Source organism: Oryx dammah, unplaced genomic scaffold (assembly GCF_014754425.2).
Source record: "Oryx dammah isolate SB20612 unplaced genomic scaffold, SCBI_Odam_1.1 HiC_scaffold_11209, whole genome shotgun sequence".
NCBI classification, from domain to species: domain Eukaryota; kingdom Metazoa; phylum Chordata; class Mammalia; order Artiodactyla; family Bovidae; genus Oryx; species Oryx dammah.
Genome location: NW_024080602.1, coordinates 5,030,476 through 5,101,855, shown reverse-complemented (window position 1 = coordinate 5,101,855; position 71,380 = coordinate 5,030,476). Strand labels below are relative to the sequence as shown.

The 71,380-nt window shown below is 42.1% G+C and overlaps 2 protein-coding genes and 1 non-coding gene across 8 annotated transcripts; 1 reads left to right on the top strand and 2 right to left on the bottom strand.

The window, feature by feature from the left end:
* The first annotated feature begins 20,756 nt into the window (after positions 1–20,756).
* Positions 20,757–53,202, top strand: LOC120860910 (DIS3-like exonuclease 1). Of its 3 annotated transcripts, none has more exons than XM_040236630.1 (17): positions 20,757–21,020; positions 22,452–22,605; positions 31,336–31,464; positions 33,197–33,332; positions 35,642–35,818; positions 37,206–37,284; positions 38,598–38,777; positions 40,817–40,986; positions 42,074–42,235; positions 44,176–44,423; positions 45,442–45,534; positions 48,351–48,884; positions 49,653–49,807; positions 49,915–50,093; positions 51,418–51,563; positions 52,337–52,511; positions 52,598–53,202. In XM_040236630.1, the coding sequence occupies exons 1-17, from the start codon at positions 20,882–20,884 to the stop codon at positions 52,901–52,903; spliced, it is 3,162 nt and encodes a 1,053-aa protein (XP_040092564.1). In that variant the 5' UTR covers positions 20,757–20,881; the 3' UTR covers positions 52,904–53,202. The 3 variants fall into 3 exon arrangements, with proteins under 3 accessions (XP_040092564.1, XP_040092565.1, XP_040092566.1); XM_040236631.1 differs by lacking the exon at positions 20,757–21,020 and adding an exon at positions 21,562–21,915; XM_040236632.1 differs by lacking the exons at positions 20,757–21,020; positions 22,452–22,605; positions 31,336–31,464; ... (2 more) ...; positions 37,206–37,284; positions 40,817–40,986 and having other exon boundaries at positions 38,724–38,777.
* A 1,164-nt stretch (positions 53,203–54,366) lies between these two features.
* Positions 54,367–71,090, bottom strand: LOC120860908 (TIMELESS-interacting protein). Of its 4 annotated transcripts, none has more exons than XM_040236627.1 (8): positions 70,992–71,090; positions 61,708–61,848; positions 61,524–61,602; positions 61,238–61,313; positions 59,018–59,140; positions 58,730–58,793; positions 56,472–56,678; positions 54,367–55,184 (listed from the first exon to the last, which is right to left on the bottom strand). In XM_040236627.1, the coding sequence occupies exons 2-8, from the start codon at positions 61,838–61,840 to the stop codon at positions 54,997–54,999; spliced, it is 870 nt and encodes a 289-aa protein (XP_040092561.1). In that variant the 5' UTR covers positions 61,841–61,848; positions 70,992–71,090; the 3' UTR covers positions 54,367–54,996. The 4 variants fall into 4 exon arrangements, with proteins under 4 accessions (XP_040092561.1, XP_040092563.1, XP_040092562.1 ...); XM_040236629.1 differs by having other exon boundaries at positions 59,018–61,127; positions 70,992–71,041; XM_040236628.1 differs by lacking the exon at positions 70,992–71,090 and adding an exon at positions 62,534–63,119.
* LOC120860918 lies at positions 58,177–58,312 on the bottom strand. The gene has a single exon (XR_005720460.1).
* Positions 71,091–71,380: the final 290 nt, after the last annotated feature.

Genomic DNA, 71,380 nt, shown 5'->3' with positions numbered 1-71,380 from the left:
TTAAGTCTTTAAGGCCACCAGGGTACCTTTTAATGCATTGATGCCACTCTTCAATAGATACCTGTCTCCTTTAATTCTGACCTTCATTTTGATGACAATCTGTTGAAAAAAATGTAGCTGGAAGGACTTTCCTAAGTATATCAGAAATTAGAGAGAGGAAAAGAAAATGTTGAACCACAACCAGATCCTCAACTAAAAACTGCCCAGTTGTGGAACTGAATCCCTCATCAGTTCAGTTCAGTTCAGTTCAGTTCAGTTCAGTAGCTCAGTCGTGTCCAATTCTTTGTGACCCTATGAACTGCAGCATCCAGGCCTCCCTGTCCATCACCAACTCCCAGAGTCCACCCAAACCCCTGTCCAGTGAGTCGGTGATGCCATCCAACCATCTCATCCTCTGTCGTCCCCTTCTCCTCCTGCCCTCAATCTTTCCCAGCATCAGGGTCTTTTCAAATGAGTCAGCTCTTCGCATCAGGTGGCCAAAGTATTGGAGTTTCAGCTTGAGCATCATTCCTTCCAAAGAAATCCCAGGGTTGATCTCCTTCAGAATGGACTGGTTGGATCTCCTTGCAGTTCAAGGGACTCTCAAGAGTCTTCTCCAACACCACAGTTCAAAAGCATCAATTCTTTGGTACTCAGCTTTCTTTATAGTCCAACTCTCACATCCATACATGACCACTGGAAAATCCATAGCCTTAACTAGACGGACCTTTGCTGACAAAAAAGCAGAATCCCTCATAGCAATTTCTAAAGAGAACAATTTATTTAAAAATTAGTTATTTTGGCATTTGATTCTAGAGCAGTTTCTCTGTGCAAGGCACCAGGCAGAACTCTGAAGTTCCAGCTCTCCCACAGCTAATAAGAGGAGATATGTTTTGCATCATGGAAGTTCTTTAGGAGGAGGAAAATGATAAAGAAGATGATGGATATTTTCTGAAACACTCTTTTTGGAAACCACTTGACAAAATTTTCCAGTGTCTAAAATAAGCTAACTCTAAATCCAATGGAAAATGATGTTTTAGGGGTGTAGGACTGAGAAGGATAAAAGATTCCAAAAATGGTATTTCTTGCACATAGTCTTTGGCCTGTATTTCACACCCTCAGTTTCCTTGTAGCTACTTCTGCCAAAGCAACTGCCCCCATTCACTACCACAACACAGGAGATGAGATTCCCTCAATAAGTTCTTTTCTCCCACAACAGCAACAAAGGCTGGGCAGCCCAGCAGTGGGACTGGGGCTGTGGGGGAGTCAGAGATAAAACAGACACAGGTCTGTGTCCTCAAGCAGCTGACAAGTCACTCCCTGAATAAGTAAGTATTAAACACCTACTCTGTGTGACTGCTCTTGGCTAGCAATGCTTTGGGGATGCCACCAACTTCAAGAGGAAAAACTATTGAGAGCTGAAACTTCCCTGGTAGTCCCATAGTTAAGACTCAGCACTCCCAATGCAGAGGCCTGGGTTCAATCCCTGGTCAGGGAACTACATCCCACATGCCTCTAAGACCCAGTGCAGCCAAATAGATAGATATATTTTTTAAACTATCGGAAAAAACTATGGAGAATCTTTTCATGATATACAACTAACCCATTCATTCATTCACTCATTCATTCTATGCATTTTTATTGAAAACCTAATACATGCCAGATGCTGTCCTAAGCCCTGGGGAACAGTGAACAAAGCAAAGTCCCTGTCCTCTTGGAGCTTACACCCAATGGGAGAGACAGACAATAAAAAGCACATACATGATATAAACAGATTTTACACATAGACATTTATATTAAGGTAAGTATAATATAGTGGATTCTGGACCCCCGCTGCCTTGGTTCAATCCCGCCTGCGTCAATTACTAGCTGTAGAGCCTTAGGGAAATTATCTAGCGTATTTATATTTAATCTATGTAAAGTGTTTAGAACAGAGCTAGGCACACGGTTAGTGTTATATGTGTGTGCCATTACTATAAATTCCCTACTTACCTGCTAGGGATAAAGTGATGAATTAAAAATAAAGATGTAGAGAGACTTCCCTGGTGGTCCAGTGGCTAAGGACTCTGCATTCCCAGCACAAAGGGCCGGGGATAGATTCCACACATGCCACAACTAAGGGCGTCCTAGGCAGCACTCGGAGAAGGCGATGGCACCCCACTCCAGTACTCTTGCCTGGAAAATCCCATGGACAGAGGAGCCTGGTAGGCTTCAGTCCTTGGGGTCGCGAAGAGTCAGACACGACTGAGCGACTTCACATTCACTTTTCACTTTCATGCATTGGAGAAGGACATGGCAACCGACTCCAGTGTTCTTGCCTGGAGAATCCCAGGGACGGGGGAGCCTGGCGGGCTGTAGTCCACGGGATTGCAAAGAGTTGCACATGACTGAAGTGACTTGGCATGCACGCCACAAGTAAGAGTTCCCATGCCGCAACGCAAAGATCCGGAGTGCTGCAGCAAAGACCTGGCCCAGCCTAATAAATAAAATCAATAAAAATAAATTTTAACATTTTGAAAATAAAGACACAGAGGTGATGGGGGTGGTCAGAGAAGTTCTCTCTGAAGGAAAAGACATTTGAACTGAAACCTGAATAAGATAAGGGTTAGAACGGTGCTGGTAACAAGAGCATTTCAGGCAGAGAGAATGGCAGGTGGAAAATTCCTGTGGTAGGATTATGCCTGGGGTCCCCAGGAGCAGTAAGATGCTGAGGATGCCTGGAGCAGAGAAAGGGAGAAGGGAGGCTGGTGAGTTGACCATGAGGTGGTTACATCAGGCCTTGTAGGTCAGAGTAGGGGTCTTGGATGTTATTCTAAGAGTAATGGGAAGTCAATAGAGGGTTCTGAGCAAGAGAGTGACAAAATTTATGTTTTAAAATCTTCTTTGTATGATGGTGCCACAAAAAAGTTAAAGTAGAATTACCATATGATTCAACAATTTCACTTCTGGGTGTATACCCAAAAGAATTGACAGTAGGGCCTCAAGAGCTACTTGTACACCTTTGTTCACAGCAATATTATTCACAAGAGCCCAAAGGCAGAAACCACCAAAGGAAGGACGTTCTGACCCACGTTGCAACACAGATGAACTTTGAGGACATCAGGCTAAGCAAAACAAGCTAGTCACCAAAAGGCAAATACTGTATGGCTCCACTTATATGAAGTACTAGAAGGGTCAAACTCATAGAAACAAAAAGTAGAATATTGGTTGCTAGGGACTAGATAAGGAGAAGGAAGGGGTTAAAGAGCTGTTTAATGGGTACAGAGGTTCAGTATTGCAACATGAAGATTTCTGGAGATGGGTTGCACAACAACGTGAATGTACAACTGCTGAGCTACATACTTTCAAATGGTTAAGAAGCCTGGGGGTCAAATCCAGCCCGTTGTTTATTACCGTATTACCTTGGTAACTCGACCTCTCTGGGCTTCTCCTTCCTGTTCCAGAAGATGAGGGTTATAATAGGTGCTCACTCTTAAGTTCATCACAGGATCAAATGAAATCTTGTATGTAAAACAACTGCCTTGAGTTCATCACAAACACAGTGGCCATAGGAAAGCCGCACATCTTGAAATCACAAAATCCGGTTCCATCCCGGGCCCCTCTTAGGCTTGGTGTAAGAACTCCCTATAAGAACAATGGAAACAGTCAGAGACTATTCTGGGGGCTCCAAAATCACTGCAGGTGGTGACTGCAGCCATGAAATTAAAAGAAAGCTGAGTGCCAAAGAATTGATGCTTTTGAACTGAGGTGTTGGAGAAGACTCTTGAAAGTCCCTTGGACTGCAAGGAGATCCAACCAGTCAATCCTAAAGGAAATCAGTCCTGAATATTCATTGGAAATACTGATGCTGAAGCTGAAATTCCAGTACTTTGGCTACCTGATGCAAAGAACTGACTCACTGGAAAAGACCCTGATGCTGGGAAAGATAGAAGGCAGGAGGAGAAGGGGACGACAGAGGATGAGATGGTTGGATGGTATCACCAACTTGATGGACATGAGTTTGAGCAAGCTCTGGGAGTTGATGATGGACAGGGAAGCCTGGTATGCTGCAGTCCATGGGGTCACAAAGAATCAGACACAACTGAGTGACTGAACTGAAGAACTTGGACAAGTCATTTAACCTCACTGTGTATGTTCCGTATAAAATCAGGCCATACTATCAGCACTCTCTGTGCCAAAAGCATTTTTGTGAGAATCAATCACAAGAACTCATAAAGAACTTTTGAAAAGGCACAAAACGGCAAATGGAAGGTATTATTACTGCATCACTAATGACTAATTACAGATCCAATATCTAGGCTTTGGGTAAAAAAACAACAACGACAGGGTGGAGTCTATATAATCCATCCTTTCTCTTGTGACCCAGGATTTCCAGGCTTGGCTTAAGGAACAGACAGGGAAGAATACCATTCAGAGTCGCTGTAAAAAAATACAACCCATAATTGTAAGTCAATCATACACATGGCATGAGAGTTGGTGAGTTATTCATAAGAATGGAATAAAGATAACAAGCTTGTATTTGTAGCATTTTCACTCTGAGGGAAAACTGTTTTGTTACTCTATTTTTTCTTTTTTTTTAATGCAGGGGAAAACAAAGGGGTGAAAGCACCAGGTCGTGATATAGAAGCAAAGAAACAGCAGGAACTGAGGGGGGGGAAAAGGCCCAAAGAAAGGTCTGTCTTCAAAGGCGAGTGCGTGACATCTGAGAACAGGCCAGGTTCTGGAACCCAGGGCAAGGACAGCAAGGCAGGAAGGACTCTAACATTCCCAGCGGCCAAAGAGAGCCTTTGGGTTTTCAGGGCTCATCTGAAAGACACCCGCACACTAAATAGCCTGGTATTCAATTTATTCTCTGCAGAAGAATGAAAGGCTGAGTCAATGCTGCAAGGATGTGAACTTGGCTTCTGAGGGAGCTGGGTGTGGATGGTTTTAAACACTAAATCGGCCCCTTCGGGCAGGGGAGCACCCATATACTAAAGGACATGGAAAGCAGTCATCGCCTTTTAAAAAGAATATTTCTGTTTTCATTATCATTTAAGGCTGTAGTCAGTGTTGAATGATAATAAGAAACTGGCATGGGGAAAAAAATGCGCCCAAATCGCAGGCGTACACAATAAAAATGCTATTATAGACTTTTGTGAATATAAATAGTTTTTTAAATGAGGCTGCTAAGACTGGCATCTTAGATGCTACCTGAAAAAGAGTCATGGTTATATATTCCAACAGTTGCACCCGCCCCTGGGCTCGGCTTTCCACTGCAGAATGGGCTGGGTAATTTTTTTGGAATAAATATCAAAGGGATAAGGAAGGGAGGCGAGGATAGAAGTGGAGGGAGCACAAAGGGCAAAGAGAAATGACTTGATGCCCAACAGGAGGAAATTGAAGAGGACAAAGGGAAGCGAAGGATAAAAAGGAACGAGGATGGGTTTATTCAGAGTCCCGTTAAATAATGCATCCTCAATCCGATCGAAGAACAGGCTTCACTTGGTGATTTTGTCCCTGCATTTAGCCTCAACCCCAAACAGTCAGGGTGTTGCTTTCTTTGCTTTCCCCCATTCGGATGAAGGTGTTGCAGTAATGCGTATTCAACAGGAACATAATAATGTCTTTGCTGGAATTTCTTCTTCTGGAGTCACTCCCCCTCCCCGCTATGTGAGTTCATAGATGTCAAGGGGGCCTAGTTGAAAAGTGGGGAGGGGGAGGAGGCCCATATTGAGAATCCATTGTGGGGAATTCCCTGGCAGCCCAATGGTTTGGACTCTTAAGGGTTTGATCCCTGGTCGGGAAATTAGAATCACTCAAGCCTCAAAGCAAGCCAAAATGAAAAAAGGAAGAAATTTTCTTGCAAAGGTCAAAGCTTGGTGTGAACAATGTAAAGTGAGCATCGGGAAGGGCTTTCTGACAGTGAGGAATGTTGCACCCTGGAAGCATAATAAAAGAGCTTGTTGAATTTCAGAGCAGTGGGTCTTCCTGAAGGTGGAGATTCAGACTAGAATAACCACCGCACGTCTCTCACATCATTCAGGTACAAATCCTTACCCAACCAGGCAATGATGTGTGGAGTTTGGTCTGCTGGGTCTGAGACTACTGACCACTGTCTGGAGGAAGCAATGGGGGCATGGAGATCTACCAAGTGAGTTTTAGAGTCTACAGTAAGTTCCATCCACTTATTGATGTTGAGCCCAAAGAGTGTGAGTAAAGAGACAGACACGTGCAGATGAAAAGCACCATAGGGTAGCTGAGAATATGGCATCAGAGCTGGGTCACTGCCATCTGGGTGCCCCGTGAGGGCCTCAGGGCAGGACTCAAGTCAGTCTGCTCTTCTCGTCAGCTCTCAGCAGACCTCCTGCCACGCTTGGCCAATCTTTTAGCCCACAGCACTGCTGTTGTCCTGGATCCCAGCTCCACACCTAGAGCCATCCCTCCATGATGCTGTTGCTGGTCCTCCTCCTCCCCATTCCTTGCAATCTGTCTGCTCTCAAGTCCTTCAAGACCCTCCCTCATCTATCCCTTCTTTTCCATCCCCTCTGATCTACCAATTCACTTTCTGATCTACCCAAGTTGAAACCATTTCTCCTCTGTAGGAGCTTCCTTCCCGTCTCCTTCCTGCTCTCATCTCCTCCTCCTTCTTCTAATAAACCATCCTGACATCATCTCCAGATTGATCTCTCAATGTGTGACTTGGATCGTACCATTCCTCTGTTGAAAGCTTTCCAGGGGTCTCCACTGCTTATACCACAAAGCCCAGGATTGGGTAACCGGTCACTCAGTGAAAGCCACCTTCCATTCTCTCATTGTCGTGTGTCTGCTTGATGTTTTACCTTCTTCTCTGCTTACACTCAGTTCAGCCACCGCCTCCACTGCTTGGCCATCCCCTGGCCTGAACTGTTATACTTAGAATCTCATGCTCTTTTTCAAATACATGTCCATTTGGCAATTCATGGCTCATTACCTGTGGCATCTCATCTGTTTCACATGACATCGTTTTGCCTCTTTGTGTCTCCACTGCCTGATCAGTTTGAAAGCTTCCTGGTCTGCAAGCACTGTCCACATCTTAATTTGTGTGTGTGCCCTAATCAATTGGTATGAACAGAGTAGGTGTTCATTAAACGCTTAACTTGGGAGAGGAAAACCTTACGAGAATTCTTCTTCACAAAGGTCTTGAAAGTCAGCAGTCTGCTCTGGAAATTACAGAAAAGGACTGCCTTCCCAAAAAGCTTCAGCCCCGGTTGAGGCAACCCTCCACATGACCCACTTCATCTCACCTTCACGGCTCAACTCGGATTAAAAATTCAAGAGCTTCACTGGAAACACCCACCAGGAGACAACACAGATAGAAGAGAGGAAATTCTGTAAAGGTCCCCGGATCTAACCCAATCACGATGAGACTAATTTTGGCTCATGACCCAACAAGCCACACAAGTAAGGTTATGAGAACAGGCTCTGGCCAGAGCTGAGCAACAGCACTTCTGGGACCCTGAGGGTGCACACATGCTCGCCTACATGCAGATTCAGACATACATAATCATCCTCAGCAGAATTTTAAAACTTTGTTCCCAAATAGCCTATGGAATTGAATTTCTGATATCTGAGTGCATATATGGATATGCATTTTCCATTACTTGTTTACACAGACTATAAAACATCACTGTAGAGGAGTCGCCAGTTTATTAACGGGTTGCCCGCTTCAAGTTCATTTGTTGGCTATTTGGAACTCAGAAGCCATTTTTCCCTGGAAGCCAGAGTGTGCCCAAGCACACTTAACCCATAATGTACTGTGCTTTAATACCACAAAGGTTTTCATTCTATTCATCAGAGGTTTGCAAACTCAAATGCCTGCAGTGGCCAGGGGGGCAGGGGTGGACAATCCAAATGAGGAGAGTCAGGTCAGGAGACCAGGGAATGAGGGAGACTGCTGCGCATGCCCCCTCTAAATGGGTTCCCCATCTGCGCATGCTGGAGCCCCTCCCCAGCTCCAGCAGTGGCTGCCATGTGGCTGCCCACAGGCCCAGTGCAGATCAGGAGAACCCAAACACCAAAATCTTAATCCGAAAGTAGTTGGCAACTAATTAGAAAAATATTTATACAAAGTATAGATGAAATAAGACACATTGTCCTGCTGGAACTGGGCTCATGCTTACAACCTCCACTTAATAATGTTGCTTCTTGGACTTCCCTGGTGGTCCAGGGGTTAAACTGCACTTTCACTGGAGAGGGTGTGAGTTCAATCCCAGGTGGGGAAACTAAGAGCCCACATGCTGCAACGCACAGCCAAAAATAATAATAATGTTGCTTCTTTGAGAAAAAGACATTCATCTTAATTTCTACAAGCCAACAGGAAACTATTTTCTCTCTTCCGCTAACCTGGGTGGCTCTTCCTCGGTATAGTCCTAGGTTAAGGCTCTACCTTGCATGATTGAAGGCTAATATCTCTGGGGTTCTTAAAGCCCAAGGTTGCTATAGGGCCCCGTGGCCTAAATCTAAGCCCCACACTTGGCCCCATCACTGTGTGAGGACAGGACTTTTCCATTCCCTTCCAATGTGTCAGGGCCATTTGTTAACAGGGTATATAGGGGTGAGTTAGGACCTACCTGTGTTTTGCTTTATGTTATGGTGGTGGTGGTGGTGGTTATTACTTCTCTCTTATTTTGTCTGTTTGTTTGCTTTTACTAATTATAAATGCTGTATGAGTTCACTATAGAAAACTTGGAAATTTTTCCCTTCTAGAAGTAATCACTGTTAATAATGATTTCCTTTCTTTTTTAAAAAATCTCTTCCTTTCTAATTTTCTTCACATTACATAGGTGTAGTGGGTTGAACGGTGGTGCCCGTCACTCCACTTTCCCCCAAAAAAGTTATGTCCACGTCCTAATCTCTGAAACCTATAAATGTGACCTTACTTGGAAAAGGAGTCTTAAGGGTCTTGAGATGAGAATTTAGCCTGTGGCACCACCGATGTCCCAGTTCCTAGCGCCAAACCTAGAGTCATCCCTCCGTGATAGGTTATCCAGGTAGCTCCTAAATCCAGTGGCAAATATCCTTAGAGGAGACACACAGAGGAGACACACAGAGGAGACACACAGAAGAGGAGGAAGCAGTGGGGGCAGAGTGATGAGGCCACAAGTCAAGGAACGCCAACAGCCACCAACACTGGAAGAGGAAAGGGACAGATTCTCCCCTGGAGCCGTGGGAGGGAGCACGGTCCTGCCAGACTTCGGACTTCTGGCCTCAAGAACTATGAAAGTAAATTTCTGTTTTGCTAATTTCGTGGTAATTTGTTGAGGCAGCCCTAGGAAAATAACAAAACAATACATGAGCAAATGGATGTAATTAATTCAAACAATACAGGATTAAGTAAAGTAAAAAAGATCGATCTCTTACCTGCCACACAAATCCCTCTGTGCTCCCGATTAGTAGTAACTGTTGGTAATAACTCATCTAGGTCTTTTCCTATGCGTGCCACACACACACACAGAGACATACACAGAGACATATGCACATAAATATAGTTATATGTCTGTGTTTTTTTAATAAATGGGAGTATGATATTCTGCTATTTGTTCTTTTTTAAAATTCAGTATTTCTGAGGGATATTTGCATGTCTGTACATAAAGATCTCCCTGATGCTTCTCAATGATTGCAGTATATTCTATGAACATAGCTTATGCCATTGTTTTCAACGATTCTAAACTTAGTAACAATATTACAATGATAAATCAAAGTTGACTCTCTTCATGTGGCTACAAGTGAAGTTAATCCCCCCCCTTTTCAACCTACATATTAAACATATATAGCATGTATATGTGTGAGAGAGAGAATTAGTACTGTTCACCAAATACTTCTGGATATCTTCTGCCCTTGGGATTGCGTGTGACCAAATAACTTGCTCTAGCTAGTGGTCTAGTGGCTCAGCAGTGAAGAATCTGCCTGCAATGTAGAAGACTGGGGTAGACATGGGTTCAGTCCCTGGGTAGGAAGATCCCTTGGAGAAGGAAATGGTCACCCACTTCAGTATGCTTGCCGGAATAATCCCATGGACAGAGGAGCCTGGCAGACTACAGTCCATGGGGTTGCAAAGGAGTCAGACATGACTAAGCACATACACTTGCATGTAAAGCAGAGGTCACTGCTGACATTTCCAACTGGAATCTTTAACCGCAAGTCCACAACTGTCTCATTCTTTTTCCCCTGCAAAGTAATTGCAGAAGTGCTAAAAGGAGCCCCATCAATCCAGGTCTCTTGGTAAGGATGACATAGAGTGCAGGAACAGGGACTTCCCTGGCAGTCCAGGGGTTACAGCTTCATGCTTTTACTGCTGAGGGCAAGGGCTCAATACCTGGTCAGGGAACTAAGATCTCACAAGCCAGCCGGCGTGCCCCTCTTTCAAAAAACAACATTTGACACCCCAGAATGGAGAGACAAATAATGTGAGCAAAAAATAAAGCTTTGCGGTTTTAAATCACTGAGATTTGATGGTTGTTTATTACTGCAGCACAACCCAGCTAATCATAACTGATTTTACAAATACAATATATATGTGATATATATATACACACACATTTATATTTTTATATCTATATACATTTATATGTTTTCATATATGTATCGTACCCTTCTAAAATTGGAGAAAGCTTAAAACAAGTGGTTTGAAAGAAAAATGTGTGGTTTATTACAGCCTGCTCTGTATTAATCAACAATACAATTAACAATACACAGTACTTTCTGTTAACTTACTTACCCTTTTAACATTTTCACTAAGATGATGAGCTTAATGCTAGTGGAAATAAAACCCCATGCTGTCAATATCAGGCATACATTTTCACTAAGATGATGAGCTTAATGCTAAGCTGCTGCTAAGTCGCTTCAGTCGTGTCCGACTCTGTGCGACCCCATAGACGGCAGCCCACCAGGCTCCCCCGTCCCTGGGATTCTCCAGGCAAGAACACTGGAGTGGGTTGCTATTTCCTTCTCCAGTGCATGAAAGTGAAAGGTGAAAGGGAAGTCGCTCAGTCGTGTCCGACTCTTAGCGACCCCATGGACTGCAGCCTACCAGGCTCCTCCATCCATGGGATTTTCCACGCAAGAGTACTGGAGTGGGGTGCCATTGCCTTCTCCGAGTTTAATGCTAGTGGAAATAAAACCCCATGCTGTCAGTATCAGGCATATGACGATGGCCATAAATAAGCAAATATGTTGTTTGTACATGTGGGTCTGTGAGCTTGGTTTCTATCTCTATATACCATTGTGCTCTGCATCTATTAAGGAGGTTTCAGGCTCTTTTCTATGGTTTAATGTACGTTTGAGATAACAGTGCTCTGTAGGCTTAAAGAAGAGCCCTTCTATCTTGCTTCTGGATGAGGGATTGGCAGGTGCTGCTCGCATTAGGGAGGGAGGAAGTACTGTTCTCTGATCAACAGTGATGCCTCCAGCTGATTAAAGAACATTGTTTGTAGAACTGGAAGGGGATCAAAATGCCTTTAGTTCTCTAAGTCAGAAAAGACAAGGCCTTGAAGGCTAAAATGATAAACATAACAAGAGCCTAATGGTTTCAGTGAAAGATATCCAAGATCCAAGCCTTTTTTCTCCTGGGTAGGAGAATATTTTTTAATGATCTCTCTTAAAATGTCAGATTTAATAGAAAAAAAAAAAAGAAAAGAAAACCCTCCTGCTCTCCCCCACCAAAACACTGCAATCAGAGAAGTTTCCTTAATTTCGGCTCTGACCGCCTTCACAACCTACACAGAAGATGGACAGCACATACCAGTAGCCTCCCACTCTCCTGGGTTTGATGACAGTAACTAGCCACACAATGAAAGACGCCTGTAACGATGACACACATTTTAAATTTAAAATGCAAATATTCAAAAATGCCAAGGCCTCCTATCACCTGTCACAGTGGGATTTTAAGAGAGGATCCTAATCTGGGAGCGGGGGTGGGGGAGGGGTGGATATAGCATCATTCCTCTGTAGCAACTAAAAGGGGGAAAACAAAAGGAGATGGTTCTACCCACCAGATCGCCCTCCAAGATGCCCTCTCCAAGATGATCCTGTGTTAGCAAAGGAGGCTGGGCTCTATGCAATGATTCCTTAGTAGGTTCTGGGTCCTGTGCAAATCAGTGCTGCTTAAGATTAATAGAGGGATATCCCAGGTGGTCCAGTGGCTGGGACTCTGTGCTTGAAGGCAGGGGGCCTGGGTTCAAGCCTTAGTTCAGGAACTAGATCCCACATGATGCAGCTACAGATCCCACATGCCACACTAGGACCCAGTTCAGCCAAATAAATAAATACTTTAAAAAAAATTAATAGAATGTAGGTTTGTATTGGTGGAGTTTTCTCCTCCTTAGCTTGAATTAACCAAAGCAGCATTATCTATCATTCATTTACTTTCATTTAGCCTCTGGATTACTAGCTTGGTTCTCTCATTTCTTTTTTTAAGAAAGTCACTTATGCTGCTCTCAGAAACTTAATAAATACTATGGTTTTAAGTATAACTTATTGAGTTCAAATGTTTGTTATGGTCTGAATGTTTGTGTCCCCCCGACAAATTCATATGCTACAATCCTAACCCTCACAGACGATGGTATTAATAGGTGGGACCTTTGGGAGTTGCTTAAGTCATGAAGTGAAACCTTCATGACTGGAATTAGTGCCTTAAAAAAGAGGCTCTGAAAAAAAAAAAAAGAAGAAGAAGGTCTGTGTTAGAGAGGGTTTGGAGAAAAAGGAACCCTCTTACACTGTTGGTGGGAATGCAAACTAGTACAGCCACCATAAGAACAGTGTGGAGATTCCTTTAAAAACTGGAAATAGAACTGCCTTATGACCCAGCAATCCCACTGCTGGGCATTCACACCAAGGAAACCAGAACTGAAAGAGACATGTGTACTCCAATGTTCATTGCAGCGCTGTTTACAATAACTAGGACATGGAAGCAACCTAGATGCCACAAACAAATGGATAAGGAAGTTGTGGTACAAATACACAATGGAATATTACTCAGCTATAAAAAAAGAACACATTTGCGTCAGTTCTAATGAGGTGGATGAAACTGCAGCCTATTATACAGAGTGAAGTAAGTTAGAAAGAGAAACACCTATATAGTATTTCGACACATATATATGGAATTTAGAAAGATGGTAACGACGACCCTATATGCAAAACAGCAAAAGAGACACGGATGTAAAGAACAGACTTTTTGAACTATGTGGGAGAAGGCGAGGGTGGGATGATTTGAGAGAATAGCATTGAAACATGTATATTAGCATATGCAAAAGAGATGACCAGTGCAAGTTCGATGCATGAAGCAGGGCACTCAAAGCTAGTGCTCTGGGACAACCCAGAGGGATGCGGTGAGAGGGAGGTGGGAGGGGGCTTCAGGATGGGGGACACGTGTACCTGTGGCTGAGTCAAATCAATGTATAGCCAAAACCACCACAATATTGTAAGGTAATTGGCCTCCAATTAGAATTAATGAATTAAAAATAAAAATAAATTTTTTAAAAAAGAAAAAAAAGGGTGGGCTCTGGAGAGATCTGTAGCCCCTTCTGCCATATGAGGATTCAAAGAGAAGTCTGAAACCCAGAAGAGGGTCCCCACCCAATAATGCTACCACCCTGATCTCCAAGTTCCAGCCTCCAAAACTGTGAGAAATAAACTTCTGTTGTTTACAGACTACCCAGTCTGTAGTATTTTGTTATAGCAGCCTGACAGACTATGACAGCTAGGCAGGATTCTAAGATGGTCCCAGGATTCTTGTCTCCAGTGTACACACACCTTCCGCAGGTATAACTTAATTTTAACTTTAATCTGATGAAATAACTGTATACCATGACTGATACTTCATTGGTAATAATAATCCTACAAGATGGGTGAAAGCAATTTCATCAAATAACCTCAATACAAAAAAAATTAAAATGACAAATAGCAATGTTCCTATATTTGCCTGATAAATAGCTATCCACATGACTGAATGAATTTTCTTCTAGTCTGCTTCAAGACTTAAAGGATTTTCTTTTTCTTTCCTGTATTAATCAATGAAGCTTAGTTTCTAATTAATTTTGGAGCATCTGGATCTTTGAGCACCTTGGATAAAGGTATTGTTTAACGCTAAGGTTATTTGCTTGTTTGGTTTTTGTCTCAAATAATTGGTTGCATTTTAATGACAGTATATGAAAGCCAAGTCTCAACGGCTCAGATACCAGCACAGAAGGTACTTTATCTGAAGCACCCGCCCCCACAACAAAAATCAATGAAACAGCGCCCCTTTGTGGTAGAGGGGCAAAAGTATCCATACCCTAACCTCGCTGAGATACAATTGGCAAGCACAATAATTTTCTCTTTAAAAAATTAGAAAGAGTTAAGTAGAATATTTTAGAGTAATCATTGCAAACTGGATTATAAGGATTCACGGGGTGTTTAGAGAGCCAAAAGGGAGCCATTGTATTTGCTGGGAAAAGTGAAAATCAAGGATTAATGGCCTTTAACATATAGGAAATTAAATCACCCCTAATACAAACAGCAAAGCAATGAATGTCAGCAGCAGTTTGTCCTCCGATGACTCTTCCACTGAGATGGAGCACAAATGGAAGTAAGCTGATTCTTCAGATAAATGGGATCATGTTAGACATTTACATGACCCTTTAGGAGTCCTTGATACCAATACCCAACAACATCTGTCCTGCTTAGCTGCATTTTGTGATTGAAATCATGAAGGCCCAGGGAAGTTAGGAAAGTAGTAGGGTCACATTTGAAACCCAATGTTTCCAATTCTCTAAACCTAAAAATGTCTAGGTTTATCCCATGGTCCACTGTAGAGAAGGTACCCCATTCTGTGCCTGGCTGTTTAGCAGCTGAAAGGTGGCACGGCTGGGTCATTGCTGCCAGGGCTCTGTGTCCAAACTGCTTGGCTTCCAAGGCTGGCTCAAATCTGTGGCCCAGGGCAATTAGTCAATCCTCCTGTACTCTGGTTTCCTCACTTGCAGAATGTAATTGGTAACAGTATTACAGTCAAGGTATTATTTTGAGGATTAAATGAGAAACACAGAAACAGGACCTGGGAGCTAGTAAAAGTTTGGGAAACGTTAGCTGTAAGTACAATAGCTGATGCTTCATAGGTTGACAAGCACTTCAGAAAGCTGCAAACATTTGGGGTTATAGCTAAAGACTTCTAGGACTTTCCTGGTGGTCCAGTGGTTAAGAATCCACCTGCCAAAGCAGGAGACACGGGTCCAATGCCTGGTCTGGGAAGATGCCATGGGGCAGCTAAGCCCATGTGCCACAGCTACTGAAGCTCTTGCACCCTACAGCCTGTATTCCACCACAAAGAGAAGCCCTCACAATGAGTCCCTGCGCAGAGCAACAAGGACACGGCACAGCCAAAAACCTAAAATGAAAGAAGGAAAGAAAAGAAGGAAGACTTCCAGGATGTGTATCAGATATTGACAGTGGTAAATTACATGGAAGAAGTAGACTTTGCATGCAAGCAGAACTTCAGCCTTTTCACTTGGCATCCTTCAGTACTGTTGAAATGTATTGCAACAAGCATGTACTGTCGTGATTTTAAATAAGTAAAGAAAGAATATTTCAAAGCCTGCTTCAATAATCCCCTCTAGCCCTGGGATCTCATCATCCAGAATTCCTTTTATACATTTAACCTCCCTGTCCTCTAAGCCCTTTGTAAAGACACCCTGTCCTCTCTAGGCTAACCCTTGGATGAAACCTTTTGATTATAATCCAGTGGTTGCTGATGTCTGCACTCCCAGCGCGCATCTGCAAAAACAGCAGGCAAATGCTATGAACTCTTGCAGCGTAAGCATGCTGGTGCTCAGCCTGAAGAAGACTGCAGTCAAGCACCAGGGAAACCTGACCACAGCCAGAGATTTCTATCAGCTGCAGAGCACTGCAAGCTGTCACAGCATTCTGCTATCTGGGCACCAGGCTGTCCATCGGCGCTCAGACTGACAAGGAAAGGAAAAACTGCAAAGAGAAGCACACTATCAAGCATCCTTCCCAGTGTGGCAATGACATTTAGAACTGCTGGAGAATCCTGAAGCAGCTTCATCAGGACTTTTACTATCTAGCGAGGAGCTTTGAAATAAATAGGCAAGGCTTCGGGAAGTTCTTTAATCTCCTTTGTAAAGTGGGGCTATGTTACTTAGGATAATACTAGCTGCCATAAGAAGTTTATTTCACTCCTGCAAGAGACTCCTGGGGATGCTCCTGGGGAGGGAAGACAGAACTCTGCTCTGCATAGTTCTTCAGGGACCCACGTTCGTTCGAAGGGTTGGTGGGTATGCTGTCTTCAATGCCGACTTTCAAGATCCCCTGGGCTCTGGCATCCACTCAGGAACAGGAAAGAGGAATATCCATGTGAGGTGTTCAAGGGTTAGGACTAAAAATGATGCCATTACTTTTTGTGGCCACACTTATCTATATGCAAGGAAGGCTGGGAAATGTGCAGTCACCTGTGAGCCCAGAAGAAAAAAAGGATATGGATTTGGTTAACAAGAAATCACATGTAGACCAGCACTGTAAGAAGAGGTGAGACTAGAGCTGGAGTAGTCATAGGTACAAGAGTAGAGGTGATGGTAGAGCCAACTTCGCGTAAGGGGTTTGAGTTAAGGACACTCAAGCGGTCACTAACACTCTCACCAGGGGGTTTCAGCGCACTGCCTTCAAGCCAAGGGGAGGAGTTGCACTGCCACCCAAACATCCCACCTCCACCCTCTTTTCTGACCTGGGATGTGTGGTCGTGTGATTAGTTCTGGCCACTAGGCAGAAGAAACACTTGTCACTTCCAGACTGAGCTTTTAATTTCTGACCTAAGGCTGTCTAGAGGCCTCTTTTTCCTCTGCCAGTGAAGAGCAAGGGAGCTTCCGTGGTGGCTCAGTGGTAAAAAAAATCCGCCTGCCAATGCAGGAATCGTGGGTTCTATCCCTGGGTTGGGAAGATCCTCTGGAGAAGGAAATGGTAAGCCACTCCAGTATTCTTGCCTGGAAAATCCCATGAACAGAGGAGCCTGGTGGGTTACAGTACAGTCCATGGGGTTGCAAGAGTTGGACATGACTTAGCGACTAAACAACAACAATGAACGGCAAATAGTATTTCAGACAGGACTGACTCCATCCAGCCTGGGCCCTGGAGAAAATACAGAATGGATCTCACAGGCACCTATGCAACATCTTGTTGTTTTAAGTCATTGGGATTTTTGAAGTTGTATATTACTGCAGCATAACCTTGTTTATTCTGACTGAGAGAGAAACATATTTTCATCCAAGAAGCATCAGATGGTCTGTGAGACAAACAAATCAACAAAAAGGCATTCTTGTCCATTTTAGATCATCAGTTCCAAAAAACAAGGGAGTATGCTTTTGAGAACATAATTTGTACATTATCTTTGTCATGCAAGCCAAAGAAGTGCTTGGCAGGCCTTGGATTATTTTAAATACTGATAACCTCAACTTTTCAATAGAGCCCCAGACACATTCTCTACCTTAAAAGATCACTAGTCCCAAGTTAGAGGAAGTTTAAAGTTGTTGTTCAGCTGCTCAGTCGTGTCCACCTCTTTCGACCCCATGGACTGCAGCATGCTAGGTTCCCCTGCCCTTCACTATTGTTTTAAATAGTTTAAAGTAATGCTAAAGAGAGATGTTAAGGACATATAAGAAGTTAAAAAAAAAAAAGAAAGAAAGAAAATGGGAGCACTTTGGAGGGAATCATGAGCAGCTGTCAGAAGCATTTTTATGTAAAGGTCAAATCCTGTTGCGTGCCTGGGGTCTCTAGACCTGTCCTCCTGCACTGCTGGTTGCCATATGGGCCCGCCTAGTGCTTTGACCTGGGGACCAGCACTGTGACGTTCTCCTAACTTGTGTGATTCTGTCTCAGATCTCACTCACATCATCCCACATGCAGATAACTTTACATAAAAATGCAATGAGTGAGGGATCATGACTTTTTAATATATTCCCCCAGAGGGACTTCCCTGGTGGCCCAGGTTAAGACTCCACATTTCCAATGCAGGGGATGAGGGCTCATCCCTAGTCAGGGAACTAAGATCCTGAATGCCTTGCAGCACAGCCAAAAGATTAAAAATGACAACAACAAAATATATGTTCTCCTAGAGCAGAGGGCCCCAACACCACTGCCCCCGGCCCAGGCCACACAGCAGGAGGTGAGGGGTGGAAGAGTGAACAAAGCTTCACCTGTGCTTACAGCTGTTCCCCAAAGCTGGTATTACCAGCTCCACCTCCTGTCAGACCAGCAGAGGCACTAGATTCTCATAGGATGCAAACCCTAAATGTAATGAGGTTGAATCATCCTGAAACCATTCCCCTACCCAGCCACCCCACCCAGCCACACACCCACCTCCACCCCTAGTCAGTGGAAAACTGTCTTTCAAGAAAACTGTCCCTGGTGCCAAGAGGGTTCAGACCAGTGCCCTAGAGAAAGTAATCAAACTGAATACTCTAGTTCCGCTCACTTTAGCATAAAAGAAAGTGCCAGTGCTCTTCCACCAGCTGGATGAGGTGCCTTAACTAGCACTGAACAAGTTGACTATAAACTCAGATATAAGAGTTATATTTTATTCATCTGTGAAGAGTGAGGAGCCTGCTTTGGATTCAGCCAGATTCCAGCTTGGATATTGATTCCATCACTTAATAACTGGATAATGTTGACCTTGATAAGCTTAACCTCTCTAATCTTATTTCATCATCTGTAAAATGGGGATAATAATGCCTGACTCCACTGACTTTAAAATTAAATGACACTTCTTTGTAAAGCTCCTGATGCAGCTCAAAGGTCTTTGATGAGAGTTTGGAGGCACAGTGGCTTCCATCCAACCAAGAGAGTGTGATCTCAGAAGAAACTGTATTTTAGTTCAGTCACTCAGTTTTATCCGAATCTTTGTGATCCCATGGACTGCAGCACACCAAGCTTCCCTGTCCATCACCAACTCCTGGAGCTTGCTCAAACTCATGTACATCAAATTGGTGATGCCATCCAACCATCTCATCCTCTGTTGTCCCCTTCTCCCACCTTCATCTTTCCCAGCATCAGGGTTTTTTCCAATGAGTCAGTTCTTTGTATCAGGTAGCCAAAGCACTGAAGTTTCAGCTTCAGCATCAGCCCTTCCAATAAATATTCAGGACTGATTTCCTTTAGGATTGATTGGTTGGATCTCCTTGCAGTCCAAGGGACTCTCAAGAGTCTCCTCCAACACCACAGTTCAAAAGCATTGATTCTTAGGCGCTCAACTTTCTTTATAGTCCAACTCTCACATCCATACATGACTGATGGAAAAAACATAGCTTTGACTAGATGGACCTTTGCTGGCAAAGTAATGTCTCTGCTTTTTAATATTCTGTCTAGGTTAGTCATAGCTTTTCTTCCAAGGAGCAAGCGTCTTTTAATTTCATGGCTGCAGTCACCATCTGCAGTGATTTGGGACTGTGTTTTAGCCTCCATCAAATTTCAAGGAGAATTCCTTTGCCAGAGGCTGCAAATGCTATCATGCTGAGGTTGAATAGATAATGTTTACCTCAAGGGAAAGGATTGGTTTCCATTTTATCTGCATTGTTTGAATTTTTATATGAATTAAAAATACATGACATTAAAAATAGTTTTTTTTTAAGGGAAAAAAACGTTGAGTTAGCAGGGTTGCTGGCTTATTTGCTGAATCTTTTAGCTCTTTCAGGGACAGCAAGAGCAACAAACAGAACATACTAATATTTATCTATATTAATACAAAACACTAATAATTGGGCTTCCCTGGTGGCTCAGCGGTAGGGAATTCATCTGCCAAAGCAGGAGATGCGAAAGCAGGGTCAGAAAGATCCCCTGGGGAAGGAAATGGCAACCCACTCTAGTATTCTTGCCCGGGAAAATCCCATGGACAGAGGAGCCTAGAGGAGCCTCCTGTCTATGGAGTTGCAATGAGTCGGACAGGACTTAGCAACTAAACAACAACAAAAAGATAAGTATCCATATTAATAAGGGGGTCTCATTCCTATATGGACCTGAACATAGAAACAAAGCACAATAATCCTTCACAGTTGCACCAAATATTTGCAAGACTTCAGTAGTTTCCCTGTACTGACAGTTTCAACTTCCCATGATTCCACTTATAATATTTGGATTTTACCATGGTGTGAAAGTAATACCCACTCGGAATTTTTTTTCTTTTCTGAGCTAATGGCACAAGACACTCTCCCATGATGCTGAGCAGGGGAACAAGTCTAAGCTCCGAGACAGCATGGTGATCAGCAGAGTAAAAACCGAAACGCTGGCAACCGTTCTGCTTTTCACTTAACAGCACAGCATTCAATAAATTACATGAGATATTCAATACTGTCTTAAATAGGCTTTTGTGTTAGATGATTCCGCCTAACTCTTGGCCAAAGTAAGTTTTCTCAGCAGGTCTAAGATAGGCTGGGTCAAGCTGTGATGTTGGGTAGGTTAGGTGTGTTAAATGGATTTTCAACGTAGATGGGTTTATCAGGACCTGATCCCATCGTCTGTGGAAGAAGATCTGTTTTATCTTCGTCTCCCTGAAGTTTTTTCCACCCCTCCCAGGCAATTCCACCCCCGGGCAACCGTTAAGGAGGGGAGAAACTGAGGCAGGGTTGGGGAGAGGCTGTGAGTCCGGCTAGAACACCCACACCGCGGGCCTCTTGCTGCTCTCAACACCGGGGTTCGGGCCGTTAGGGCGGTTTTCAGTGTGGAGCCCGGAGCGCTCAGGCCGCCTAGGGCGCCCTGCCCGCCTGGAGCTCCGCGGAGACTAGGCCGAGGGGGCGGGCCCGAAGCCTCGGCCTCGCCTCCGCCCGCGCGGCGCCTCGGCTGCCGCTTCCCGGCCGCTCGCGGAGCGGGTGCCTCCTGGGGCCCGGAACTGTGTCCGGGCGCGACCAGCATGCTGCAGAAGCGGGAGAAAGTGCTGCTTCTGAGGACCTTCCACGGCCGGACGCTGCGGATTGTGCGGGAGCATTACCTGCGGCCCAGCGTGCCCTGCAACAGCCCGCTCTGCCCGCAGCCCGCCACCTGCCACAACGGTCAGGGCCCGGGGTGCGGAGGGCTGGGGGCACCGGGCGCCGAGGCCGGCGGGAGCTGGGTGGCCGGGGCTGGAGCGCGGGGCGCCGAGGCCGGACGGGAGCTGGGTGGCCGCTGGGTGGCCGGGGCTGGAGCGCGGGGCGCCGAGGCCCGGCAGGAGCTGGAGCTGGGGCGGCGGGGTCGGGGTAAGAGCGTCGGCCTTAAGGTGGAAGGGCGCGGCCCAGAGGCAGAGAGCGGGGCCGCGGTGGCGCAGAGTCCGAGGCCCCCGGGCCTCCGCCCGCCTCCAGACATCACCTCCGACCCGGCTGCCGGGCGCGCGCAAGGGGCAGGCGGCTTCCAGACCTCCGAGAGCTGGGCCGGGCCACGGCTCCGCGGTCTCTCAACCCCGACTCCCGATTGCTCTGCCCCGGGAAGCGGAAGGGCCGAGGGGCAGGCGCCCCAGCCGCGCAGATGCCTGGTTTGGGGGCTCTCCGGGGGGGCTGTGGGCGCTGGAGCGTCCCGCCCCAGGCTCGCGGTGGTGAAACCTGGAGGTCCCGAGCCGTGGGCCCTGCAGTGCCAGCCGGGGAGCGGGAGCAAACGCTGCTGCTGCTTCTCGTTGTACTTTGCTTTGCTCCCCACCACTTTTCTGACCTACCAGCACCGAGGCCTCAGGCATTTACCCAGTGGAGAGCCCACTTGACTGTAGGATTTGTGAATCATTTGGGCCCTCCTTGTCTACGAAGGTCATTGGGAAACTGGATTTGGGTCGGCTGCCCACTACACCTTCCTCCACTTGATTTCTAGGCTGCTGGGGTGGCCGGTTTAACGATGGAGGTTGCAGGTTCTCTTCCCCGTTGTGGGAGAGGAGCATGGTAGTCCTTTTCAGCGAATATCTGGGATCCTCAGCTTATGGTTAAGGTGAACATTTCAGTTACAGCTCGGCTAACCAGCTCCGAGACACAGGCTGGGTGGAAGTCCCACCTCTGCCCCTCTTGCACTGAGCATCTCTTCTAGTCAATTCAGCCTTCCTGGCCCAAGGAGACTTCTGAGCACGTTCGCAAGCTTGAAACAGAACCGACTTGAAGTGCCTGGGCATAAACAAGTGGTTAACATGTTTATTTGTGGTGCCCCACTGGAATGTGAGTGTAGGTCAATGAGTTAACACAAAGTTAAGTTGTGCTTGGATTTGCTTGTTTTTGTTCTTTGTATTTTAATCTGTCATCTTCTGTACGACTGGCAACACCATAGACCACATTGAGCTTTTATTTATCATAACTTCAGAAAAATGAAGGTGCTGAATTTACCTCTACCAAAGTGGATTTGTCTTTTAAAAACTTCACAGTGTTGTTAAGATTAGAAGTTGTTCTGCACATGGGGACATCGTGACATTGAAATCATAATAAGGCAGGTTTGCAAACACTGTCTGATCTCTTCCGTTTTGAATTATGCTTCAGATGGGAAACTCTTGTCTGGTGACGTGACTCATTACATGGTTCCAGATTGGAAAGTCGTTCAAGATTACCTTGAGATCCTTGAGTTTCCTGAGTTGAAGGGAATTGTTTTCATGCAAACGGCTTGTCAAGCTGTGCAGCATCAAAGAGGCCGGAGGTATCTGTTTTGCATTATTTATTTATTTATGGTGCAGGATTTTTTTTCCCCTTTAGAAAAGGTCCCTTGTTGGAGAGAGAGAGGAGGAATTCATTATTTTCATCAGAAAGGACTTTTTGAACTAATCTGGCATTTTCTTTGCCAGTAAGGAATGCAGTAACATTCTTTTTTTATTTCTTCTTCAACACCTGGCCCAAAGATCTGACTGTAAATCAATAAACTGCAGTGTCCCCAGGATGTGGGTATTTAAGATTCTTGGCTTTTGGTTTGCATTTTTATAGTAGCAGACCTATTGCTTACTTCTGGTTGAAAACTACATATTATTTAATCTTCTTATTTATAGATATATTGTTTCAGAAACGTACATTATTTTCCCCTTGGGAAAAAGAAAGTGTTTTAAAATTTAAGGCTCCTTTATTGAGGAGGCAAATTTCTTTATAAATTTATTTAATCACTTGTGATTTATTCAGTGAAACCAGAATTAACTTGTTTTATTTTTAGACTACTGGTATAACCACCAACCATAGTAATTGTATTTGCTAAACAAAGAATTTCTGGTTGAACTCAGTCTAAATGCTTGCCTTGTACGTAAAGGAAGAGCAGTTTTTCACCTTTTAAACAAATACACTATAAATGGTTTTGCTTCTTTTAAGTTGGGAAAAGATTTATGATTTGAACTTGATGGCTGTATGGAAACAGCATATTAGAATTATACACCCAACCTCTTAACACCCCAAGTTAAGCAGAAATTATGTTTATTCTTTTTTAAATGTTGTGGTTTCTTCAGACGTTGGTAGTAAAAGATGAAGTGTGTTTATTTGTATATGAAAATGATAAGTTGTCCTTATTATATGCTCAATTCAAAAAATATGCACTTACTAGATTGTGTGCAGGTTTTTCAGATAGAATATTTTTATATGAGCTTGAAGTTGATTTTGTTAAGACACAAAGATATAAATGTTTATACGCAGCCAGGTTTAAATGCTGCTCCAGGTGTCGTATTTCAATTTCTGCTACTAAAATCAATTTGCTGTTATAGTGTGAGTTGCTAACACACTGCTGAGCCTTTTCAACTTCTGTTTTCTAAAATATTTTTAATATTAAGGATTGTTTTAAAAACCAATTCCTGGGACATTTGAAAGCAAAGAATTGGAATTTAAATAGTCTTTTTTCCTGAACATTTCAAAAGTAGTTAACTTGAAAAACTACTGGTTTTCAATTACTTATACGAAAACAAAAGCTGAAGAGTCATGGAACAGACTCACAGGGTAACACCCTAGTTTTGCCATTTTTGAGCTCCTAGTTCCAGGCTTTCTGAAGTACAAAAAGAAGTCTTGGTCCCTCTCTCAACAAACTTGTCTTGTTGGAGTTAGATGCAAGAAGCAAGAAGGTAATTGTGGCATACCTTGGACACATGTAAGATGATTTAATGTGGAAAGTGCAGAAGTGAACATGGGGTGTGAAGGTGAAAATGCCTTCTGAAGGAAACAGTTTTGAGACTGGTCTCAATGCAGGGAAATGAACATGACTGATGACGAGGAATAAGAAGAAGTAAAAGGAATCAGCAGGTTTGGGACTTCGTGTTTTAGGCGACCAGCAGGTGTATTCAGGTTGAAACAGCTAAAGGAAGTTACCTAAGCCCTGCTGCTGCTGCTGCTGCTGCTGCTAAGTCGCTTCAGTCGTGTCCGACTCTGTGCGACCCCATCGACAGCAGCCCACCAGGCTTCCCCGTCCCTGGGATTCTCCAGGCAAGAACACTGGAGTGGGTTGCCATTTCCTTCTCCAATTCATGAAAGTGAAAAGTGAAAGTGAAGTCACTCAGTCGTGTCCGACTCTTCACGACCCCATGGACTGCAGCCCACCCGGCGCCTCCATCCATGGATTTTCCAAGCAACAGTACTAGAGTGGGTTGCCATTGCCTTCTCCGACCTAAGCTCTACAAGGCTACAAAGTGTCATATATTAAAAGCTAGCTTTATAGTTGATGACAGCCACTGAATGTGTAAGATTCAGGAGATAAGCTTGATTACCTTGGCCTTTGTAAGTGTTACATGTAAATCATTTGAGTATTTGTATTTAACCGAAGGCGGCCTAGCAGCAGTGGTAAGGAACCCCCCTGCCAATGCAAGAGACATAAGAGGTGCAGGTTCAATTCCTAGGTTGGGAAGATCCCCAGGAGGAGGGCATGGCAACCCACTGCAGTACTCTTGCCTGGAGAATCCCCATGGACAGAGGAGCCTGGCAGGCTACAGTTGATAGGGTCACACAGAGTCGGAAACGACTGCAGTGACTTGGCACACCTGTGGCCTAGCAGAGGCTCTCTGGTGCTTTGCTTCATTTAATGTTGGGGAAAGTTTTTTCAGTTCTTCCTTAGAGATTTTTGAGATTCTGGTAGATAATTCATTCTATTTGGCATGCTTTTAGGAACATTGTTGCTTAGCAAAGTTTTGTCAAGTGAAAATACCTGGTCTGCTCTAGTGTCTGGAAGAAGGATGCCTTGCTTTCTCCTTTTGACTCCTTCCTAAATGCCATCTGTATAGCGTGAGTGTCTCTTAGTACATACATAACATAAGACTAAGATCAAAGTGTTACAGTTGGAGAGGATCTCAGAGGTCAACATAATCTAACTACCCATTCTACATCAATGTTACTCAACATGAGTAATGCAGTCAACTTTGTTTCTAAAAGAAAAGAAATTCTCATAGATACCCAGTGTTAATTTAAATTGTTACTTAAATATGTTTCAACATAAATTTAGGCATAAATCCTCATACCTGACTACTTAATGCAACCCTAAACCCAAATCAGACCTTCAAATTAAACAAAGCTACAAAATCAGAAAACTGCAAATGAACATTAATTTAATGGGACCAATGTCATTGTTTTACTGAAATGAAATCACCCGAGTTGGGTGTAATAATGGAAAGACACAGCCTCTATTGGAGTAGGCAATGGCAACCCACTCCAATATTCTTGCCTGGAAAACTGCATGAACCGAGGAGCCTGGCAGGCTACAGTTCATGGGATCTTAAAGAGTCAGACATGACTGAGCAACTAAGCACACACACACTGCCTCTGTGTCTATAGACATAGATTCTATATTTAATATGATTTTGTAGTTTGATTTCAATAATATCAATGCAGAAAATGCCTGTTCTCATAAGTATATTGTACAAAACAGTATGAGGAATGTCAAGTTTTTGATTGGAATAATCACACGCTCTGCCATCTAACAGTCCTCAAGTGTTTATTTAATGAGGGCTCATGTGATAGCCCTGTAAGGCTGACGTACATTCATGTGTTAAGGTGTTCATCTGTGTATTTGAGAGCTTCTGTGTGTCAGAAACTGCTAGCACTGAGGATACAGTGGAGAACAAAAGCAGACGTGCTCTTGATGGGGAGACAGGCAGTAATGGATACTCAGAAACAGATGGGGAAGTGCGACTGTGACAGGCATGCTGAGGCGTGGGGCTTGGCTCAGGAGAGCCCAGACTAGGCGCCGGAGGAAAAGCTTTCCTGAGGGAGAGGCCTGTGGAGCTCTGAGGGGTGTGTGAGTCCCAGGCAAAGAAAGAAAAGCTTTCCAGGCAAGGGAACTGTGCTGTGCAAGGTCGGGGGACGGAGTATGTGGAGAAGGAGGGAGGAGAGGCCCTGGGCTGGGCTAAGATAGGGCCCGTGGGCCTCAGGGATGTGGCAGAGGGTTTCCAGCAAGGGGGATAACATGATCGAATTCCAATTTTGAAAAGATTACTGGGCCAGTGGGAAAGAGGCTTGGCGAAAAGAGGCATTTGCTTTAGTTCACATGAGCGATGTGGCTAGCTTAGAGACAGGGAGAGAAATAGACTTTTCTAAGAGCTCTTTAGTAGGTAAGATCTATAGAACTTTGTAAATATATAACAGATTGAAAACATGTCCACACAAAAACTTGGAAACAGATGTTCATAAGAGCTGTATTCATAATAGCCAAACTATGGGAAGAACCCAAATGTCTAGCTACTGATAATGATTACACGAAAGGTGGTTTAACCATAGAATGAAATATTATTCAGCCATAACAAGGAATGAAGTAGTGATAAATGCTACAACATGGACTTGAATATGTTATGCAAAGTGAAAGAATCAAGCCACACACATGGAAATCCTATATTGTATGATTCCATTTATATAAAATGCCTAGAATAGGTAAATCCAAGAGACGAAAAGTAGGTTAGTAGTTGCCAGGGGCTGAGTCAAAGGGAATGGGAAATGACTGCTTGATGGGTATAAGTTTCTCTGGGGGTTGATAAAAATGAAGTTAGATAATGGTAACGATTACATAACTCTGGGACTACACTAAAAACCATTGAATTGTACATCTTAAAAGGGTGAATTTTATGCATCATATCTCAATAAAGCAACTGTTTTTTAAAAAGATCTATAGGGTTTAGTAATGGATTTATGTAAGTGCGATAAGGGAGAAGGTAGTGTCAAGAATGACGAATGACGCTAAGGTTTCTGGCTTGTGTAACCCGATACAGAGGGGGACCACTGGAGGAGATCGGGGTGGGAGGGTGGAGGTCTTGAGTTTGAGGCTTCCAAAAGGGCAGGCCCTGCCACCAAATGGCATTGCAGCTAGAAGCCTGGTCCAAAATATGCTCCATTTAAAATGTTTTAAGAATATCACCTAATGCAGGCAAATAGTGTTTGATTCCACTTATACAAGGTACCTAGTATAGTCGAATTCACAGTCAGAAAGTACACTGATAGATACCAGGGGCTGGGGGGCGGCGGAGGGGAGAGGAGAATGGGGAGTTAGTGTATAATGAGGACAGAGTTTCAGTTTAGGAAGGTGAATAATTTGGGAGATGGATGATGGATGAGAGTTGCACAGGTTGAATGTACTTCATGTCACTAAAAGTTAAATATGGATAAGATACTATGTTTTATATTATATGACTTTAACTACAGTGAAAAAAAGAAAATTAAGAAAGAATACAATCTAATATAAATGGAAGTAGAAATTTTTGAAATTCTTGTAGAAAACTTAAGGACCTCTGAAAGCAAGTCTAGGAGACCTCACCCAAATTCTGCAAAAACTGAAGCAATGCAGCCTTGAGTACGGAGCCCACTTCCTTGTACATCTCCCAATGGTTATATGACGCCCACTTCTAATCCCCAGAGAGAGGAGTCAGCAGGGGAAGGCGTGTTGCGTCTGCAGATAAGATCACTATTGAATAAAAATAGAAGAAAAAAAAATCAATCTAGAAAAGGTAAGTTTTGCTGTCCCCTGAGAAACTGTCTGTAGATAATGGAGATTTAGAAAACACTTTAGCCAGACCAGGAAACTAGGGTTTTTCTATAAGACTTAAAGTTTTTTAAACTTCAGATAACTTTTCTGTACTTGACTATTTGAAACTCTTGTCCTGTCATTCAGGCCAGATTTGTTTAAGGCACTATGATGATCTCTGCTGGCTGCATGCAGGATGCTCATATATCTCATTCCACATGTGCGCCACCAGCCCTGACTAGCAAAAAATACGACTGTGTTCTGTGGATATGGTATGAAATTATAACCATAAGCCCACATGCCTACAAGAGCACTTGACTGTCACACTCAGAGTGATGCGCTATTTGTTTCCTGCTTTCTCCATTAATATTCTCGTGCCATTTGTTCATTTGTTTTATCTGGCTGATAGGTAGCTGACAAATGGAAGCACACCCCAAAAGTCTAAGGGAAATATATGGGAGTAGAACTTCCAATTGAGAAAATTCTTTTTGCTAAGTGATAAATCTTTCTAAACATTGGCAAGGATTGTCATTACGCTTATTTGGTGGTAAACCCCGCTGGGTCTGGCTTGTGGAGCATCAGGTATTTGGAGAGGACTGGATTCGAGAAGCCCCACGTTTAGAGTACGAGTGTGCTAACCAATGCAGTGATGTGTGCGAAGCCTAGCAAAAGAGCAACTGGGTTCTGAAATGTCAAAGTTTGTCCCAGGGCATTTGTCTCTTGTATTTGGCTCACTGTCATTGCAACGGGTTGTGAGTTCATTGACTCATTAGGAGACATTTTTTGAGCACCTGCCATGGGTTAAGTGCTAGAGATATAAGGAGGAAGCATGCTGTCTGCTCTCTCGAGCCTGTTGTCCCCTCTCTTTCCTCCTTGGGGCCCTTTGTCCACTTAATGCTCACCCATCCTGTTCCCTCCCTCCTGGATGCCTTCCTCTTCCCTCCTGGGTTCCCATCACACCCTGCACATTGCCTTTCATGTGAAGGCACTTATCCCACTGAAATGGGTTGTTCTATCTTTTTTTGTGGTTTTATTTTGACAATTAGTGTAGCTATTTTTTTTTAATAGTAAAATATATATAACATAAAATGTACCTCTATCTAAGTATACCGTTTGGTAGCATTGAATACACTGACACTGTTGTAACAACCCGCCTTCAGAACTTTTTCATCTTCCCAAACTGAAACCCATTAAATGTTAATTCCCCATCCCCCTCCCCCAAGACCCGCACCCCCACCCCCCCAAACCCGACACACACAACCACCGTCCTGCTTTCTGTTTCCGTGTATTTGGCTCCTCCGGGAAATACATATAAGCCTAATCAAGCAATACTTGTCCTTTTGTGACCGGCTTGTTTCACTCAGCATGTCTTCAATGGTCATCTGTGCTGTAGAATATATCAGAGCTTCCCTTTTAAGGCTGAGTAACAGTCCATGGTATGTATATACCACGTTTTGTTTATCCATCCATTCCTCTGTAGACACCTGGGCTGGTTCTACCTTTTAGCTAATATGAATAATGTTGTTATGAACATGGGTGTGCAAATATCTCTTTGAGACGCTGCTTTCAGTTCTTCGAGGTCTGTACCCAGAAGTGAATTGCTGGGACATGTGGTAGTTCTAGTTTTGACTTTTTTTTTTTTTTTTTTTTTTTGAGGAATGGATGGTTATGTTGCGTTCACCATGAGCAGGACCATGCAGATGAAGGACAGCATCGGGGATATCTAGATGGTTCCCCTGAGGGCCCTCAACAGAGCACAGAGAAGGTGTTTGCTAACTGCAAGCTGTTTAGTCTGGTATAGTACAGCCAATACCTGCACTGAACTCAGGTGCTTTATTAGGGATATGGCTAAAGGGAGCAAAACACTGGAGGAGATCAGGAAAAACAGGCAATAATTTTTCAGTATTTTCTCTGAATTAATAAATTTCAGATGTTTATAAAACCTCTTCTAGAATTTTTTATTGCTTAGCAAGAAAAGTACTCATTTAAAAAATTCATGCATGCCAGAACTGTGTGAAGCAGGAAGTGAAAGTCCTTGCCTAACCACCTGGTAAGGAGGGTCTGGGTCTTGCTACCACAGTGATGGAGATGCTTCTGTGCATATTCTCAGAGGCTGTGAAAAATGATTTTAAGTGTATCTTTGTGAAAGTGGGAAAATTATAAATTGAATATGTTCTAGGGGAAAGGAGCAGCTTTTGTTTACACAAGTGAAATTTTATGAAGGAAAGCTACCATTCACATAAATGAAGCTTGAATCCTTTTGTTCATTAGGACAGTTTTATAAGTTGTAGTTACTTGATGATTCTTTTTGCTGTTGATTCCTTTTAAAGTGGCTCAAAATTAGAATTACTAAGAAAGTAAAATGTGTTTCTTGTTTTCCAATGAAGTGTTGAGATGATATAGATTTGATAGCATTTATTTAGAGGGAAAAAGTTAAAGTTCTGCCTTTGCTTTATTGAAAAGACTCATTTTTAAAAATCCATGGTGGCAGGCTGGAGGTAGGAATGCAAGGACACAAATTTTATTATATTAAATGCCAGTCATCTACCTTGGATAATTTATATGTTAATTTAACATCTGATTTAATATTAATCCATTTTAAAATAAATAATTGGTTTCCTTTAAAATAATTGTGAATATTATATATTTCATATTACCAAGACAATTGAAAAGCACCTTCTTAGAAACTGACTTTTTTTTTTTTTTAATTTTATTTATTTATTTGGCTGCTCTGTGTCTTAGTTGTAGCATGTGGGATCTAGCTCCCTGACCAGGGATCGAACCTGGGCCCCCTGCACTAGGAGCTCAGAGTCTTAGCCACTGGACCACCAGGGAAGTCCCTAGAAACTGACTTAAATGAGACTTTACATTTTATTTGCTTTGGCTGAGATTAACAGGAAGATCTTCTGATGGGGAAAAACCTTAAAACTTTCTGTTAGTTGTCTGACAGATGAAGCTAGCCTTCATTCATGTAAATGGTGTGGCTGCATCAATGAAATTCACAGATAAATCCCCAAACTTACCTTACATGCCTTTTCCAGGTCTGCCAGCAAAAAATAAACTGTATTAAAACCCAATGTCATTTATGGAATAAAGTGAAGTATAAAAATACAGCCCTAAACTCTGCTTGCCTCTGAGAGCCTTTGACTAAGGGGCTACATGAGGCAAGGTCGTATAATTACATAATAAACAGCCAGAGGTCTCAGAAAGGGAAAGGGATGTAGAGGAATTTAATTGACCTATGAACTAACTAATGAGGCTCTGCCCACACCCATTCCAGCAGGTGAAATGGAGAAACTGCAGCCCAAGCACACTGCACACTCTAAGGCCAATATAAATAAGTGTTTCTTGGGTTTTAAATAATCAATCTTTCACTCTAAAATACCTCATCTTTTTTGAACCTTAGCAAGAGCTGGCAGGAGATGAGTACATGCTACGTGAGATTTATTCTTCTTCTCTGTGTCACAGACAGTATAACAAACTGCGAAATCTCCTAAAGGATGCGCGTCATGACTGTGTCCTCTTCGCTAATGAATTCCAGCAGTCCTGCTATCTCCCTCGGGAAAGAGGGGAGTCCATGGAGAAGTGGCAGAGCAGGTATGGCCCTGAATAACAGCTAGGTTTTCACCCTGTCAGCTTCTTTCATTTCTCTACCATTGGTTATTTCGCAGTTGATCTCAATATAATGCCAGAACAAACCAACAATTATTCTGGAACTGTGATTAATACTGAAATGCTTAATGTGTCCACATTCTAGAGATGTCATTTGAATACAATTTTAGAAATTGTAATTAAGGAGATACAGGTGCCTAGAGTAAGTTGCCCCAGGCCCCTAAAGGCTAATAGGATCCAGAAGTCACAGCATTAATGCAAGTGTGTGTGTGTGTGTGTGTGTGTGTGTGAGGCAGGGAGAGGTCCTACTTACTTTTAAGCTAAGATCATCTCACTTTCTCTGATTTAGGTTGCTTTAATATCCCCATCTGTCTTACTAAACAGAAACTCATAGTTTAATTCTAGTCAAGCTGTTTTAGGAACTGGGGGTCATAGTTGAGGCTGTGTACCTAAATGCAGAGCCCTGAGGCAAAGATTTGGGAGATGAGTTGTTTATGTGAGAAGCAATTCCCAGAAGCAGGAGTGAGGAACTGGGGAGAGTGATGCAGAGAAGCAGGGAAAACAGTAAAGGATGTGCTGCTGCTGAGGGAAACTGAGGCTCCGTCTTCTGGGAACCTCTGCAGAGCGTGCCCCAGAAGTCACCTCCAAGGGCAGAGGTGAGGGCACTTAGTTACCACTCTAGCTGAGGGTCATTCCCTGAGGGTGTTAACTCCAGTCAGCGGGCTCTTGAGAAGGGACGGAACTGTCACCCCGCCTCAGCTGAAGCCAGAGGCAGCCTTAGGGCGCAGGTGCTGGGTACCCATAGCTTCTGCTACACTCTTCTGTAGAAGGCAAAAAAGACTATAGTTTTAAAATAGCTTAGCCATACAAAATATTTACATCATCTTTTTCCTTGTAATTCTTTGTCTGTGTAGCCATTAAATATTTAAATTCTCTGAAGCAAAATAAGCACTGATATATACTGAGTCTTTAATGGACTAAGTTCCCACAGGGCTCCACAGCAGAAAGGGAAAAGCAAATCTTTTGCTAGATTGGGTCACGTGTGAGGACTCACACTTACTAACTACACAGCCTTGCATGCAGTCAGTACTCAGTGAATATTTTTTAATTCTAGAACTAAAGGAACCTTATATAGCATCTTCATTTGCAGAAAGGGAGACAGATGCCTACAGAAACTGACTTTCCAAGTCCATCCACTTCATCGGAAACACGATCCTTTCTTGAATACATCTCCAGACCTAGACTCCCATTTTCAGTTCAGATTCTCCTCAGGAAGGTTTTCAGACATTTCACGTGGTACCACATTGGATTTTGTCTTTACTGGGTTATGATCTTCAGCTACTTGCATCCAGCCTACTTTTTCTCTTAGCCAAAGTCTTGTTTGTGGTGCTATGTGGTTCATCCGTCAAGTTAAAAGGTGTTAATGGTGTCAGAGCCTCATGGTTTCTAGGACATATCAAGAAATGGATGAGGTTTCTGTGGTACTTGGATGTCTTAGAAAAAAGAGATCTCAAGCACTTTCTGATTCTTCTTTTTATCCCCCAGAGTACCCAATCCAGGACATGTTTATAATGGGTGCTCAGGAAGTACGTGGTGAATGAGTGAATGGTTGTCTGTATAAACCAAAGGGGAGCAGACTGGAAGCCAAGTGTGGGGTTCTGATCAAGAGCTTGGGTTTGTCTGCCTTGGGAGGGCTCACATGCCCCTTGCTTTCCAGGAGCATCTACAATGCAGCCGCTTGGTACTATCATCACTGCCAGGATAGGATGCCCATCGTTATGGTGACAGAAGATGAAGAGGCAATTCAGCAGTATGGAAGTGAAACAGAAGGAGTGTTTGTGATTTCCTTCAAGGTATTTCCAGCTGGGGGGTGTGTGTGTGTGTGTTCACTTCCACAGTGGTGCTCATAAGGCTCTGGATCCCTTTAGCAATACAGAAAAGGGAAAATAAAGAATGAAGACTTTAAGAAGTTCTGTGTTTTTATCACTCTCCACTTAATTAATCTTATCTTTGGCAAATTTGGGCAAACTCCCTGTGACTGTAAGGCCTACAGTTTCTAAGACTGCAGACCAGTAAACCCCTATTGACAGTGAACACATGTTTAGAGTTATAACAGTAATACTAGTAGTAACGATGATAGGTTGAATCTTATAAAATTGCCAATATTCTGTTGTTTTTGACTTAACAAAATGGCAGTTTTACATGGTTCTACCTAAAAATAATAGCCAGCATTTATCTATGCCAGGCACTGTTCTGAGTTTATTATTTCATTCAGTTCTAACAACAACCCTTTGAGACAGGTGTTAGTATCCCCATTTTATTGGTGAGGAAACTGAAGCACAGAAAGGCTAAAGCAACTTGCCCAAGGTCACAGAGAGGAAGTGATAGAACTAGGATGAGAACCCAGGCAGTCTAACTCCAAAGCTCTTAATCACTATGCTCTATTGACTCCAAAGCTGTTTTGCTGAATATACACAAAACATAGTTTTAAAGGCCAATCTTCTTTTTCTGCTATTCCAGTGTTCCTCACACTTCTTTACTTGTGACCTTGGGCGTGTGTCAGTAAGGGTAAAGGAAGGGGTGACCTGTGATATTACTTCTGTGAAGGCTGTTGGACCAGCTTGGTGTCCATGTAACAGACAGGAGCAGCATTATCAGTGACTGTTCTTTGACTTTTCTGACCCAACACAGTTCTCCTATTTCTTAGGTACCTTTTTAGAGAATAGGATGCCTGTTACTCTCTCAAGAGATTACTGGTCACTTCTGCCTGCCCAGTTGGTTGATCAGGTTTCAATGGTGAATATGGTTTTTTGATTCAGAAACTAGAATGAGGCCCTCCATTACCCCTGTCAGTTTACAGAACGTCTAGTTGGATTTTGAATTGTAGATCCTATAAAGGTTCCCATGTACATGTATTGCCAAAGATTTGCCAATAGAATTTTCTTGGCCCTGCTATAAAGAAAAAGTGTTCTGACATGCCAGAAAAATCCAGGGGCGCTGGATATTAATGGCAGTGTCACTTATTTTTTCTGTTGCAATACATCATGTCTTGTTCCTGCAGAGGACAGTTGACTAAAATTACGTTTTTCTACTTTTTGTGAAAATTACTTTTCTCTGTAGCCCAGTAGCATAGTACAGTTTGATTTTGTATAGCATTTCCTAAGCAAACTGTGTGACCAAGTGCTTTATAGCAGTGTATGATAGCAGAGAAAAAGAGATACTATGCAGTTCAGATAAGCAGGAAGCCCAGAATTTTCTGTGGAGACTCGAAGGTAGATTAGAAGGCGTGAGGACAATAAAGTCCTCTTGAAGAAGTGAGCGCATGTAGCCTGGACACAGGAGGCAGATGAAGCGCAGGCAGCCTCACCACACCAGTCTCCTCTGGGTGTTGACCTTGGTGTCTTTTCTAGGGCCTCTCTGCAAGTTACACCAAGAAGTACAATAATATTCAGTAATGTTCTACTTGGAGGGGACCCTAACACTTGTTTGGGAATTATGTTTCATACCAGGTCGTCACACTGATAAAGCATCTCCACAAAGGTCTCCACATGAATTGTGACTATATCTGTATAGTCACAAAAGAAGATGTGGTCCTCAGGGAGTTTATGAGGCTGGAAAACCTAACACCAAAGAACAGAAACCTCTTTCCTTTCCTCCTCTCTGCGCATCTGAGATTGCCTATAGGTTGAGGGAGGGGAGACTCTGCCTTATTATACTTTACTCCTCACCATTTTTTGCCAGGTTATTTAGATTTCTTATAATCTCAAACATTTCAAGGTTTTTTTAAATTGCACATGTAGGAGCTCTGCCTGTCCGTTCACTGGGGGCTGTTATCTGCAGCAAAGTAAAGACAGGCAGCCCGGATGTGTGCACATACTTGCCTGTCTTTGGAGAGTGAGGGAGACTTGAAAATGCAGAGTGATCAGGGGGTAGAAGCGTTCCACCGTAGGAACAGCCTCTCCTGCGGTTCCTTGGGCAAGACTGCCAGGATTAATGAGATGGTAGAAAATGAACCGGTAGCATGAGGCTCGGGAGGGTACTGCCACTTAACACCTCTTCAAAACCGCACGGCGGCAGTTCCTGTTCGGGAGTTTTTGTAATGCTGCTATAACAGAACCTTTATCTCCTGACCATGTTTCTCTCGTGCCTTTATTAAATGCAGAACTACCTGGACAATTTTTGGCCTGATTTAAAGGCCGCCCGCGAGCTCTGTGAGTCTATCCTTCAGTCTCGACGAGAAAGAGAGAATGAGAGTCAGGAGAGCCATGGGAAGGAGTACCCAGAACACGTACCCCTCGAAGTGCTAGAAGCCGGCATCAAGTCTGGGCGCTACGTCCAGGTGAGGGTGGTGGTGGAGAATCGGCGCAGGACCAACCAGTGTGTTTCCTGCTCTTCTTTATCTAGCTCCTGTCCCAGGCCTCTGATTTCAAAGGCTGTCAGCGAGATGGCCTCCGTAAGCCAGAGTCGCCAGTGTTCAAGGCGATGTGGGAGTCCCCTCTGTAGGCATCGCCCTTGGGTTTGGAGCTACTCCCTAGTGCTCTTAGTTAGATTACACACTAAGCGTCACACAGGTAGCCTTTAAATGCCTCCCGTGGGCTTCCTAGGCAGCACTAGTGGTGAAGGAACCACCTGCAAATGTAGGAGATGTAAGAGATGCTGGTTTGACCCCTGGATCGGGAAGATCCCTAGAGAAGGACATGGCAACCCACTCCAGTATTCTTGCCTGGAGGATCCCATGGACAGAGGAGCCTGGTGGGCTGCAGTCCACGGGGTCGCACAGAGACAGACACGTCTTAGCACGCACCGGGAAAGAGAATATCTTTTTGCATTAAGGTCTGGAGGTTTGGCAGAATTGTAAAGTTGTTGAAATTTTACTTCCTCGTGCCTTTCCCATTTTCCTGCCCCTTCCAAATGTGTCTGTGTGTTATCTCAGGACCCAGGACCCAGATACTATCAGGGTCTTGAGAGAAAATCAGAATTATTATTCAGATTTCAACAGTTCTCCATGCTTTACTCTGTGTGTGCATGCGTGCACACGTGCAGTTTTATCACATGTGTAAACTTGTGTATTTACCACCACAGTCAAGATACAGAGCTGTTCTACCATCGATTTTACATACAGATTTTTATGTAGATTTGGGTTGAACCTACCACATTAAACTCCCTCCCTAAAGTGTAGGGTTTTTTTTTTAATTATTTATTTCTTTGTGGGATCTTTGATCCTTGTTGTGACACGGGAGATTTTTAGTTGTGACATGTGAGCTCTCAGTTGTATGTGGGATCTAGCTCCCTGACCAGGATTTGAACCCAGGTCCCCTTGCATTGGGAGCAAGGGGTCTTAGTCACTGGACCATCAGGGAAGTCCCTGAATGTGGGTGTTTAAAACCTATATCTGTTGGAGAGGCTAATGCTTCCAATTGGTAATAAAGTTTACAGCATTCCTGAGGATATTTTGGGGAAGAAGATATTTTAAAGACTGCTCATCACTTAGGTGAGATAAATCATAGCACTTGTAACACTTGGTACAGCTAAGAGTAGGTCAAAATGATGGTACATTCTCTGGAGAAAATAAACGTTGGTGATGAATTATTATTATTATTCCTAAAGAAAGGGATCATAAACCTTATATGAATATAATGGGGATATTTTCATACAATTTTTGAGCTGTACCTTTTGGAGGTTAAAACAGATAGAAAAGAAGCTTTTCATATTGATTTTGATTTTAGGGAACTCTGAATGTCAACAAACACAGAGCACAAATAGAAGCTTTTGTTCGACTTCAAGGAGCCAGCAGTAAAGATTCAGGTTCAGTATAAACCTTACATAAATTTCCATACTGCTTTTTTCCTCTGATATTACACACTGAAGAAAGCAAAGTTGAAATTATCACTTCATATATGCCATGTCAGATATCCTCACATACACTGGTTGTGTGGGATCACGGGCTGTTTTTTTTTCTTCCCTAGCTTTTTTGTCTATAATTTCTGATTTTTTGGTAATAACTCTAAGAAATGGTAATGGCTACCATTTTATTGAGTGCTTATTATGTATCAGATACTATTCTAAGCACTTAAAGTAGGTATTGTTATTGTTTACTGCCTTTTACACATGAAGAAATTTAACGACAGAAAAGCGAAGTAACTGTCCCAGGATGGTGCACTCGGTAAGCAGTGGGACTGAACCTGTGAGGCTTTAAGACATTGTCCTGTACTGCATCACTGAGCTATATATTGCCTCATTGGAGTCTTTTAAAAAGTAACACAGATGAAAAAAAATGTGTGAATAAATTGGATCATAATAGAGTGTACTGTTAGATCTGCAATGACAGGGTGAGGCTGGAGGAGGATGAGAAGCAATAGCTTTCTCTGGGCTTCTGCTCGTCAGACTTCTAGTTCTGCAGTATCTGCAGTTCAGTGGCCTGCTGACTGTTCCCTCACCACATGGCCCCTGAAGGTATGGGACAGAGTCCCAGTGTGGGCTGACACTGTCTCCTGCAGGGAAGCTACCTTAAAAGACAGTTGAGGGACTTCCCTGGCAGTCCTTCCCTGGTGGCTCAGAGGTTAAAGCGTCTGCCTCCAATGCGGGAGACCTGGGTTCGATCCCTGGGTCAGGAAGATCCCCTGGAGAAGGAAATGGCAACCCACTCCAGTATTCTTGCCTGGAGAATCCCCTGGACGGAGGAGCCTGGTAGGCTACAGTCCATGGGGTCGCAGAGTCGGACACGACTGAGTGACTTCACCTTCACCTTCACCTGGCAGTCCAGCGGTTAAGACTCTATACTTCAGGGCAGGGGATGCAGATTTGATCCCTGGTTGGGAAACTAAAATCCCATATGTCAAGCGGTGAGGCCAAAAAAAAATAGATGGTTGGGGAGTGGCTTTATGAAAGCACATTATACAGCATGGCCTAGCAGCAGCCTTTCTTCCTTCCTAACCTGTGGAACAAAAGTTGCCTTCAGTTTGACTTTCCATCTTTGAAAGGAGAGAGCTTTTATTTGCAATAATGCTGATTAGATCTTGAATGGATTATGTTGAAAGGCCTCACTGGCCTCACCAAAGATCACTGGTGTGGTCTCCCCCTTGGCTTTATGGGGTTTCTCTGTGCTGCTCCCAAAACAGATCTCGTCAGTGACGTCCTAATCCACGGGATGAAGGCTCGAAACCGCTCAATTCATGGAGACGTGGTGGTTGTCGAACTGCTCCCTAAAAGTGAATGGAAAGGGAGAACCACCGCCCTGGGTGAGAATGACGGTGATGACAAGGCCTTGGGCGAGTCCCCAAGTGAGCCCATGCCCACAGGTGAGCCAGCCCGAAAGCTGCCTGGCTGTCCAAGGGGACTGTTTATTTTTCCTCTCCTTAGTCCAGAAATACTGCAATTATTAATATATGATATCGTCTCTTTTCCTACATTATCAGTTTCCCATCTCTGCAAGTTTATTTTGTTTTCATCAGCACCCAAATAGGCTATAATATGTCTCACCTTAAAATAAAAACCCTCTTAGGTCCCACATCCTCTCCAGCTATTGCCGTTTTCTCTGCTTCAGTTTCTGGAGAAACTCATTGAAAAGGGAATTCTCCCTCTCCTCTCCAGTTCCTCTCTCCCTGGTCTCTCCCAAAACCACAACATCCAGGCCCCACCCCCTCCTACCTCTTGTCCTTTGTCAGAGTCACCGGTGACCTCCCTGCCCACAGTGCTCGGCACCTATAACCTGCCAGCAGCATTTGGCTGGCAGATCACCACCTCATCTTCGGCTTCTGGGCTTTTCTCCTCCACTGGTGGATTCCTCCTTATTCCCTTGCTGGTTCTTGCCCGTCTTACTGTACTCTCGGACGCACCCGGCTCCTCCTCTCTGGGTCTCTCCCTCTCCGCACTCTCCCCAGGAGCTGCCTCCAGCCCTCTGACTGTCTCTCCAGCCCAGAACCCCTCTGCAGCCAGTTTTGTCTACTCAGTGATCTGTGTGGCCTCCTCCCCTGGATGTCTAACAGGCACCTCAGACTTTGCACACCTAATAACAAACTCCTGATTTCTGCCCCCCAACCTGTTTCTCTCCGACTCTTCCGCATCTCAGTAAATGGCAAGGCTGTTTTTACAGTTGGTCACCCCAAGACCTTGGAGCTCTCCTCACCTTCGTTCACACATCAGCATGTGCTGTCCACTCTAGCTTTAAGGCGTGGTCTGGGTCCAGCCGCTCCTGCCCTCTGCCACGTGGCTCCTAAGTCAGTGCCCTAAGACCTCCGGGTGAGATTTTCCCGACGCCGCCTCACCTGCCTCCCTGTGCCTGTCCTTGCTCCCAGAGAGTCTTCTTGGCAAGGGAGCCACGGTGAGTCTTTTAAAATCTTCAGGTCCTGTCAGGTCTCTGCTTCTGCCGCGGTGAGCAACTTGTCCTTTACCACCTGAGAAGCAAGCTCTCCCCAGACCTCACACCCCCTTTCCTGACTTCAGGTCTCTGCTCAGAAGTCACTTCATTTCAAATAGCTGCCACTCTGACCCTTCATCCCTCCTGGTCACCTTACGCTACACTGCAACTCTTAGCTTCCTCACTCCTCACATATTTGTCTCCCACCCCCACAGACACCCAGACTGGAGTGTAAACCCCAAGAAGTCAGGGACTTTGTTCTGATACAGCTGTATTCCCTGCTAGAACCTAGAACAGGGCTTATCCCTAGTAGGGGCTCCATAAATACTTGTGAAAAGCAAAGATCGCACTTTTAACTATTACACTTTGCCTTTTCTTGACTTCAATCTGTGATGATTAAAAGTTTTAGGTACCAGACTTATGATTTGTATTACTTTTTCTGTGAATAATGTTGAACCAAATGATTTTGGCTGGTAGGAAAATGCAAGACAGTGAAAATGCACAACAGAAGGCATAGGTTTAAAAAAGTGAAAATCAGGGACTTCCCCGGCGGCCCAGTGGTTAAGACCTCATGCCTCCCCTGCAGGGGGCATGGATTCGATCCCTGGTCAGGAAGATCCCTGTGGTCAAAAAAAAAAAAAAAAGGTGAAAATCACTGACTTTCCCCAACATACCTAAACCTGAGATTGGTGAAGTCAGGGCCAGAAAGTGGGACTAATGTCTTCTAAAAGTCACACCACAAGAAAAGGTAGGTGGGGGGAACACATACTAACTGTTTATTTTAAAAATTACCCATCTTAAAAAAAAATGATCCATCCTTCTTAGAAGGAAGGCAAATGTTTGCATCTCTCAGCTTGTGTGGATGTGCTTGAAAAAACTGGATGTTGCGTTTCCTGTTCTCTTCCTCACTGCTGAGCTGGTCAGAGTCCAGTTAGCTGACACCTTACCAGTGAAGGTTTCTTTTGTTTTGTTTTCCCAAAGGCAGAGTGGTAGGCATCCTTCAGAAGAACTGGCGGGACTATGTGGTGACATTTCCGTCCATAGAAGAGGTCCAATCACAGGGCAAAAATGCCCAGAAAATCCTAGTTACACCTTGGGATTACAGAATTCCCAAAATCCGAATCAGCACTCAACAAGCAGAAGCTCTCCAGGTACCTCCTCTCTTTGCCTCTGGTCTCTGCCAGCTTTCGAGCAGTACCAGGAAATACTGTTAACTTCTTTGCATAAGAAGGGGTAAATTATTGATGGCATGTGGCATTCCGAGATCCTGTTTTCTAAAAATTCTAAATAGATAGAACCATCTATTAAGTAGTCCTTGGTTAATAAATGAAGGCCAGAGAGAAACCGTCCTAGAAAGAGCTGTGCAGGACAGCTGGAGAGAACATTCATTATCCAGCTGTCCAACACAAACTTCCAATAGATACACTTTGCCAACGCTAACAAGCTTTCTTCCAGCAAGTGATATAGAAATACGATTGCTCTGCCCTGTGGGGATGATATAGTGGTACTTCACAGAATCGATTATCCATAAAGGAACGGAGCCCCGGAGAGAAGAAGTAAACAAGAAAGTTAGAAATTAACCTTTACTGTGGCAAAGGGTGTAGGCGTCACCCAGTCTGATTTGCCCGATGTTCTCTAGTTTGTAAATGAGACGTTGAAGCAGGATGTCCCCAGCCTGTAACCTGTTCATTGTGTACCTTTCCATCCTGAAGCCTCACTCAGGCTCTCAGAGGCCAGGTGCAATAGCTGCTTTCTGTATCTGTGGCTTGCTGGAATATGGGGCAGTGAGGTTCAGTTCACGCTGATAACCTTCTCCCCACCAAAAGATGTCTTAAGAAATTAGAAGGTAACTCCAAAACACACACAAATTGAAATTTTTTGCTTTGAAGTTTCATCTGGACTGGGCATAGTTGGGCTTTTCCCTTGGGCTGCACATGTTAACTAGGATGTGTCACAGGTGGCTCTGTCCCTCAGCTTTCCGTCTCCAGCCCACTTACTTGGTGCAGAGAGGTAATGCCTCCCTTCAGAGCACTGGGTTAAGCGTTTACCTACCATCTGGCAATTTAGTAAAACAGGAAGAACCCAATAAAAGGAAAAAAAAGAAAAGAAGATGGTTATTTGTATTAATAAATTGGCCACTCTCTGTGGACCTCAATGTTTATCCCTTGTTTGTTTGGTATTGCTAGTTGACCCACTTAACTCCTGACACTGGGTTTGTGTTTCCCCCTCTCTGTGCAGGACTTCAGGGTAGTCGTGCGCATCGACTCCTGGGAGTCAACATCCATGTACCCAAATGGACATTTCGTGCGTGTTCTAGGGAGAATCGGAGAGCTGGAAGGGGAAATTGCAACCATCCTGGTGGAAAACAACATCTCAGTTGTCCCGTTCTCAGAAGCTCAGGTCAGCCTTGCCCCAGTCCTTTGGTCTGATAAAAGGCATTTTCTACTTTTTCGTTTGTTTGCCTTTGTTGTTGTTCTGTCGGTAAGAAAGAAAAATTTTTGTACTGTGTAACAAACTGCTGTCTAAACCAGAGCTAATGGGAAAAGTTCATTCCTCTTTAACTCTGTGTTTGAACGAGATTGAAGTCAACTTCAAGTGCAGTTAGTTTCTTACAGCCTCATAGCTGTCAGATTTTTACATGTTTCCAACTGTGCTTACAAATGGTATGTCAGTAGCTTATAGTCAGTATCCATCCGTCCCCCGGAACTACATGGGCACCTAGTTGTTACAGACCCACTGGGCTCTGCTCCCTGTCTTGTTCATTCAACCAGAGGCCTGCAGAAAGCTGTGGGAAGCAGCTTCTTGGGTATATATCTCTGACCCATGGGTCAAAACAGTCATGCTCATTAGGAAATCATTTCTGTGACCTTTACAGAAGACAAAAATTATATGAACATAAAGCATCAGCTCTTTCCATCACATTATGATCTGTTAAAAATCCTCGTAAATCTTGTTTATTATTCTTGCATAGCTAAATTCATAGTGCACATAGGCTATTTTTTGCTTCTTGCACTTAAAATTATTTCTATGTGTTGACATAGCCTACTTATTTTTAATAATGATGGCAAATTACTCTATATTGATGTACTCTAGTTTGCTTAAGCTTTCCTCAGTTGTGGAGCATTTGGGATTTTTAATGTTTCAGTATTATAAAAGGTGCTACTTCAAATGTTTCATAAACAACACTTTTTTTTAAATGTTTTGATCATTTTCTTTAGAATGTAATACTTAAAGTGAGATTACCAAGTCAAAGGGCATAAAAAAATTTAAATAGTTTTTGCTGTGAATTGGCAGGTTGTCCTCCAGAAAAACTGGGCCAGTTTGCATTGTCACTAAGAGCATATGGGTGTTCTTATTTTCATTATAATTTTTGACAGAATAGTAACTATAATAGTAAAAATACTTTAGAATATCTTAACATTATTAAAATTTTATGTTTAACATTAGTATCTCGAAATCATTTGTTGACTTGTTTTGACAGCTTAGTGAAAAGGTTGGAACAAAATAAAACATGAATTAGACTTCATAGGACTAGAATTCTTCCCTTTTAGCCTACTTAACTGCAAATTGATGGCTTGAATAGGTAATAATGCAGAAAAAAATGCCCAAGATTGATCTTGCTTTAAAAGGGGAATATGCTTTTAATATCTGGGACATGTTGATTTTTTTCAGGGCTTGACTTGAAATAAAAGCTCAAATATACTTAAACAAATGGATCATTTGAAAATGCGGTAGATATTGTACTTTTTATAAGCCACCCATTCATTCTTGCTCCAACCCTCACAACTAAAGAGACTGTAAATGCTCTGGAACATTTCCTGTCAGACTGTAGAGCCTTCAAGGGCACGAAGCTTGTGTCTTTCCTATTGAGTCCCAACTTTCCAGAACCTCACACGGCTGCTGACACCTATTAGGCACCTAATAAATAATTATTGCTCAAAAGAAACAAACAAAAAAAAAAAAAAAAAAAAAAGAAACAAACATAGGTAGAAGGTAGTGAGTAATGAGGGGCTTCCCAGGTGATCCTAATGGTAAAGAATCTGCCTGGCAATGCAGGAGACGTAAGAGACTCGGGTTCAGCCCTTGGGTTGGGAAGATCCCCTGGAGGAGGAAATGGCAACCTACCCCAGTATTTTTGCCTGGAGAATCCCATGGGCAGAGGAGCCTGGTGGGCTACAGTCCATAGGGTCGCAAAGAGTCGGACACGACTAAGTGACTTAGCGCACGCACACAATGAGTAATGAATGAGGTTTCTATGAGGTCACATGGAGAATGTTAGCGAGTTTTTATGGAAACTTCTGGTGCATGAATTGCTGAATCTTGGGCCTCTCCTTGTACAGATGTGTGAGATGCCAGTCAACACACCAGAAAATCCCTGGAAGGTAAATTCCCAAGAGGAACGAGACCGTAAAGACCTGAGGAAAACCCACCTGGTGTTCAGCATCGACCCCAGCGGCTGTGAAGATGTGGACGACACCCTGTCGGTCAGAGCCTTGGATAATGGCAACCTGGAGCTTGGAGTCCACATTGCAGATGTGACGCACTTTGTAGCACCACACTCTTACATTGACATTGAAGCTAGGACAAGGTAATGCTTTTAGAAATCAGCACTAGGATTGTGTGTGTGTGACTATAACGTGTTCTGCAACTGTGCTAAGTCACTTCAGTCATGTCTGACTTTTTGCGACCCTATGGACTATAGCCCACCAGGCTGCTCTGTCCAAGGGATTCTCCAGGCAAGAATACTGGAGTGGGTTGTTATTTCCTCCTCCAGGGAATCTTCCCTATCCAGGGATCAAACCCAAGTCTCTTACATCTCCTGCGTTGGAAGGTGGGTTCTTTACCTCTAGCGCCACCTGGGAAGCCCATGCTAGTTTCAGATTTTTTAAATAAAGATTTCACAATCGGGAACAGTCCTAAAGATCCTTCCAGGAAAAAAAAATTTTTTTTTGAAGTCCACTTCCCCTTTGCCTTGAGAAAAGTAGTATCTTGATCAATTTCTGTTTCCTTTATTTGCTTTTTGGCTGCATGTGGGCTTTCTCTAGTTGGGATGAGTGGGAGCTACTCCCTAGTTGCGATGTGCGGGCTTCTCTTTGCAGTGGCTTCTCTTGAGGGAGGTTGCAAGGGCTTAGTTACCGCATGGCATGTGGGATCTTCCCGGATCAAGGACTGAACCTGAGTCCCATGCATTGGCAGGTGATTCTTAACCACTGGACCCCAGGGAAGCCCCTGCCTTTCCTTTTTTAACAAAATCTTTTCACATGTTGTACCCTACAGTGAAATGGGTTAAATTTTTCATGTAGTAATATCCTATTTTATATAAATACTGGGTCATTACACTTTTAATTTTTCCTACACAACTAAGATTTGTGCCACTCTGTCTTTCTCTTTTATATCAGTGGAAGAACATTCAGCCCAAAGCGATACCACTTAGGAAAGTGGGAACAGGCATAGCTTTGTCGCCCAGTCTGCTGCACTTTATGAAAAGCAGCAGCCTTGGGGAATTGGCACTGAGCCCTCGGCCATTTCCTCACCGCAGCCTGTGCCGTCAGCAGTTCCGCCTCTTGCTGCTGAAGGTCATGGACCTGCTTATGTGTCGTTCACAGGGCCACCACTTATTACTTAGCGGACCGTCGCTATGACATGCTGCCCGCCATCCTCAGCGCTGACGTGTGCTCCCTCCTGGGAGGCGTTGATAGGTGAGTTGCTTCCTTATTTCTGTCATCAGAGCTCGTCTTGGTCCTTCCGTGATCGCTGGTAGCTCTGCTTCTGGCCGCTTCCTCTTTCTAAGCTACTTTCCCACCACCCTTCCCACCCCTGCTTCCTCCCTAATCCTCTGTTTGGGGGCAGCTTTATTTCTCGCACCTTTCCTTCCCTTCCACTCCTCTTTTCTTTTTGTCTCCTTTCCTTCTGCCTAGCAGGGAGGCTGCTTCTTCCTCTTGTTGACTTTTTAAAGTCAAAGTCTAAGAACAAATGTGTGTCACTTTGTACATATATGTTCCCTGGTTGAGGCTGTTTTTCACAAGGGTCATGAACTTAGGGAGTTTTGTGTTTATTTGTTGTAATTAAAGTTTATATCTGTCCTTGAAGCTGAAAATTCACACCTTCCAAAAGAGGTTTAGTGAAAGGCTCCCACCTGCCACTTTCCATCAGTTACCAATTTATGTATTTTTTTAGATACAATACTGTAGCAAAAAAGCACGCTCCGTTTTCCACCTTCCTGTATGGGGAAACACCCAGTTCTTCCCCGCTCTTTCTTTCTTTCCCATAAGTCTCCCTTGTCTTTACAGAGGGCACATTACCTCTGACACTGCTCGCCACCAGACACGTGGAGGTCTTCCTCCACACCAAGCTGTTCTCTGCAGCCCCAGCTGGGGGTCCTACAGTTTGATTCAGTTCTGATGCTGTCTTCCCCGGAGATGGCATCAGGTTCCACAGGGTGAGGGCTCAGCCTCACACAACTGTCCACCTCTCCCCAACTTCAGACACTGTCACAGGCCCAGATTGTCACCGTGCTTCTGACTGACCCGCTGTAGGTTAGAGCAGGGGTCCCCAACCCCCAGGCCACGGACTGGTACCAGTTAGGAACCAGACCGTCACACACTAGGTGAGCAGTGGGCAGGCAAGTGAGCGAAACTTCATCTCTATTTACAGCCTCGCCCCAGGGCTCGCGCTGCCACCCGAGCGCCGCCTCCCGTTGGACCAGTGGTGGCATTAGATTCTCATAGCACGAACCCTGCTGCTCTTGACTCATCCTGAAGGCTTCCCCAGTCCACCCCTGGTCTGTGGAAAAACTGTCTTCCATGAAACTGGTCCCTGGTGCCAGGAGATTGGGGACTGCTGGATTAGAGCTCTCCACTAACCGCTCCTCGCACTTCAGATGCCAGTTGAAGTCCACACTGTTACCTGTACTTCTGACCAACTGGCTGTAAATCAGAGATAGCCAGACCTCCTCCTCAGGTTCAATTAATTGTTAGAGCAGCTCTCAGAACTCAGCGAAACAATGTACTTATGTTCACTGTATAAAGTGTATGATAAGGGATACAGGCGAACCTCCAGATGAAAGTTGTGTAGGGCAAGGTATGTGGAAGGAACACAGAGCTTCTAGGCCTGGGGTGCCACTCTCCCAGCGCCTCCGTGTGTTCACCAACCCAGAAGCTCTCCAAACCTCGCTCACTGGGGATTTTATGGAAGCTTCATCACATTGGCGTGATCCATTAGTAACTCCATTTTCAGCCCTTCTCGAGAGAATGAGGGGCAGGATTGAAAGCTTCTAATCATGGCTTGGTCTTTCTAGCGACCAGCCTCCTGCAGGAGCCCACCTCATTAGAACAAGACATGCCTGTCTCCCAGGAAATTACAAGGAGCCCTGTGTCAGGAGGTAGGGACAAAGACCAACATGAGTCTTCTGTTATTTCACACACTAATGCGCATATTTGGACATGTGGTCTTTCTTTGTTGTACAAATGGTGACCATATATATACTCTTCAGACCTTGCTTCTTTTTTAACTTAACAATGTGTATCTTGGAGATCACTCCATATTAATAACAGTTCTCTATCTACGGAAATTTGGATTGTTTCCAAGCTTTTGCTATTATAAACAAAACTGCACTGAATTACTTGGAATGTAGCTCGTTTCACCTTTTTAAAAGTACAGTGTTTCTGGAAGATAAAGTCCTAGAAGTAGAATTTCTGTGTCAAACGGTATATGCATTTGTGTTTAAAAAGCAAATTGCCTTCCATAGAGGTTATACCAGTTACATTCTCTGTCACTGTATGAGAGTGCTAGTTTCTCCACAACCTTGCCAACACAATAGTATTTTTTTATCTTTGCCAATTTGATAAATGAACATGGTATCTTAAAAGTGGTTTTGATTTGCATTTTTCCTTCTATGAGTAAAGTCATTTTTTTTTGTATGCCTAACAGTCGTTTGTGTATCCTGTTCTATGAACTCTTTCATGTTTTTTGCCCCTTTTTCTTTTGCTTTCTTGATCTATTAGTAATTGGTATGTAAGAGCTCTTCACATGTTAAGAAATTAGCTTTTTTTTTTTAAAGAAATTAGCTCTGTTTTTGATGTCAGTTGCAGATGTTAGAGTTATGGTGGTAAAGTTTTTATTTACTAAGTGAACTTTTTGCTCATGAACCTGCTATCAAGACTGATATCCTAGTTCAGTGTTACCTAGTAGCATTCAAAAGTCTTGACTCCTCTTTGCTAGAGAGCCCAGTAGGCTTAACTCTTCTATCAGTGCTATGCTGTTCTAAGGAACATGGAGAACCATTAAGTTGGGCTTGCAACAGTTCGTGTGAACTCATTTCAGATTTGCTCAGAGATCCACAGAAACTTGTCTAACCTCCTTTTAAGTATCTTTCACCTTAGCAGCAGAGTGTTGGATTGAAACATCAGACCGGAAACCCATAGCAGTGTCATTTCTTTCGTTAAATTTAGGCTCTAGTTCTGTTCATTTCAAACAGTGGTAGAATTAACAATGATGAATGTGACTGGTTTTGCAGGTATGCCGTAAGCGTGATGTGGGAATTAGATAAGACCTCCTATGAAATTAAGAAAGTATGGTATGGCAGAACCATTATTCGATCGGCATACAAACTGTTTTATGAAGCAGCCCAAGACTTGCTGGACGGAAACTTCAGCGTTGTGAAGGATATTCCGGAATTCAAGGATCTGGATGAGAAGAGCCGACAAGCCAAGCTGGAGGAGTTGGTGTGGGCGATCAGAAAGCTGACTGACATAGCCCGCCACATCCGAGCCAAGCGAGACCGCTGCGGTGCCCTGGAGCTGGAAGGGGTGGAGGTTCGCATCCAGCTCGATGAGAAAAAGAACATTCACGACCTCATCCCCAAGCAACCCCTGGAAGTCCACGAGACCGTGGCTGAATGCATGATCCTGGCCAACCACTGGGTAGCCAAGAAGATCTGGGAGAGCTTCCCTCACCAAGCCTTGCTGCGCCGACACCCTCCTCCCCACCAGGAGTTTTTCTCTGAACTCCGAGAGTGTGCTAAAGCAAAGGGCTTCTTCATAGATACACGGTAATTTCTCTTTTGAAGGGGCAGGAAAATGGAAGGGGTTACTGTACCCTTACGTATTTTACAGTGGTTATTAAAATGTGACAGCCAGATCTTTGACCAAAAAGAGAAAACTTCTTGGCTTTTCTTCATTTGCTATAATGTAGGTAAAGAGGCTTCCTTTTTTCATTCTGGCTGCCCCACATAGCTTAGATTTTAGTTCCCCAACCAGGAATTGAAGCATGTAGTTTTAACCACTGGACCACAAGGGAAGTCCTTGGCTCAAAAATTCTTGATTTAAAAAAAGAAAAAGTTCATTTATTGACCTATACAGGATGTTTAAGGTTAAGGGTGTTAGGAATTTAACTCGAAAGGTACCTGGCCACCCACTGTGTGCTGAGCGTTAACTTCACCTCATAGGTTCAGCACATTATTCTTCACTGCTTAAGAAAGGTAGTGGAGGGAATTCCCTGGTAAGCCAGTGGTTAGGACTTGGCGCTTTTGACTGCGGTGGCCTGGGTTCCATTTCTGGTTGGGGAACTAAGATCCTGTAAGCTGTGCAGTGTGGCAAAAACAGAAAACAATGTTATTTGAATTCTGAAATGTTGTTTAAATCTCAAAAGCAAGTTAGATTTCTGTAGTTGAAAAAAGTTGCTTCTCTGAAATGTGTCCCAAATAAATTTAACTATGGGCAGATGAGCGTATTCAGTTGGTGAGTAAAGGGTTCCCCTTGAGTGTTGACTTGTAAATTATTGCTGGGGACCAAATAAGAATTTTTCCATTTTTTGTCAGGTCCAATAAAGCACTGGCTGATTCTCTGGATAATGCAAATGACCCCAACGATCCCATCGTCAACAAGTTGCTTCGATCCATGGCTACACAGGCCATGTCTAACGCTCTGTATTTTTCCACCGGATCATGTGCCGAGGAAGAGTTCCATCACTATGGTGAATGAGTGCCATTTTCTTCTGTTGTGGCCAAAGCCTTGAGCAAACTGTTTAAAAAAGTTTGTTGTTGTTGTTGTTTATTTTGATTTTTTGGTTTATTTTTTAAGGTCTTGCATTAGATAAATATACTCACTTTACCTCTCCAATAAGAAGATACTCAGATATTATAGTGCATCGATTACTAATGGCAGCCATTTCAAAAGATAAGAAAATGGAAATTAAGGAAAATTTATTTAGCAACAAAGATCTTGAGGAGTTATGCAGACATATCAACAACAGAAACCGAGTAAGAGGGATTTTTAATTCTCTTACCATCATCTCTTTTGCTAACAGAATATCAACTTTATTGTGTAGTGGAACAAAGTACTGTATATCCCAGCAAATTAAACTCTAGAATTATTCCATTCAGTGAGAAAGATGAAAAATCATAAGGTTTGTTGAGTAGCTCTCAATACATTTACAAATGTTCTGAAATACTTAATGTGGATTTATGAGATTCGAGTCAGATTTTTCCCCCCAAAATGTAGAAATGTGAAAGATTGTCTATCATCTTACTACCCAAAGATAATAACAATTCTAGACAATGCTTTTTATTTATAAAAATATCCAATCATACCTGCTGTTTGAAGTAGGGCCTTTTTTCACTTAACATTGTTATTTATAGATACCATATCAATATAGTTACATCATTATTTTATAAACTACTTTGTATTTTATTTCATATTGTTGCTATTGACCATGTTATACAACTTAGATAGAACTAGACCATTTGGTTAAACATCAGATTGGAAACTGCCTAAATGTTTAATATTATCTGTATCCAGTTAGAACACTAGTTTGATACTAAACAGTCTTGTAGCCAGTACTCATGTTGGTTTAAATTAAAAATTTAGCTCCTCACTTGCACTAGCCACATTCACATGCTTAATAGACACGTGTAGCTAGTGGCTACCTATGGGACAACACAGATACAGAATGTTTCCATCATTTCAGAAAGTTTGGTTAGGCAGCAGTGTTCCTGGCAATCTAGTTTACAACCATCCTCATGTATATTTTTACAGACTTCTCACATTTTGCCTGGATAAATTCCTGGCAATAATGAATTACTAAATCAAAAGAGGTACACAAAACTTTCAGCTTTTGTTTTAATTGGAAGATAATTGCTGTACAATTTATAGTGAAATAAATCAGATTAATGAATCTGCCATACATCAACACAAATCAGGCATAATTAAAACTTTCATACCTAATACTAAATTGCCCTCCAGAATATAGTTCTAATTTGCACTTCCATCAGCAAACAGACAGACTTGAAAAATACAGGTAAGACATAGACCTGGGTACTTTTCCTCTTCTTGAGTGAACTATAAACAGCTTTTAAATAACAAACAAGTAGTTTTCTTTAAAGAATTAATTTTCTAAGACATTTCTGAGGGATTGATAAAGGGTCCTACAAATTGATTTAATTAATAATAGAGAATATTTGTATTAATGGTTTTCTAGAACCTCGCCTTTCTAAAAGACATTGTTTCTTTGGGAATATGAATCACATGTTTCTTCTGGGGTGTCCAGAAGTCCATCATGTTTGGGGCTTGTGCTTCTTCTTACAGGCAGCACAGCATTCTCAGAAGCAATCTACTGAGCTCTTCCAATGCATGTATTTTAAAGACAAAGACCCAGAAACTGAGGAGCGTTGCATATCTGATGGGGTCATTTATTCAATTAGGACAAATGGTGTGCTTGTGTTTATACCAAGGTATGTTATTTCTAACACAAAAGTTGTTACGAAGTCATAGTTAACCTTAATACAGACACAGTGTAGAAATGGTGGGCTCGATTCCTGGGTTGGGAAGATCCCCTGGAGAAGGGAAAGTCTACCTACTCCAGTATTCTGGCCTGGAGAATTCCATGGACTGTACAGTCCATGGGGTCACAGAGTCGGACACGACTGAGTGACTTTCACTTTATAGAAATGGTACATTAGATATCATTCTTTAAAGCACTTTAGCAACTGTTTTGAAGTTACCATATGTACATAATGTAATATATAATTCATTATATAAGTATAAAAAGAGAGATCCCTGGTAGCTCAGATGGTAAAGAATCTGCCTGCAATGCAGGAGACCTAGGTTCAATTTCTGAGTCAGGAAGATCCCCTAGAGAAGGGAATGGCAACCCACTCCAGTATTCTTGCCTGGAAAATTTCAGGAACAAAGGAGCCTGGCAGGCTACAGTCCATGGGGGTCACAAAAAGCTGGACGCAAGTGAGCGACTAACACATTCACTCACTTCTGTATAAGTCATCGGATAGTTTTACTTTTTTCTTTAGCAAAACATTTTGTTTTCGTTTGCTCAATGAAGTAGATATTTGGAGGTTAATCAGATGTAAAGTTCTTTTTCTTGTTTGTTTTTGGAAGTTTTTTGATGTTGTTTCTAAGCTGTAAGAAAAACTAGCATTCTAGATAAGTATACAAGATCTGCATACTAAGAATATACTATCTCTGAATTTTTATTCTAACAATACTTCAGGTTTGGGATTAAAGGTGCTGCTTATTTAAGAAATAAAGATGGTTTAGTGGTCTCATGTGGCCCAGATGGCCATTCTGAATGGAAACCAGGATCCCTTCAACGCTTTCAAAACAAAATCACCTCTACCACGACAGAAGGGGAATCTGTTACATTCCATTTGTTTGACCATGTAACAGTAAGTCTGTATTTAATTAAGCATTGCTTTCAATGCAACAAGCAAAGAATGTGACTTAGTAATATACATTTTCTCCTCTATGATAGGTGAGACTATCTGTACAGACCTCACGTTGCCATTCTGATACAATACGGCTTGAAATAATAAGCAATAAACCACACATGACACCAGATACAGAACTTTTTCAGCAGAGTTCCCTCTTGCTAAAGAGTGATTTAGTGAAAGAAGTAACTAGATCTGTGGAGGAGGCTCAGCTTGCTCAAGAAGTCGCAGTAAACATCACTGAGGATTGTCAAAAATACTGCCAAACAAAGGGAAGAAGCCTGTACACACTTCTAGAGGAAATAAGAGACCTAGCTCTCCTGGATGTTTCCAACAATTACAGCATATGAAACTCTTCTGACTTCACTGAAAGAGAACTTTGTCTTCCGTGAGTGTTTTACCTTCTTTTCAACATCAAGATAAAAGTTTCTGAGCCATTGAGTGCCACCAATCCCTGATTGCAGGGTGGGGGGGGAGGCGAGATTGGGTAGGTATTTCACATATTTGTGAAATGTTTTATCACTAAGTTGTATTAAAGTACAATTAGGTCAGTATGGAAAGTGGTTTTTCAGATACTGGATCACTGAATCCTGGCTCTGCAAAACAGGTTGCCAGTCTTGTTAATAAACCTAGAATTGACTTTTGGCCAGCTTGTCTCAAATCAGTTCTTTTATTGCGTTAATTTCCCAGTAATTTCTACACTGGGCCATTTGGGTCACAGGTCCCTCTGACATCTGCCAGATTAACTTTTCAGTCTCCTTCAGACAGTAAGACTCAGTCCTGTCCATCTGTCCACTTTAAAACTCTCAACTTCGTATTTGACTCAGTCTCCCCTGCTGTCCCCGGCACCAGTTGGGGTTGGGGCCTAGGGAGTGGGATGGGAGGCACAGGGTAAGGTCTGTTCTCTCACACCTCCCTTCCATCCTCTCATTGAGCTAAGTACTCCTCAGATGAGCTGCCCAGGCCTTGCTGTTGCTGGAGACTTATTACTTAGCACTATCACTTTGCCAGTCACACCTCTCCCCAAAAGCAACTTTCTCCATGTCCTAGTTCGTAAAGATTACCTTTGCCTTTCTCTCTCCCCCGTGGGAATCTCCTAAGAACCAGACAAACCTTTAAACTTGATTCTCAACATAGTACTGTCTGTAATTACCCCTCCACCAAGTTAATAAACTGAGGCTGGAAAAACGCCAATTAGGTCTTCCCACCACGTGCCTCTAACACTTCAGCCTCATATCCACCATTCCCAAATCTCTTATTTCCTAGATTTTCATTTCTATATTATTGCACATGTTCTTCCCAATCCTCGGCATCTCCACCAACCCAAGGTCTCCTGTGAATCCTCCCAAGGTGCCCATGATACTCTGCAAATTTCTCTCCAACTACCTAGTCAGTAAGGTACCAACCTTCCCTGGTGGTTTAGTGGGAAAGAATCCGCCTGCCAATACAGAAGATATGGGTTTGGTCCCTGGTCTGACAAGATCCCCCTCTGGAGAAGGAAATGGGAACCCACTCCAGTACTGCCTGGAGAACCCCATGGACAGAGGAGCCTGCTGTGCCACAGTCCATGGGGTCACAAAGAGCTGGAGACAACTTAGTGACTGAACAACAATAAAAAGGTACCAAGGAGCGTTTGAACTTCCTAGGACCTATGCAGGCCAGGCAATACGTCTGCTTTTCACTGACCCTTTGAAAGTATTAAAGTGACTTCTCAAAAGACATGTAAACACATATATAACAACTGTAAACATTTTACCGTAAGTATATAGTGTAGCACTAAAGAGCAGTAAGAAACTTTTATAAAGCCTCTAGGGATAGTTCGTGAGATTTTTATTTAAAAAAAAAAAACATTATTTATTATACATATTTACATCTTAAAACACCACCCAATTTAGTAAAAATAGGGCATTCAATGGAACATAAGCAGCAAAAGCTACTTATTAACTACCAATCATTTTTACAAGGTCATACTTATATACAAATAAACACTAAGGAGAAAAATAGACAACGGAAGTTAATAAGAAACAATTATAAATAAGGCCTCCGCAGTGGCTCAGCACTAAAGAATCTGCCTGCAGTACAGGAGACACTGGAGACTCAGGCTTGATCCCAGGGTTGAGATCCCCTGGAGGAGGAAATGGCAAACCCACTCCAGTGATTCCTGCCTGGAAAACCCTATGGACAGAAGAGCCTGGCAGGCTACAATCCATGGGGGTCACAGTCAGACACAACTGAGCAATTGAGCACATAATTAAAATAATGCCAAATTTTAAACAGGAGTCTTAAAAGTTTCACTATATAAAGATTTTCACTCAAAGCAAACAAAATGCACTGCACCGTCATCTCAAATTTGGAAGACAGCAAGTTAATAGATGTTCTCATTTGAGGCCTATCCAACTTGAGGAACATTTCTAGACGAAGCCTTAAGTTACTACCGTACATTTTAAAAGGATTGGTCCAGTTGCGTTTTCTCAACTTTTAATTCCTCCTCTTCTTTTACAGTACTGGCAGCACCAGCATTAACTGGACTGTCTAGGTCTTTGTTAAATCCATTTGATTCTTCCTCCTTTTGCTCCTCACCTGTTCTACCCTCCTCAGATGTCTGTGTGCTAGGTGTGTTCACTGACAAGTCTACAAGAGAAACCATTATTAATCATTACAAGCACTGGACCTGTTCTTACCTAATACAAACTTCTTCACAAGTCTAGATCAATAAAAATGAAATCTATGATCACTTAAATGTTAATTATGATCCCTTTCTTCCAAATAAAGCCATTTCTATACATGTATTATTATAAAATCCATTATAAATGCAAGTTGAACTCAAACTTTTGAATCATAGCCAGATGCAACTGTTCACATTTAAAAATCACAATTACTAGATAGGTTTTGTAAAGTCAAATATTCTTATGAGATATATAAGTTATAGTAAAAAAATATTTAAGATACTCATTTCTACTCAGAAAATTTTAAAGTCATATATTATAAATAGAAGATGTGCCTTAAAATACTTATCGCCAAGTGAACTTTGATAATGACAGCAAGGAAGAACTGCCACCAACAACAGTTCTATCTTCATGTAATTTTTCATAAAGTAGTATAAAACATCCATTTGTTAGGTTAAAAATTAAATTCATTCTAACTGGAAAACAACTGATAATACCATTGAATAATTTTCACTTGAGAATTTCATTATTTTGCGTGAAACTTGTTTTATAACATGGTATCTTCACTACTGTAATGCTTATTTTCCCACTTCAAAAGGAAAAACTGGATTGGAAACTGACAAAGGTAAATGTGATTATGTATGCTTCATTCAAAAGCAATTTGCAATTATTTTTTAAATACAGCTTTCCAAATTTGATTATCCAGTTTCCAAACCCACAGTCTGTTTTAAATCAGCAAATTGTAAGGCAGTCTTAAAAGAGATAAGGGAATCAATAAGAAAGCAAATATGACAGCTCACAGCAGAAGTGACACAATGCAATAAAAAGCATTCATGTCACAGCAAATGGCTCCGAAGTCCTCAATGGGTGCAGAGTATTTTATATGTTTAGGAAATAACAAAGCAATTAATATTTTAATTATGATCATTAAGATAAAATCATATGTCACATGCTTTAAGGAGTCAGGGAAGAATCTGTTTTTGAAAGATCCAGAATCAATTTTAAATGATTATTAGAATAATTTTTTAACAGATGCTCAGCTACCCAGAAAACTATCTTGAACTTGTATTCTTTGTGGATTCCAACTAGGTCTCTCACTCACTCTCTCTTGAATATACATAAATTTAATATACTATACCATATTTTTCTATTCTTCGAGGTATTTTATTTGGAGGAATAGTAAAGAAGTTAAAATTTCTAACATGCCCTTGATATATTAACGGTAGCACATAAAATGCAGCATAAAATTTACCATTTCCTAGGGACTGACTGTTACTCAGTAGCTTTGCCTGTCTTCTTTCCAAGGCCAGTTGTTTATTTCTCTCAATTCTTTGTTGTTGTTCTTCTGTTAGGCTTCTACTGGACTCAGAAGCAAACTCTACACTTCCGTATGAGTTTGTCAGAAAGGGATCTAATTCAGTAGCAGTTACATCGTTGCCATTATTTTCCTCTACTTCATCTGCAGTAGAAAAGAAAAAGTGTGTCTGTAGTGTTAAACTAGTTAGAAAAAGAGTTTCTGCAGCTATTGACTGAAAACCAGTTTAAAGCAACAAGGTACCAGACGTGAAGAAACAATTTGTGAGGTATGAGAATGTCAGATGCCTGACATGCTTGACTCAAACAAGTAGAAGGAATATTTAAAGAGTTATTTTAAGTCAAACGGGATACTAGTTTAAAAATATGTATTGACAGAGAGCAAAAGTTTGTAGTTCTCAATAAAAGAACTTAAAGAATCCAATGCATATCCTTGTTTTACATTAAAAACATTTTACTAGCTTGCTACATTGTTTGTATGACACACAGTAATTATTTTATACAGGCTATTTTTATATAGGGTAAAACCGAGACACGAAGTGGAAAAGGAAAAGAAATTTAGAGATCTGTGGACATATTTCCAAGCTAATTTTTTAAATTCAGTGCTGTCTACATTATTGTCTTAATAAATTCTTAAAACCCTTTACACCAGTTATCTCAAAGTAGGATGTTCCTAAAATGATCCACAGGGGTATGAAAAGTAAATACTAAATTTTCCCTTTATACTTCATTGAAGAATTAAGAACAATTTATATTTCTTCTTCTAACTTACATCTAGAAGAAGAACTGGCGGTAACAACCTATCACTTATCCTAAGCTACCTTCAAGGCAGGGTGGAGTTGAGTCCTCATTTGTTAAATTCAGCATATTATGACATATAGATGATATGCTGATGACCTAGTTAAGCAAACTGACATACTATCTATTTTAACCAAAACAAACCCTAACAAAATGCACAAGTGGTAACTTTAAAAGATTTTTGCAAAATAACAGAACATCTGTAGGTGGAAGATAACAGAAGTATAAGCAAGAACTAAGAAGATAGCAAAGCTGACACTTTAACTTCTCTTTGTATCATTCACATTATGGAGTTCCAAGACAACCATTTGAAATATGAATTTACATCTACTCTCCTTTCCTAGGAGTGTGTGTGTCTGTATATATTGTACAGTGTTGTTGTTATTTAGTCACTATGTCCAACTCTTTTGTGACCCCATGGACCATAGCTCACCAGGTTCCTCTGTCCATGGGATTTCCCAGGCAAGAATAGTGGTGTGGGTTGCCATTTCCTTCTCCATGGGATATTCCCAACCCACGTCTCCTGCATTGGCAGGCAGATTCTTTACCACTGAGCCACCAAGGAAGCCCATTAGCACATAGTACGAAGCTCAAAAAGTTCAATGAATAAGCTAACTAACCCAGTAGGATATGCTGTGGGATTCAGCCTGATAACTAATTCCTTTCACATATCAAATCCCATACCAACATTTCATACCATACCTTACCAAATAATTAAACCTTGGATTATTTAAATCACAATCTTTTACACCTTTAAAAGCAATTTATAAATAAGTTTCGGGGATTCTATATGGAGCCTGTATTTTCTACTACATCTATTAAAAATTTTAAAAACAAAAAGCAAACATGTATGGAGCCATCGCACAGAAAATCTGATAACTATACAGACCCTGTCGGCAGGAACCATATGTTTTGATGTATGTGACTGCCTATGGTTGCACTGTACAACTAACAAATGCAATCAATACCAGGAACAGTCACATAGGTCTAATTAAAGTCATATATACAAGATCTGTACTCTTATGTGAAATGTGAACTAGTTCAACATCAAATTATTCTAATTTCCCAGAACCACTTTTTTATAATGGGCATGTATATGAACACTGTATCTTTTCATATATTTTTATTAACAAGCACTACAAAAGATCAATGGGTCATGACCAACAGTTCACAAAAACTCATGCTCTTTGTGAACATGTAAAGATATTTTTACATCTCTTAATGGCATACCACTGTGTATTCTAGATGTACCAAGGCATCTTAATTCATTCCTATTTACTATACGGTAATTATATACTCAAAATAGACTAAGAACTTGGTCCTATAACACTGCCAACCCCAACTAGATCCATTTGTAAAAGCAAACTTATTATCAAGCAGATAAACCTATATTCTTACCATTATTGCTTACAAAATCTTCATGTACAATAGGGAGATCAAGTCGAATTCGTTTTAAACAGGTCTGAAAATAAAAGACATTTTTACATTTTCACTTAGATTTGGGAGAAATGGTCACTGATTTTATTATTAGTTTCAAAAAAAGTTGCTCAAGTAACTACTATTAACTCTCCTCCTCTCTACTAAGACTGCAAAATGAAGACCCCAAAGAGCTACTTAGCCTCAACTAAATATATCCTTATACAATTTAGCATTGTGAATGATATTCATAGTAATCTCAACACCTACCTGAACTTCCTTTTTATTTCCCAGATATTCAACTCTGTCAATAAAATCTTCAAACTGCAGTTTAGGGAATAGCCTATGTGCCCAGTGCTCCATGTGTCTGATTAGTATCTTCAAGTCCTCAGCCTGGCACATAAAAATAAAAATGCTAAGTAGAAGATTCATTCACACAAGTGACCTTGTCAGCAGATTTCAGAATTGAACAGTAGTACCAAAGTCACTGGTGTCCTTCTATATCTATAAGGTTAATAAACTTTTAGAAGAACTTTAAGAAGAAAAGTATGTATTAAGGGCTTAGGGATTGCAGTAGGTTTAAAACCTGCAGTAGGCTTTAAAATTTGGAGGAAAAAAAGAAACGTAGTATGAAAACTTAATAAAAGTTAAAAGATAATCACATGTGTCTTTTCAGGACTATAGAGTAATACTTGAAAGTAAATTTAATAAAATAGAACAAGGTTATCTTTTAGAAATAACTATACAAACTGACAGGGCCCTAAAAATCATATACAGAGAAGAAAGCACTGAGAATCAGCTCTGCTGATTTCCAAGGGCAAAGTACTGAAGACGAGCAAGAAAAGTGCATTCTCAGACCATAGTACCTCTCTACATTTGAAATTTCAATTGAACACTAAAAAAAATTTTAATGAAAAACAAAATTTAATAAACCACAGTAATAAATGAAAGAAGTTCCAAATTCCTGATTTTACTATAATTTTTTTTTTCTTACAGAATTTTAAAATAGGAGATGATTAAAAGCTCTGGATCAGACCGCATAGATTCAAATCTAAATTCTACCACTTAATACCTGTGTGACGTTGAACAAATCACTTTACCTGTGTAATTTTTCTTCATGAATAAAATGAGATTATACACACCTCATAGTGTTGTTACGAGGATTAAGTAATATAAGTAAAGTGCCTGACACAAAGCAAGCCCACAAATGTCCACTATTATTGTGATGGTGGTATTTAATCTTGCTGATATTTGAACCATAAGAAGCTCGTGGTTAAAACAATAAACGCTACCAATAACTCAATATGTAATACTGAGAACATAATGTCTTATTGTTCTCATTCTGATAAAGATAAAAGTTCTTTTAAAGGCTCAACCACCTATGACCATCTTCCAGTTGTTGACCAACCACCCCATAATGTCATGTTAGACCCAAGGGACAGAGAAGAGACATACCTAAATACAGTGTAAAGTCCCAAATCATACCTGGAAAAAAGGTATCAGTGATGCAACTTTGTGAGCAAATAGTAAGAATTTTCAAAGGCAAAGTATAGAAGACTAGACAAACTCAGAGCCCACTCTCACCCAGTGAAGGAATACAAAATATTTATTCTTCATATAAGTTTATTTATCTTAACAAAGAACTTATAAAAATGATGACGATGTCACAATTTCAAAGCACCAGTTTATCATTACTACCTGAAAATTTCAATAAAAGCAGTGAATTAACTGAGCTGGGCATGGTTTTTAAATATCTTGACTTAGGTTTAGTTTTGTGGCAAAATAGAACACAGGCTTATATTCTTCCTTATTGTCCACCGAAGCTAAGAAAATGTAATACAGGTTTTTCAGCTTCCTAGGTTTAAAATTTGGGGATTTTTACTTTTGTACCTCCCAATCACCTCCAAGTATTATAAGTTGTTCATCTCCTTGCTATTATTAATATCCTATCTAGGCTATTTCACTTCGTTCCCCTGGAAGTGAAACAGCCTCTGAATTACTGTCTGCTTCTGTTCATTTCCCTCTTTCCAACTCTCCTGAACACCACACCAAAATCATGCTCATGTTGTATTAATGATCCTCTAGCTGGTCCATGAAACAAAAGTCAAGGGTCTGCTCTTAACCACTGGCAGTGGAAGCTTAAAACTAAAACTCAGTTTCCTTCACTATATAATGGGACCAACACCTACCCCAGAGGTTGATAATTTAAGAACATATTTGAAAATCCTTCATAAATTATTACAAAGCTCTACAAAGATATCATCTGCAAAAAAATTATATCTACATTCTACATGATGCAAAAGAAATTTTTAAATGTCCACTTGTGCAGAGATTGACAGTTCCTAGATGTCTTCAATGTCCTTTCCACATATCACAGTTTCTAAAGAGATATGAAACATTCTAAGATTCCTGAAAGCATGATAATGGGCACACAGTCTCACCAATATTTTAAGAAACAAAGGTCTAAAATACAAATCAGACATTTCTTACCTCATGACCTTTACCTTTGAATTTTGCCTTCTCAAACACATGCCTTAATGCTGGGAGCCCTCTCTCTGAAATTAATCTGTGAATAGAAGTATTTTTAAATTTCAAGTTTTCTAAAGCCATCAAGGCCAAAGCAAGATCATAAGAAAAAAACGTTATCTATTAAACTGAAAAAAAATGCTTTTAGAAATATCTGATCCCAAAATCATCCCAACCAAAAGCTTGTAACGTAAGAGGGAAAAGATGATGGCAAGAAAAGTATAAATGTTTAAGGAAATAGTAAATGTACCTCTCAGCATTCAGCTTGGGTATATTCCTTTTAACTGTTCTCTTCGGAGGTACAGGAACAGGCGCTCCTCTCCCTGACTCTGGTGAAATATACCAAGATTTATTATTACTTATTTAAGCCTCATTTCTAAAATGTGTCATTTTGTAAGCTGACAGAGGGAAAGCTGAACATGGACACCATGGACCTTCTGCAGGTTCAGCGCCTTCACCATCTTCCCTCTCTGGAGAGGCTGGAGGTGGGAACGGAGGAAAAGTTTCATCTTCTATATGCTCATAATCTGGTAGGTCAACCAAGCCATTCTCCTGTGGTTCTAGCATCTTTTCCTCTAGGGAAAAAAAAGTAAAATGTTTATTCATCCAAGCAGTTTTTCTATTACACAGTTAAGTTCCACTTGCAGCAAAATGCATGTTTTTCAGTCAGTTAAACCAGATTTCAAACTTACACATCGTGAAACAAAGTGGAGAATACAACAATTACAGAAAAAAGAACCTAAGTTAGAAACTGGAAGAACTGAGTTCTAATGGACAGCCTACCACTAAATAACTATATGGGTTTGAGCAAAACATTTTACCTTAACTGTTGAGCTTCCCCATTATAAAATGATTTTAACTTTTCAAAGGGTTTCAAACTGTGGTCCAAATGGGCTGAAACAGGCAGGGTACAAGAACCTCACCTCCACTCCAACCAGAGCTTTAAAAATTACTAGGAATTCCCGGGTTGTCCAGTGGTTAGGGCTCTGTGCTCTGCCAGGGCCCTGGGTTCAATCCCTGCCCTGGGAACCAAGATCCCATAAGCTGTGCAGTGGGGCCAAAAGGGGAAAAAATAAAAATACTGTTTACATATTGGCTTTCTAGTAAAGTTTCCTTTGAAATGGAAATAATTTCTTGATTGGTAACATGAAAGAATGCTTTCATACCATCTCACTTGACCTCTCAGAAACATCTGACACTTTTAATCAGTTCCTTTTACTGGAAAAGTATTTTTGTTGACTTCTGAAACACAGTATTCACCTGGTTTTCCTCCCTTCCTGGACACGCCTCCTAAACTTCTGCAGATTCATCTTCCTCTAACCTGGTTAATAAGTATCCAAGATTTCATCCTCGGCCCTCTTCACTCAGTTATGCACATGACTCTAATTTACAGATGACTCGCTAATTTTTTATTTCTACACAAGCATCAAATCTGAGCTCTAAATCCCTACTTCGCATTCTACAGCTCTAAAATTTTTCAAAGGCATCTAAAACTTACCTTGTATAAAACCAATCTTCTAAATTTTCTCCGTTCAGTAAATGACACCAATCCAGCTACACAAGTCAGAAACCTGCAAGTCACCCTTAATACTTCATTCCCCTATCCTACTTACCCTGTCCATTTACTTCCAGATTACTCCTTGAGTCTGCCATTTCTATTTCCACAACTACTTCCTAACATATATTGGATTATTCCATTACTCCTATCATTTTGCCCTTTCACTCCATTCTTCGTATTACAGCTTACCTAACCTCTGGAATGTGACAGAATATCACCTACTGGAGATGGGAATGGCAAACCACTTCAGTATTCTTGCCTTGAGAACCCCATGAGCAGTATGAAAAGACAAAATGATAGGATACCGAAAGAGGAACTCCCCAGGTCAGTAGGTGCCCAATACGCTACTGGAGATCAATGGAGAAATAACTCCAGAAAGAATGAAGGGATGGAGCCAAAGCAAAAACAATACCCAGTTGTGGATGTGACTGGTGATAGAAGCAAGGTCTGATGCTGTAAAGAGCAATATTGCATAGGAACCTGGAATGTCAGGTCCATGAATCAAGGCAAATTGGAAGTGGTCAAACAGGAGATGGCAAGAGTGAACGTCGACATTCTAGGAATCAGCAAACTAAAATGAACTGGAATGGGTGAATTTAACTCAGATGACCATTATATTTACTACTGTGGGCAGGAATACCTTAGAAGGAATGGAGTAGCCATCATGGTCAACAAAAAAGTCCGAAATGCAGTACTTGGATGCAATTTAAAAAACGACAGAATGATCTCTGTTCGTTTCCAAGGCAAACCATTCAATATCACGGTGATCCAAGTCTATGCCCCAACCAGTAATGCTGAAGAAGCTAAAGTTGAACGGTTCTATGAAGACCTACAAGATCTTTTAGAACTAACACCCCAAAAAGATATCCTTTTCATTATAGGGGACTGGAATGCAAAAGTAGGAAGTCAAGAAACACCTGGAGTAACGGCTAAATTTGGCCTTGGAGTATGGAATGAAGCAGGGCAAAGACTAATAGAGTTTTGCCAAGAGAACGCACTGGTCATATCAAACACCCTCTTCCAACAACACAAGAGAACACTCTACACATGGACATCACCAGATGGTCAACAGTGAAATCAGAGTGATTATATTCTTTGCAGCCAAAGATGGAGAAGCTCTATACAGTCAGCAAAAATAAGACCGGGAGCTGGCTGTGGCTCAGATCATGAACTCCTTATTGCCAAATTCAGACTTAAATTGAAGAAAGTAGGGAAAACCACTAGACCATTCAGGTATGACCTAAATCAAATCCCTTATGATTATACAATGGAAGTGAGAAATAGATTTAAGGGCCTAGATCTGATAGACAGAGTACCTGATGAACTATGGACGGAGATTTGTGACACTGTACAGGAGAAGGGATCAAGACCATCCCCATGGAAAATGCAAAAAAGCAAAATGGCTGTCTGGGGAGGCCTTACAAATAGCTGTGAAAAGAAGTGAAAAGCAAAGGAAAAAAGGAAAGATATAAGCATCTGAATGCAGAGTTCCAAAGAATAGCAAGAAGAGATAGGAAAGCCTTCCTCAGCAAACAATGCAAAGAAATAGAGGAAAAGAACAGAATGGGAAAGACTAGAGATCTCTTCAAGAAAATTAGATATACCAAGGGAACATTTCATGCAAAGATGGGCTTGATAAAGGACAGAAATGGTATGGACCTAACAGAAGCAGAAGATATTAAGAAGGGTGGCAAGAATACACAGAAGAACTGTACAAAAAAGATCTTCACAACCCAGATAATCACAATGGTGTGATCACTCACCTAGATCCAGACATCCTGGAATGTGAAGTCAAGTGGGCCTTAGAAAGCATCACTATGAACAAAGCTAGTGGAGGTGATGGAATTCCAGTTGAGCTATTTCAAATCCTGAAAGATGATGCTGCGAAAGTGCTGCACTCAATATGCCAGCAAATTTGGAAAACTCAGCAGTGGCCACAGGACTGGAAAAGGTCAGTTTTCATTCCAATCCCAAAGAAAGGCAATGCCAAAGAATGCTCAAACTACCGCACAATTGCACTCATTTCACACGATAGTAAAGTAATGCTCAAAATTCTCCAAGCCAGGCTTCAGCAATACGTGAACCATGAACTTCCAGATGTTCAAGCTGGTTTTAGAAAAGGCAGAGGAACCAGAGATCAAATTGCCAACATCTGCTGGATCATGGAAAAAGCAAGAGAGTTCCAGAAAAACATCTATTTCTGCTTTATTGATTACGCCAAAGCCTTTGACTGTGTGGATCACAATAAACTGTGGAAAATTCTGAAGAGATGGGAATACCAGACCACCTGACCTGCCTCTTGAGAAACCTTTATGCAGATCAGGAAGCAACAGTTAGAACTGGACATGGAACAACAGACTGGTTCCAAATAGGAAAAGGAGTATATCAAAGCTGTATATTGTCACCCTGCTTATTTAAGTTATATGTAGAGTACATCATGAGAAATGCTGGGCTGGAGGAAGCACAAGCTGGAATCAAGATTGCCAGGAGAAATATCAACAACCTCAGATATGCAGATGACACCACCCTTATGGCAGAAAGTGAAGAGGAACTAAAAAGCCTCTTGATGAAAGCGAAAGAGGAGAGTGAAAAAGTTGGCTTAAAGCTCAACATTCAGAAAATGAAGATCATGGCATCTGGTCCCATCACTTCATAGGAAATAGATGGAGAAACAGTGGAAACAGTGTCAGACTTTATTTTGGGGGGTTCCAAAATCACTGCAGATGGTGATTGGAGCCATGAAATTAAAAGACACTTACTCCTTGGAAGGAAGTTATGACCAACCTAGATAGCATATTCAAAAGCAGAGACATTACTTTGCCAACAAAGGTCCATCTAATCAAGGCTATGGTTTTTCCAGTAGTCATGTATGGATGTGAGAGTTGGACTGTGAAGAAAGCTGAGCACCGACGAATTGATGCTTTTGAACTGTGGTGTTGGAGAGGACTCTTGAGAGTCCCCTGGACTGCAAGGAGATCCAACCAGTCCATTCTGAAGGAGATCAGCCCTGGGTCTTCTTTGGAAGGAATGATGCTGAAGCTGAAACTCCAGTACTTTTGCCACCTCATGCGAAGAGTTGACTCATTGGAAAAGACCCTAATGCTGGGAGGGATTGGGGGCAGGAGGAGAAGGGGATGACAGAAGATGAGATGGCTGGATGTCATCACTGACTCGATGGACATGAGTTTGGGTGAACTCCGGGAGTTGGTGATGGACAGAGAGGCCTGGTGTGCTGCCATTTATGGGATCGCAAAGAGTCGGACACGACTGAGCAACTGAACTGAACTGTACCTTTGGAAATGTCAAGCTAATCATATCACTACCAGGCTTAAAGACGTCAATGACTTTCTGCTGCTCTTAAGATAATGACAAAACTCTAAGGCCCTGCAGGGTTTAGCACCTTCCTCCTTCTCTACAGACTTCACACTATTCTCTATGCTTTGTCTGACCCCTCAGGCCACTAGACCTTTACAAAGGCTCTTCTCTGACTCCTCATCCCTTTCAGATCTCAACTGTCAAATCAGAAAAATCTCCCCCAATTTTCCTAAATTAAATCCTTTATAAGCATTCAAAATGTCAAGTAGTAGTTTCATAGCACTTACCCAGACCCAGTATTAGGTTCTATTTGTGTCATTATTTGATAAATGTTTGTCTCCCATAGGAGACTGTAGCTCTAAAAGGGCAATGACAAGGTGGGTCTTTGTTCTCCTCTATTGTATCCCCAGAGCTGATACACAGCTGGTGTTGGAGAAATAGTTCTTGATCTTGGCCCTCCCAACTTGTACTAGCAGAAAACCTAGGCAGCTCTACAGCCCCAAAGGAGAGCACACCTCCCAACGCCTACTTCAAATATGGCCAAGAGGGAAATGGACAGGAAAGGGATTCTTGGAGGGCAAGGCTGGAACCCTGGAGGAAGAGAACAAAGTGTTGGTCCCCGAGAGGAGAAATGAAGTGACCAACTGATCTTTCTCGTTTCACTGCCAGAACAATTAGCCCAAGAATCCTCACTATCCAAATTCATATTCCCTGAATTCAGATACTGAGAGTTACTTTAGTGAGTTCAGGTCATGGGTGCTGTAATGCTTCATCCCAATCTATCAGATTCCTGAGTTTTGGATAACAAACATGAGGGTTCATGAAAGAAAGATATCTCAACAAGTTATCTGAATCTGTTCAGTTCCTGAGTTTGGACAGGGACAGTTCTGACGGCAATGATACTTGACAACTGCAATCTCCATCTAGCAGGATTAATAACTGCAATGGACCACTGAAAAAACAAAAGTAATACAAAATAATTGTTGAATGGACGAATGAAGAATTTCAAAATTTCCCCAAAACTATAAAACTACCAGAGCCAGATGATTTCCAAAGTCTTGCCAATTCTAAATTTCCAAGACAACAAGTACATAAAAACAAAACAAAGTTATCAACCATAGATTTTCAAAACTGGAAAGGCAGTTAAAGGTCATACTGAAGTTTTTTTGGTTTTTAAGTAAAAATAGAAGATATATTTTTCATTTTCACCAAGAACATTATTGAACAAGGTATTCACTGTGGTTCCACTACCTTCTGCCATTTTTAAGGCAAGTTTGTAATTCGATCTGCTCAAAACTATTTATCTTTTTGAGGAAAGAACAGTTCTAGGTGCCTTTTACAGTTTTCCAGAGAATGGAGATTTTTTTTTTCCATTAAGAGAATTTTGTACAGACCAAAATAAATGGAAATCCCAAGGTGCAATGGCTGGTGGATGAATCAGAACTTCCCAGCCAAGTTGTAACAGTTTTTGCCTGATTATCAAAGAAATATATGATACCAGAAAAACAAAACAACCCAATCAAAAAGTGGGCAAAGACCTAAACAGACATTTCTCCAAAGAAGACATACAGATAGCTAATAAAAACATGACAAGATGCTCAACATTGCTCATTATTAGAGAAATGAAAATCAAAACTACAGTGAGGTATCACCTCACACCAGTCAGAATGGCCATCATCAAAAAATCCACAAACAATAAACACTGGAGAGGGTGTGGAGAAAAGGGAACCCTCTTGCTCTACTGGTGGGAAAGTAAACTGATACAGCCACTATGGAAAATATGATTCCTCAAAACACTGGGAGTAGAACTGACACAGGACCCAGCAACCCCACTATTTGGCATATACTCTGAGGAAATCAAAATTGAACAAGGCACATGTACCCCAGTGTCCTCTGCAGCACTATTTCCAAGAACTGGGGCACGGAAGCAACCTAGATGTCCATCGACAGATGACTGGATAAAAGAAACAGTGATACATATATACAATGGAATACTACTCAGCCATTAAAAGGGACACACCTGAGTCAGTTCTAATGAAGTGGATCAATCTAGAGCCTATTATACACAGTGAAGTCAGAAACAGGAAAACAAATATAGTATATAACGCGTATAGAATCTAGAAAGATGGCAGTAATGTACCTATCTGCAGGGCAGCAATGGAGATGCAGACATAGAGAAAAAACTTATGGACAAGGAGGGGGCAAGAAGGAGAGGGTGGGATGAATTGAGAGAGAAACATGGAAGCATATATACTACCATATGTAAAATACATAACCAATAGGAATTTGTTTTATGACTCAGAGAACTCAAACTGGGGCTCTGCAACATCCTAGAGGGGTGGGAGGTGAGAGCGAGGCTCAAGAGGGAGGGGACATACGTATACCTATGGCTGATCATGTTGATGTATGGCAGAGGCCAACACACTATTGTGGAGCAACTACCCTTCAATTAAAAATAAATGAATTTTAAATAAATAAATATTTTTAAAAGTAAAGAAACATATGGTCTTACATTCTATTTGTTTTCTGTTGACTAATTCAGATGCTTTTTGTTAAGTGCTTTCAGCTGGTCTAATATGGAAACTGGCAGATTTCATTTCCTTGAGCTCCAGAATCACTGTGGATGGTGACTACAGGCATGAAATTGAAAGATGCTTGCTCCCTGGAAGAAAAACTATGACAAACCTAGACACAGTATTAAAAAGCAGAGACATCAATTTGCCAACAAAGGTCCATATAGTCAAAGCTATGGTTTTTCCAGCCATCAGGTACAGACCTGAGAGCTGGACCATAAAGAAAGCTGAGCACTGAAGAACTGATGCTTTTGAACTGCAGTGCTGGAGAAGATTCTTGAGAGTCCCTTTGACTGCAAGGAGGTCAAGCCAGTCAATCTTAAAGGAAATTACCCTGAATATTCATTGGAAGGACTGATGCTGAAACTCTAATAATTTGGCCATCTGATGCAAAGAGCCAACTCACTGGAAAAGACCCTGATGCTGTGAAAGATTGAGGGCAAGAGGAGAAGGGGCAACAAAGGATGAGATGGTTGGACGGCATCACCGACTCAACAGACATAAGTTTGGGCAAACTAGGGGAGATACTGAAGGACAGGGAAGCCAGTTGTGCCGCGGTCCATGATGTTGCAAAGAGTGGGACAACACTTAGCTAATGAACAACAAATTGGAACAAGTATTTGTTGGAATCAATCCTTGGTTTTCCAGAGAGAGCTTGTAAGAGACGACTTCCTTCCAATCCCACCATATACACATCAACTTCTTTGGATGAAGACAGGCCTTTGGTGTGGTTGATGTTCACTTCACTTGCCCCAGGATCTCTTCCATTCCACATTATTGTAGTGTATGCATTTTTAATTGCCCATAACAAATTGTTTTAAAAATGGAAGTTTTTTTTTTATTATATTTAAGTTAAGAATTGCATGCAAAACTAAGGTCAAGAAGGTTTTTTCCACTTAACTTATGTGGAACCCAAACATCAAAGCGATGAACATAACCAAGCTGGTGTAAATGATTTTCAATGCTTGATTTGATATCTTGAGTATGTCGGCTATCTCCCATGTAGTATAACGTTGATTGTTCTCAATGTCTTGATTTATTCACTGGTCTACCAGACCATGGAGCGTCATCCAGTGAGAAACTGCCAGCATGAAACTTTGTAAACCACTTTTAACACTTTTGCTCAGTCACAGCACCTTCTCCATACACTGTACAAATCTTTTTTTGAGTTTCAGTTGCATTTTTACTTTTCTTAAAATAATAAAGCATAATATGCCAAAAATGCTTTTTTTCTTCCATCTTCAATATTAAAAAACGGCTACATAAAAATTCACCAATTTTGATGTTTGGTTTTTTTAATGCATGCTGATAACAAATTTGTTTTCAATGAAGTTAAAGACAACTAAGTGCTATTAGAGCCATTATACAAAAAAAAAAAAAAAACTTTTTGGCGAACCTAAAATAATCTAGTTTCATATCACCAAAAAGTATACTTAGCCCCATTCTGCTTAAGCCTCCTGGAAAGAAATGTGGTTCACATCTTTGAGACCAAAAGGGAGCTATAAATGAGGTAACAAGGCACAAACTATATTAAGCATAACTTGGTCAAGCCTGGAGTGGGACTTGTCAGTAAACTCGTAGTGAATATGACAGTTCCTTGCATAGTCTCTTTTTAGACATTGATGAAGCTCTCTTCACTTCCTCCTCTAGGCCTCAGAATCGCAGAGGAGTGAAGGTAACAAAGAAATTTAATATACAAATTCATTCCCACAGTCTTAGGTGTCCAAAGTCCAACTTTTAAGTTATCAAAACAGAAGACCTTGTCGCCAGAAATCCTACCAAAGTGACTCCATGATCGTCTTTGCTGCTGCTGCTACCCAGGCTTAAAACCACAAAACTTCCCATCCTATCCCTCTTCTCCAATCTCTCCTCTTCTGTGCTTCCTTGTCTAGCCTCTCTTTCAACCGTATTCATTCAACATTCACAGGACGCCTCCTGAGTTTAGAAGTCGCGGCACAGAAGCCGGAGATGTAAAGATGTATCTGACACACGTTCCCTTCCGCTAAAAGGTTTGGTTTAGAGAGTGGCAGACCCGAATGTAAACGAAGTAAAAAAGCGGCAGCTCTGGTCCCCACCGACCTCCTCTCTGCACAGGTCGTGGCCGGTCAGGCCTCCCTTCCCTGCAGTCCTAATCAGCCCAGGTCCGTCTAAGTCACGTCCGCCTGCTTCCTCTCTCTCTCCTTGCGACTGCCCAGCATGCCCACTCCCCGCCTTGACTACCTCGACCATCTCTCCCCTCCGTAATTTCACTCACCCCTCGACCCGCTCTCACCTCGCTCGGGCCGCTGCCGCCACCAGCGCAGAGTTCCGCGCGGCGGAAAAACCGCGTTTCTCTCGAACTCTCGCGAGAAGACTCCTTGGCGTTCGGCGCCAAATCTGCGCACACCCTGGGCGGTGCCTACCAGACCCACCTTCCCCAGGTCCCGCCCACTCATGTCTTCCCCACCTTTCCCAGGTCCAGCCCATCGCTCTACTGCCTTCCGCACCGCACCGCACCCGCCTTCCTGAATTCCTCCCAGAAGCTTAACCTCCTTGCTCCTATGATGTTCGTGTTGCTTATGCTCTATGCACTTTAGACTTTGGAAATAGATCTCAGGTTTTTTAGAAAACTGGATTGTGGATGGAATATAAAGGATAGAGGCAAACAGAATGACTGAGCGA

Coding starts and splice junctions, on each gene's coding strand:
- LOC120860908 (XM_040236626.1), bottom strand. CDS start 61,879: ATGAATAAACATTTTACTTTTTTTTCCCTAGAGGAAAAGATGCTAGAA. Junction 59,141..61,237: donor TCAAAGGTAAAGGTCATGAG/GTAAGAAATGTC, acceptor TTTATGTGCCAG/GCTGAGGACTTGAAGATACT. Junction 58,794..59,017: donor GAAATAAAAAGGAAGTTCAG/GTAGGTGTTGAG, acceptor TTTTATTTTCAG/ACCTGTTTAAAACGAATTCG.
- LOC120860910 (XM_040236630.1), top strand. CDS start 20,882: ATGCTGCAGAAGCGGGAGAAAGTGCTGCTTCTGAGGACCTTCCACGGC. Junction 21,021..22,451: donor GCCCGCCACCTGCCACAACG/GTCAGGGCCCGG, acceptor ATTATGCTTCAG/ATGGGAAACTCTTGTCTGGT. Junction 42,236..44,175: donor TCCCGTTCTCAGAAGCTCAG/GTCAGCCTTGCC, acceptor CTCCTTGTACAG/ATGTGTGAGATGCCAGTCAA.